Genomic DNA, 72,089 nt, shown 5'->3' with positions numbered 1-72,089 from the left:
ATTTTCCAGGTGATTCTGGACTTCTGAAAATTACTGTTGAAGATCCTCAGACAAATCAAAACAATTAATTACTATACAGTACACATTAGCATTAATGAACTGTATATTCTGGCATTGTACATGGAAGGCATTGTCAACCCAGAGGGGTAGACATATAATTTAGAAAAATTACTTGCCTTGAAGATTGCAATATCAAAAATTATATGAAATTAAAGGAGTTGGGGAAAAAAATGGAGATTTAAAAAGAGATTTTCTTTTATTATTACACTACACAGAAAGAAGAATACACACTGGAAGCAGGACTTGGACTAATCACCTGCTGATTGTAAGTCGTCAGTGTGATGTAACTGGGAAAGGAATGATAGATAAAATTATGAAATTAGTAAATATGAGAAGGTATTAACACCATCAAATAAAATATTGGTTAGACCTCACCTAAAATATTATATGCAAGTCAAGTCACACATTTTTTCACATATATTCACTCACAGATATTCAGTTTGTTTTTTTCAAACTGAAGAAGTTATTAGGAAAGGCAAAAGAAAGTTTAATCAAAGAAGAAAGGTGATATCTAAAAACTGATGTCTAAGAATTGGATGAGTTATTTGAGCCTGAAAAGAAGATTCAGAGGACATATGATTACTGACTAGAGATATATCAAATAGGTAAGTAAGAGAAAATTGAAAAAGCAGAGTTAACTTATATCTAGAGACACTATTACTATAGTGAAAAAAAAATTATATACCCAGACTACAAATCAGGAGTTGGAAAAGAGTACCTAGCCACCAGGAAATGCAGGTTTTCAGAAGAGAGAAAGACATTGCAGGAGTAATGGAGATAAAAATGGATCCTGTTAAGTAAGTGAAGGTGTTAAATAATTTTAATAGTCCAGCATTTAGTAGCTTTTATTAGCTTAGAATGAGCCCTGTTTTTCACATGATCTTTTCCAATTCAAGAGCTTGGTTTTCTGGGAAACTTCTCTTTGATGAATGATCTCTACCAACAAAAACCAGCTATGTCTGTTGCAATGAAAGAATGCTTAAATCAACATATCTTTATTATTAGCTCTGAGCTCTCTTGTAAGAGCAAAGTTACAAGACATGGGAAGAAAGCAAAACAAGGGCGTCTCACTGGGATCTCACAATGTGCAATGAACAAAGATTTCCCGTTTTCCATGTGGAGTAAGTTGTAATAACTGAGGTATGATTCATGACAATGAGATCTGTATTCAAATCAACAAGTCCACTACTGGTCACATTCTGAGTTCATAAAAACCTCCAGATCTCTTAGACTTTTAAGTCTTCCTATTTTATGCCTGCACTGCTGAGACATCACACATGTGGTCATTTAAAATCCATGGAATTGAATCAATCAAGTGCATCGGGATCCATGAAAAACGGTATATGATAGTGCAAAGTTAGAGAAAGACTGTGCTGCCAAAAATAACTGAGATGCGTTTTGCAAACACTCCATCTAATTCAGCTGTGACTGATGATTCATTTCATTAATAAAATCCCAAGGCCATCTAAACCTAACTTCTTGGGCATCCCCTATTCATACCTAGCTGCACCGTCATTGTCCCAGCTGTTATTAACTCTGCTGATAGAGATTTATTGTCCTGGTCACTCTGAAAAACAAGCCCACTGCCATTTCAGAATTCCAAGCTCTAAGTCAGCGGAGTTTTTCCAGGTTCAGAAAAGTTTGCTTTTAATTGCTCAGATTTACTGTGAGTTGGTGTAATAGCATTATATTGCATTGTCTCCTGACTAAATTAATGTCCCTCCTGTTTTTGTTCACTGGTTCTGCCAAGATCTTTAAAAATCCCTTCTGATATTGTAATGTTACTAAAAGAATGGCCTGGTTAGCAGGCTCTTTGGGGCTGCATTAAAATTAACACTGGCTAAAACTCTACATCAAAAGCACAGAAGTGTTTGCCAGTAATGCTGCTCTGAAGCTACAATGTTTTGCAGCATTACCATCAAGATCTATAACTTTTTTTTTCTGTCAACTGGCCTTAATCCAAGTAGACTATATGATTATCCAGCGTGCTTATGCTGGGTGAAAAATTAGATGATGATTTGAAGCTCACTCTCCTTTCTCTATGGACTATGCTAGAGGCAGTTTGAGGAAACAAAGAGGAACTTGAAAAAGAAAATTAAGAAAAGACAGCTACATAGAAGATGATGGCTGGAGGAATTCATAAGGGATCAACAATAGTCAAGATAGATAAGGATTATCTCAGAAAAAGGAGTAAAAGAAAGGATCTTCAGAAAGAGAAAGGGAAAATACAGGCATTTTCTAGGTTTATCTCTCTAGTAGCTAATCTTCTGCATACTATAAACTTTTTTTTATTACTTTTTCTGGTGTAAGTACAGATACAGAAATAAACACCTAAATTTACTCTTTAAACAGAAACAATTTCAGCAAATAATGATCTGAATGCAATACAATTAGAATCAGAGAAAATCATTAAGGTTTAAAATGACCTTTAAGATCCTCAAGTCCTATACAACTATAGTTGGCATAGATTAAAAATAAAAACTTCAGAAAGGAAAACTGCATAATCCATAAAGGAAAGTGAAATCTATTTATTCAGAGAAAGCAAAATAAGAAAATATTTCAGCAAAGTTAAAACAAAGTATTACTAAAACCTGTTGTTCAGCTAAATCTAAGTTTTCAGAGAAATGGAATGTTGACAGTGAATTTTCATGAATTGAAGTACAGTGAAGACATATTGAACCTAAATATATTTAACCATCTCTTGGGAACAAGCTATTCAAAACCATGGACTTCTTCAGTTTTGATGTAGAGGCTAGTATTCTAGACAACATTCAAAACAGCAGAATAAATAAGAGACTTCACTGATAAATTAATCAAAATTAAAGTAAATAAAGCAAATGCAAAAGAAAGGAGGTGTTTCTGCAAAAGATTTAGAAATATCTGCATGTAAATAAAGGTGATTCCCAGAGGCACAAGTATGTATTTACAGAAAGTGGATTCAAATAGACAGGATGTGGCTTAAAGTCAGCCCATAAATTCTAACTGAAAGTACCCTAGGAACATATTTTAGATGGGTCCCTAATTGCTGTAAGAGCTGTCTCATCATAAACCTATTAAATGTGTAAATAAAAGTGAATTGAGAGAAGCAAGGACAAGAAAATAAGTTAACCACTCACAGTATCTAGGGGCAGAGATATCACCTGGAATGAAAAAACAATTAGAAAGCTACAATTTTACTTCTGTTCGAAAATTTGCTTAGACAAGCCAAAGTGTATGGCCGCCCTTTGAAACAAACAAAAGGTGTCAATTACATATAGGATCAAAACACTTTTTTGAAAATTTTAATTTATGAAACCAAGCAAGTTGCCTGCAGAAAAGGAGAAGTTTAAGGGCAGAAAAAAAATGATTTTTAATCTAGTGAATACTAAGCATAATTATGTAAGAATGCATATACTTGAAATAAAAAAGAAATAAATTCTAATGAGAGATATTTCTCAAACTTCAGGGCTGTGCTTTGTCAGATATATCACAGATCATCTGCCTTCTTAACTTTATGTAATCTGCCATGAGTAATAGCATAATGTCTGCAATCATATTTTATGGCATTAAGTAATTGCTTACAAAGGTGACCAGCAGCATGATGTTATGTTCTAATTAATTTAATTACACCAGAATTTATGAAAATATGTTCAATTCACCATCAAGGTCTTTATGAGACATAGCTCAGAGAACTTCTGATTCCAAATATCAATAATTAATTAAGAAAGGGAACTGAATAGAATGAGGTAGAACTTGTCAAATGGTTACTCAGGGCCCTGATTTCCCAGATTCTCTTAATCAAACACTACATATACCTCCATGTGTTATTGTCATCATTCTTATGTCCACTGACTAATAACCGTGTTACATGCCCTGAAAACACATAAGCAAATGTTTTGCCTAGGCACTGGTTCAAATATATGCTATGTTTTCACAGTTGGAATTCATTATTCCTGACCCTTATTATAAGGAGATTCATTCAAGCAATACACATATAAATCCTGTACCTGTTAAATCCTTAATCTATGATATTCTAATTAACTGAACCTACTTTTGCTGTAGGCCAATTTGAAAATGAATCAATAATTCTCACTTAGAAAAAGTCACTGTGCAGAGGGGAACAAAGGAAATACCTAACAGCTATGTAACATATTGCTCAGACCTTAAGAACATTATGTAAATCCATTCAGTCTTGATTTTTTGTGTGAATTTCTTCCTAACACTGGAGAGAGGGCAATTATGGTTAGGATCAGAGCAACAGCAGTTTTAAAATCCTAAAGTAGCTGAGCATTTCTAACGAGGTCTTACACAGTTTGTACATGGCAGCTTCATTGAATACAAAACACTTTGAGTACTAAGTAGAAACACACTGATAAGAATGTGCTACTATCTCTTGCAAGCAAAATTATGAAAGTTACTTATTCGATTACTAATTTCCTCAGAGAAGTGCAATTCAGGAAACACACAAAAAGAAAATTAAACCTCTTGGCTCTATTTTTGAGGTATTGAACACCAAAGTTTTTTTTTTTTTTTTCATGTAATTTAATGAGTGGGATATCTCTTCAAACAATCTATCAGCATCTCCTCTCAGGAAAAAATAGTGTGGCACAGTGACTAACCACAGACATGCAGTGTTTCTTTCCAGAATCCAAGGGTACCCAAACCACAACAGGTCTAAGCCAGGAACTATGGGAGATCCACATTCTTTTGGTGAGGTAGATGAAATCTGAGAGGCTATTGAAAGAGTTAAAATGGAAGTAGATATTTAGTATAAGGATTTGATTTATTTTTTTCAGAGTCTGACATCCTAGAACTCAAGCAAAATAAATTAAATAATAGCTGCCTCTGAAATTATCTTCCTCCCTGATCGGGATCATATATGGCACCAATATTTCATTACAAAATTGATCCACTGTTACATAAATGGTAAATTTATCAGAAACAGGTGAAGACACTTCAGAGTTACCTTATATTAAATGCACACATGTTACAAAGATGTTTTTGCTATTAGGATTTCCAACACCCCTTACAAAACAGTCATAAACACTGACAAATAAACACAAACTGGAAAATCACCAAACAATCCTCAAAGTAATATTTAAATTTTCCTTGTATTTGAAAAGAGGAAACAAGAAGACCTTGAACACAGCTACTAAAATGGACCAGTTCGTGTAAGGTTTCACTCTTGTCAATTCAGTGCCTGACCCACTTCTAACCTTTATGATGCCTCTGATACAATTTAGCATATTCAAATTATGTGACTGAATGGAAAGAACCTTGTTGACAATTGAGAAACGAAAGATTAAATTAGTAGTATTGCATCTGAAATAACATGTTCAACTCACTACTGAGGGCCATATACACAGGTAGTTTATACACAGGTAATACCTTCTTCTCAGATTTGATTATTCTCTTGGCTCCAAAAAGTTACCTCCTTTCTTCTCTTTCTTTTGATCACTGAAAATTAGCAGCCTCTGACTCCTAATGCATTTTGACTTTTTTGTGTTGTTTTTTAAGATGTAGAAGCACAGCAGGGAGCCACATAAAACACTTTACATTTCTGAAAAATGCTTTAAGAATCACTTAGGAGTTCACACGAATTAGCAAAAGTGAGAGAGTTTAATTCAATCAAGAGAAGTGGGCTCCTAAATTAAGTGTGAGATTCAATTTCTTCTCTTTCCCTTCATCTTTGAAATTAATAGGAGTCTGTTCATATACATCAACAGGTTTGAAATAACTGCCTGGAATCCAAATCCGGGGAGGGCCGACCAAATATGAGACAGTCATCTTGAATTGCACTATTAACATGAAGATGTTTTAAAAAAACGTTCAGGGCACATCTGACCTCCTTATTTTCTAATGGACAGATTTTTACCAAAAAAGTACTGTTTCTCTGAAGAAACACCTCAGACGAAAATGAGACTTTAGGTCATATTTTCAGGGGAAAATTGAAAATGTTTTGTCTCAGACATGACAAAATGTTTCATCTTTGTGTTAGCTGCTAGTTGTTTTATCACATTAGTTCTTTTATTTTTTTATATTAAGATAATTAATTTAGTGTTTCAAACAAAATTAACAGTAAGATAAACTATTTTTACTCTAGCCTCAATATAATGCATTATTACCTAATTTTATAATTGTTTCTTTTAATTTCTCACAATCATCTGGTACATATTTTAAATTCTTTATATACCCACCTTTCTAAACAACATAAGAATGAAGAGACAGGGGAAATATATATATTATATATACATATATGCATATATATGCACCTAAACTGTTGCATCAGTTGACCAACATTGTCAAAATTTCCAGCAGGAATGGTTCCCTGACTGGAGACAACTGATCTAATGAAGCCTAAGTAAAAGGGTGAAAGTAGATTGAGGAAAATAAGTTTGGAAGATTACAGTGGCCCTGTCCAGATGTTGCCAACAGTGAAATCAGAGAAAATTCCAAACCTCCAGGGAAAATTTCACTCTCTCTCCTGTAGGAATCTTGACTAATAAATCTGATTATTTTTGTGAGAGTGCACATAAGCTTGCACTTAGAAAGTGAGAGAAGTATTTAAAGATACAACAATCAACAACTGTTTTGTACCCCCTATTAAAAGTTTTAAAATCCCTTTTGATTTTAAACTTTGAGTTTCAAACCTGTTCCTAAGTCAGAAAGATTCTTGTCAATAATGTCACATAAGGAAGACAGATGGTTTAAAATTCTCTTTTTGAATATGACCAAACACTCCATTATAATCACTGAAGGAAAGGTTAATACTGAAGATAAAACATTTAAGCCCTAAATAAAAGAAAACCTGGACATATACTCACAACCTCTATTTTTCTCACTTATTTTTCTTAAATAAAAGCTCTGAAAATTCCAAAGAATTCAACTTTGTTAAAAGTGCAATTTCACCATAGTTTAGCACATATGAAATTGGGAAATTGAGTTTCTAAAGAACACTGGCAACATGCCAGAGTTCTGTGCCAGGCTCCATGGCCTTTCTGATAACTATAACAATCTAATAAATTATGCTGGAGCAATGGTACATTTGGCTCCCAGGAGAGATGGGTAAAATTTTTAAGAAATAGAAAATTAATCAAGAAGTTCGGCTTTGGGAGGACTAAGCCTGTTTGTGAATTCAGCTTTAAAATACAGAGACAAAGGTTTTGAAGATAGAGAAACATTTCATTCTGACAGTGGACAAAAATATATATATATATATATATATATATAATTACTAGTTTATTTCAAACAGCACTACAGAAAGTGTGTTATTGAAGTGTTAACATTAAAGAGACAAGCTTACCTAAATATAATTTCAAATAGTAAAAGATCTTTGCTTAAGGGAAAACCACCTCACTTTTCCTATCTCAATTTTAAGTAATTTCCTTTAGGAGTCTCCTGAGCCCTGATATTTTACTGACTGGTATCTGACTACCAAACTGAAAAATGTATTACTCAAGGAGCTCTCAGTATTTTGTGAAGTATTTTGGAAGCAAGTCACTGGTCCACAATTAATAACATGTAAAAAAAACCCAAAAACAAAAAACAACCCAAACAAACAGACAGACAAACAAACAACCAAAAAAACCACCCTGAAGATAAAGTATTCAAGCCCTAAATAAAAGAACACCTGATCTATTAGTTAATAAAACTAGATTTTCAGGAGAAGTAGGGCAGTGCACCAACAGCACCCCTTTTTCCCTTCTTTTACTCTGCCAAATATCTTTATCAAGTATGCTATCTTACACAGCAAGTAAAAAATGGTAAAAAACCGGTAAAAAAATAGTAGCTGTTACGTTCCATTTTCAAACTCACTCAAGCTGAGTTGTTTTGCTCTGAAGTATACTTGCAACTTGCATTATCTGACTTGAACCAAACCCTGCTTTCCTTAGAGTGAACCTTCATTTTTCACCTCTAGAGTCCATTAATTTTAAGATCAGAAAGGGACATGTGTGCTCAGTGTGACCCTCTCACACAGAAAGGCCAGAGAGCTCCAAACAGCTGGTGGAAGATCCAGATATCAATTTGCAGCTGTCATTCTGAGGGATAGAGGAGTGCTTTTGACATACTTCCCTTTGGCAACATTTTTAAATAAATCTCTGCTGTCCAAAGCAGTGTCATGTAATAAGATCTCAGTCTGGTCTTGGGAGGTGGCCAGCTGCATAGGCTTCCAAGGATGGATATGTTCTGCCTCTCTGAACCTGAAAACACTGTGTTGACAGCAGTGTTGCCCACTACCCCCCGACAGCAGTGTTGGGATGCACAGCTGTTCCTATGGTGTTCAAAACACATATGTAAAAAGTAAACATTTTTCTCAAATGACATCTAAGAATTACTTACTTACTGAATCCTGCTCATTTCCTCCCAGAAAATGGGGCCTTAAATCTACCTTGCAATGTGTGCCTATAGAAATCTACCTTGCAATGTGTGCCTATGGCTGCTGTGCCCTATTAGGGGACAAAACAAGGCCTTTTATGCAGAGATGAATACAGGAATTTGACTCAGAATTAAAAAAAAAAAAAAAAAAGCTAGCATGAAAATAAGAATTAAAAAAACCACCTTTATCTGATTAACTAGATAATTATGTTACTTATTTTTAAGAATGGTCCTTGTGCAGTATAAGTACATAATCTTCCAGGTACTTGAAAAGAAATTTGAAGAAAAGTAAGCACAATGAAAGGACTAAAATTTTCCTTTCCTGTAGAGAAATTATAATGCTTTTTGAGAGTGAAGCTCTTACAGGGAATTCAGAGAAAACTAAATCTTATGTTTGCTGTAAATACTGATAGCTGCATTAAACCCAGTGGTACTAAACCCAAGCTTTGGGTTCTCAGTGGATTGTACCTGGTTCAAAATGGTGCCACAACAGTACTTCATGTTTGTTTGGCTAATAAAATATAAAAGGTACCATTGGTTCTCAGTGCTTCTGACATGATAAATTCATGTGACACTAAAAGTCAGCTCACCCAAATTTGCTGTGTTCACAAACTATAAAAATGTTTATCATAACTTGGATATTGATCTAAAGAATTCAGTACTGTCAAGTGTGTCACTTAATGTGAAGCTTTTTCCTTTGTTTTGGAAACACTGCAGAAATACTGTCCATTGGGATTTCTGAAGACACTAAAACTTCCTACGTGTCTTGTTTTGATAGACGCCATAACTATGTAATAAATAATAGAAATGCTCTGTTGCTATTGCAAGAAAAGTCTCTGTTTAGTTTGATCTCTGTAGGCACATAGTATAAGAATTATGTGCTTTCATGTATGCACACCTCCATACACATGAAATCAGCAACAGTTTAAAATAGAATCAGCCCTCCCCTCCAAGAAACTAAAAAAAATCAGATTGTTTTTTTTTTTTTTTTTTTTTTTGGAAGAGTATCAATCAATTGCTACCCTACTTTAAAACTTACAGGATCTGGCAGATTCTGGTGAGAGAATTCTTCAGAGACATTAAGGAGTTTTCCAAATTGAAAGTAAATAGGTCCAGAATATAGAAAACCAAACATGAAGTTCAAGACCTTCCAAAAGCCCACTGCATGGGGACCTACAATGCCACAGATCATGCCACTTGGGCAGAATAATTTATCTCTCTCAATATAATTTGTTATAGGAAGATTCCAAAGAGATTGCATTATAGATAACCAATACATTTGGTTATTGGATGATTCATCTGAAAAAAAAAAAAAAAAAAAAAGGAAAAGCAGTTTACCATATTGGTCTTTTATAGACAGAGAAGAACAGGTGACCAGAGAATTACTGACTATGTAGGAGCAGTTAACCTATCCAGACTTTAAAATTATATAGGAAAATATAGCAGCAACTAGACTTTTAGGTATCAAGTTCATGAAATGAAACATTCCACATTTTCTGACAAGCTCAGCAGTGCAAAACCAAACCTGCCATCTTGTGCACAAAGAAACAGAACTAGCTATACCAAAACAACTTCAATGTGTTACCCCCTTTTCAGGCACTTGCTTTGCAAGATGACGTGATCTGGTTTTTCCATAAGAGAAATGGCTTATGGAAGCAATCTGTCATTTTAAGAGCACAGCTTTCTCCTGTATTTGTGAGACTGTGGACTCATGAAATGTGCTGTATGAAATGCTGTAAATGGACTAAGCTAAAAATACGACTTCAGCTTTAGCTCAAACATAAAAATAAAATTTATAGACAACAAATTGTTAGTGTGACTGCAAATGCATATAACACTCCATTTTACTGTAAGATTTCCTCTTGCTCTTAACAATAATTAATAGTGAATATGTTTCCAAGCTTCTAGGTGAAGTAAAATGAGATTCTAATGTGCTTGAAAACATGACTACTCTAAATTGCTAGCATGCAGATTTGACTTATATATCTCATAACAATTTAGATATTACCATGACAAATGATCTTGTTAGACATTATCATATCATGAAATATGAAAAGGTCGGGAGCTCATCTCATATAGGTCAGAATAAGTATTGACATGAAATCTACAGCACTGATAGAAGGAGGAACATATAAGATAATTCTGATGTAACCAGATAACTTTTTAATTTTTCTATTTTAAACCAAAACAGTCTTACTGATCGAAATGTGTAAACATCTTTGGAGATCTCACTCCATTGCTCCAAAGTCAAAAATGCAATTTATTCTTGAGATGTCTGCTGTTTAACAAGTCATCCAAACTAAGAGTCTCGGCAGGGCATTTTTTAAAAATTCTGAAGGTTTGATGTTAAAGAGATAATTAAATAGGAGAGACAATTTTAGAGAGTGTATACCAAAACAAAAAGTTTTTCCAGAAATAGCAAACTAAAACAGGAAAACAACTGGGTGACTTTGATGTAAGACAGTGTGAAATAAAAACTACCTATCCGCCTTTATCACTGTGCCATTTGGTAGCTATTTATAAAAAAAAACACTAAAGCTTGTAAATTTCTTTTTATTCCTGGATTTGGTTCAGGTCATTTACTTGATCAACACTGATTCAAACTTATAGATCTGATACAGAACAGCTGTCGCAACATAAAGTCTACGTACAGACCCAAGAGAGAGCCTTAGCACTTAAAAATGTGCTAAAAATTTTGATGTGTGCACAACTTCCCCTAATCTCCTTTTTCTAGGAGACATGTCTTGAAGAGAAGAGAAAATGGCTTGAAAAATGACAGGGAACTGCCAAAACCACATAAAGCCCCAAAGTCAATAAAAATAGAACTTTGGTTAATTGTCTTGTGAGTTATAAACAAAAATGTTTTGTCAAAGTGAGCAACAAAGCCATCTTTAGTTAAGAAAAAAAAAATCAAAATATTATGTATTCTTGTAAATGATTCCACTTTTGCTGCAAGTATGTAACCAGAAAGCAAGGAGCAACATCACATGAAATGCCTCCACTTTTTTTTTTTTTCTTCCCTTTCACAATATCTAGTAATTTTTTGCATCTAGCAGGGGTCCAGCTACTCTATTTAGAGTTCCAGATTTCTGGAACTACTGCATTACCTCATGGCTGCTCCCACAGAAGAGATCATCTACAGCTTATCAGCCTGTTCCCAAAAATTCATCTGCAATATGCTTAGGTCTCACCAGTAAGAAGCAGGAGTATTAGCTGGAAACCATGGTACAGTGAATAAAGTAAAATAGAAAAGGTCTCTGGTGATCCATGTCCAACTTTCAGCTCAGTTACTAACACAATATAAATAAATAATGCTGCAGTAAGAGAGTGCAACTTAGGAGTTACATAAAAGATGAAATCAAGATCTAGTCATTCATTATGCCGCACCATGTTTTTTGAGACCTGCATGAGTTGCAATGCTCTACTACAGCTAAGCTACATTACCCTTCAGGTACTACTACTTATGATAACTAGAAACTCAAAAAGTAAAGAAACTCATTATTCACAACTAATGGTGGCTATTAAAAAATCAGAAACAAACAAACAAAAAAAGCATTTCATGCTGTGAATGTATTCATTACTTCCATTCCTGTATAAACAGCCTCTTTTGGGAGGATGTCAAATATCATTCACCCTCTAGAATATCTGAAAAGCGATGCACATATTAAAAACATACAGTCAGATAAAACACAGAAAAACTGTGTTTTTCTCACAATATTTATCTCTTCTCCTCACTGAAGTCCAGAATTAAACACATATAGAAAATGACCTCAGCCAGACAGTAAGTTTTGCTGCCACACTAAATGTATTAACAATATTTATCAAACAATTATCAACAACATTTTTTTTTATTAGTACCTTTTTCTACTCCTGTATCTTTCCCAACGATTTTGTTGGCTCTAATGACAAGGGTAAAATAAATATGACTCAAGTCTGCATACTGCGTTCCTATCTGCAATTGTTTAATCTTTTTCTTAAAAAGTAGATATCAAAAAGTATACCCTCAATATTGAAGTGTTTGAGGTAAATGCAGAAATGTATAGTGTCTCCATGACAGAAAAAATATTGTTTTCTTAAAAGTGTCATGTAAATGCGTGTTTCAAGAATGGTGTGCTGTTTTCCTATAAACAAACCCTATTTGCATTTATTCAAACTACTAAATTAGCATTAAAACAGAAAATGTTTTGGTGTTCATAATTTGAAAAATTTCAAATGGAAATTCTACATGGAAACTCCAACATGCAGCTTAACATAAGTCTTTCTAAATGTAATTTAGATCTGCTATTCATTTCCATTTTCTCTTTTTCTTTTTTTCAAAAGATGGTAGTACAACTAAAGATAAGACTCAGTGTTCTGTAGAATGAAAAATGCATGCAACTCCCTGCTCCTAACAGCAAATAGACTTCATTAATTGTTTATGGCAATACAATATCTGCCATTGCCTCTCCCTGTGCATAGTGGTGTGTCCCAGTTCATTATAGTCCTGGAAATTAGATGACAAGGACTGTGTCCTGTGAGACGTGAGAATTTTCTATTCTGATGAACATCAGTTTCAGCTCAAGGTGCTTAATAACAGATTGTGGCACCCAACAACTGACAAAATCGGACCTCAGATCAGACTTCATACATTTTTTAATGAACTCTGCTCCTGATAGCAACAGGAACGTCTTCTCAGAAACACTTCTTAGAAAGCTACAAGTTTTCAGAGATTCTCAGGAGACAATTGTATTTTAACCTGTGTAAATGTCATCCTGTACTGTAATTTTTCACCTCCATACGTTATGGATTCATGACTTTTCCGAGAGTCCTTAGTGCAAACTGTAGAGAGACATGCAGTTTTCACAAGGTACTTAGGTCAGATTTCTCGTGTCAGCAATGGCATGACTTTCCACAGTAACTAAAATCTGGGCTGTTTGGGTATGCACAGCATATGCTAAGTAACATCCTCTATTGTACTCAACTGAAGCGGCAATTCCCTGTTGACATGTCTCAAGATCTTATATATGCAAATAAGAAAAGCCTCATCCATATTTTCCATATTACATGCAGAGTGCAAAGAGCTGTTCACTAACATTTTGATTGTGAACATGATCAATTCAGTGATTTTGTGCCGTCATAAGAGCATACTTTATACAATTTTTTAAATATCGTAGTATTTCCCAATGTTCTTTTTTTTTTTTTTTTTTTTTTTTTTTTTTTTTTTTTTTTTTTTTTTTTTTTTTTTTTTTTTTTTTTTTTTTTTTTTTCCTGGACACAGGAACAACTTGCCTAAACTAAAACAAAGGCTCAAGGCAGATGGAAAAAGGGCAAGTAATTGGCAAAGAAAATAGGCTGTGAATAGTCTAGACAAGCACATCTCCAAAAAGTGCAGCAGCATCTTTAATGCATCCAGAGAATGTCCAAGATCACCTAATGCACCCCACTGCCAGCATTGTACAAAAGATAAGAAAGGGCTTAAAGTAATTTGAAAGCAACTGCAGAAGCAAGCTGCAAGAATGCTCTCATAAAACTGCATTAAACCTCTAAAGGTTTTATGTCAACAAAGCACTTTCTTAACCTGTGGACCTCATGTTTTCTGACATCATGAAGAAATTTTAGGATTTCCATCCATTCTGATGCGTTTTGTTTATTAATTTCCTCATATATGTAAAAATTTGTACACAAGCTCTCTGTTGCTGTTATTACCAAAGTAACTGTGTCTCATTCTTTTCACAGGGGTTTACAAGCTCGAGTGCTGACCCACTGCCAAAGAGCATTCTGAATTGGTTTTTTTTGGTGGCTTTTTGAGAATGAATGAATTCTGTGTCCTATAAAGATTCATATATCCACTTTGACTTTAAAATATAGCATCCAACTTCACTTGCAGCATGAGGTATCTCTACAAGAAGAAATTGATCTGATTTATTTATTCATGGAATTAAATTGCTTTGATTATAATGTACATGCTTTAAAACACCAGTTCTCTCTCATCCCATTATTACACAGTTTCCTAATTACCTCTTTAATCACACTACCTAATATTGTAAAGTGCCTTGGAGTGTGTAGAGAAGTTGTTGCACATTAAGAACCAAATTAGCAGATTTGGAGAGGGAAGAAGAGTCTTCTTTGTATTTTTCCCATAGCCATGTGAAAAGAAGAGTCTGCTTTTCATCCTTTTGCTGACACTACATGTCTGAAAGTCCAGGTGGCAGAATATGATCAGACCATATGCTTCTGAGAAAAGTATTTCTCAGAATATCACTTTGAACTTACAGTTCATTAAATTTTACCTTCCTACGTATGCCTTTTTAGAATCTGAATTTGGTTAACTACTGTGAAGCAAACCAAAAGAGGATGTAGGGAAACAGATGACAAAGCCCTAGGCTGCAGTCGATGTCTGGCCCTAAGGCAAGAGTCGCATCAAGTTCCTTATTTTTGAAATGCCTGGTTGTAACATTTGATTGTGTTCTTGATGTAATGCATGATGATATAAAGTAAAATAAATAAATAATAAACTATAATTCTATTCTGAAGGTCTACTGCTTCACCTCCCCTGATTAATTTTAAGGTGTGTCATGGTTGAGATTTTTCCTCAAACTATTGTTTTTCATAGAAAGGCTCAAAGACTGCATGAATATGCCCCAAACAGATCAATTGCCTTCCTCAAAATCTTGTGCTAAGAACTTGCCGCATACTTTAAAAGATATGTAATTTCTTCACTAACATTGAATCAGGCCATCCATTTGTAAAGGACCACAGAAGTCAGTATTCAATTAGAAACTCTCAGTTTAGTCTATTAGCTCTCTTTGATTTCAAGATGCTCCTGACTTGCTTAATGCTGTGAAAGCATTTCTAGTCTTGATATTATATCTTTCTTGAAATCTCCAGTAGCATAAAAGAAAATGAACAAACAAAAAAATCCAAAAATAAAACAGAACAAAACCAAATCAAACAAAACAAAACCAAGTTAGCCATTTCTGTCCATCTGAAAGATGTTTCCTCGAATATACTTAATTCTTGAGCAGGTGTTTTCAAGGATGCTAATTCTGAAAAAATTTTGAGTCCATTTTTCTTTATTGTTTTTCTCACATGCTTTTTGTAAATTGTCATTCTCAGCTCTTTTGGAAGATTTACTGTGTTACATAAAGTCATTGGAGAAAGACATTTGTCCTTGTGATTGTGTTGTCTATACTTCTTACCTTCCCCCAGTCAACAACAACCCCAGCCAGAAAAGGCATGCACAGCAGGTTCTACAACAAATTGTTCTTGGGTTTGGTTGTTAACATTGTATGCATCTCCAGACTTATTTTCAGAACATCTTATGAAAATTGCACAATGAAAGAGGATGCTGCTAGTCAGGGTCCCTTTGAAAAGTGTCAAACTGCCCTGATATGCATACTTGACCACCTTTTATTTTATATATGCATACTGCACTAAATAAGTTTTTCTTCAACAAGGCGTTGCATTGAACCTTACCCTTTACAGCACCTTTTTTTTTCAGAAATCTGTCTTTTTAAGGATTTTGACAAAGATTTACTTTTTTACTAACATTTTGATCTTTTTCCTTGGCAAGAAATATCACACTTAACAGAAAGTTCAAATCCACCACCAGATATCTTTAATGCATGCAAACAGTCATCCTTTGTAAAGCAAAACCAGTCAATTGCTTCTCCATTTTATTTAGATGTGTATCCCTACCTACTTTCTTTAACTGTTTTGGTATATTCTTTCTCCCTGCCAAAATCTACCTCAGCTTCTTTTGTTAAATTTTGGGGTTTTTAATTTATGTTTTTTGAACATATAAAAAAATCACAAATGGGAGCATTTTCTGAGCTACACAAATTTCTCTTCTGAACCACCACAGCCACTCTTGATCTGTAAGTGGGCAAGTCCAAAATCCATACATATGTACAAAAAAAATCAGTCACTAGAAAATAATCTCTGAGGTTTAGACTGTATGATGGGTTAAAACCCTTCTGAGAGTAAAAAATATTTTGATTTTAACAATCAGTTATTATTTCTATCTTACCAGTAAAATGATAGTGACTTAAATGTTTTTTTTCAATGATGTTCAGTTGAAAATGTTTGACAACAACCTATCAAACAGAAAAGCCAACAACCTATGTCACTTTGTGACAATGTCGCAAAAAATCTTCAACTGGCAGCAACATTAAAAAATATGTATATTTACATGCACTTTTTAAGAGACAGAAGAAAGCACACTAGGATGGAAAGGACGAGAAACAGCAAAGGAACTGCTGGTTTAACTACTCATGTTCCTTGTCCAAATTGTGCAGTGCTTACAAACAAATTAGATCATTTCAGGTAAAAAAGATGTTTCATCCCGTTTTGGCTAGCAATCCAGTGAGTAAGGTGTGATGAGGAGATGGTCTCTCTCAATTGCACACAGCACTATGGGCACCGCTGGGCTGGAACATCAGCCAAACTTTTGGGATACACAGACTTGAACACTAAACAGATTAGAGAACATTATGTGCACAAGTGAGCTGCAGCAAATCCCTTTTCAACATTTAGTATCATGAAGACATTGCAATAAAACAGTATTTTATATCATAAGTATCCAGAAGGACTACTTATCTCTCTATTAATTAGTAAAATAATACTAGGAAACAATCAGTGCATTATCTATAAATAGATGTAGGAGTCTGAGGAAAAATAAACTCAACATGCTCTTTAACATAAAGGGCACAAAGCAAATGGGCATAAACTACCCATGAAATAAATAAATTTGGATATTAAAGATTTCCAAACATAGTTGAAGTTTTATGAAGAGCTGCCCAGGAGCATCAGCGAATTAAAAATTCCAACTAACCCAATTGTTTCATAACCAAGTTTGGCTTGTTAATGAATGTAATTATACTCTACCATTATCTGCAATACAAGGACATTGGTATTAGCTATCTAATCTACCTTATACTACTTTTTTGCTTACTGAGAAAAGGTGTCAATGCCCAGTATGTTAACTTAAATTTCTGGAAAGCATTTTTTAGTACTGGGCAATGCTCCTGTCCAAAATGTTTGGAACCTCTTCTCACTCAAAACCAGACACCGGGAGAAAAAGGCAACAGGCATTTTCAAACTATCAGCAATCTAATGGCTGAGGAAGCTGGCCTAGATTGATTTTACTGACAGCTACTGAGTAGACACATTTTGAATTGGAAGTGCAGAATCAGGGCTGCACTATGAGAACCTCCTGGTTCTCAGTGATTTTATGTATTCTTCATGGCAAGTTTAACACTGACCTCTGTTTTAGGCATAAAGAGTCCTCACGAAAGTGGCTCAATGCAAGCTTGCTGCATCTGATTTCATTAACAGAACTACACCTACCTCAGGCAAGATTTAAGATTGCTGTATTCTGACCTACAGCTGAAATGAGCTGTTCTGTGAGGGAAAAATAGAGAAAAAAGTATTATCTGTCTTCCAGCTTTATAAAATTCTCCTTTGTCTATTTTCTTTGTATTTACAAATTCCATAAATATTAAACAGAGATAAGTTTAAAATAAGAGATATCTGTAGTTATTGATACACCATAAGTGTTTTGGTCCTTGTAGAAACCAATAAAATACTCAAACCACTAGGATAAATTGACTGCAACAAAGCTGGCATTTTAAGGGTCTTAAAAAAAAAGATAAAAGGACAAATCCCATGAGAACTGGGTACTTAGATGAAATGATCACGGCAGAGTGTCTTTCTCAGAAAAATTATAGAGAATCTGCACAAAGGAACTGAAGTACGCTGTTACATTCAGAGATGGAATGTCTATGCCTTCATCGCAACCAAGCAGTAAACATCTTCCCAATCTTACTCTATTAAAAAAAAAAAAAAAATTTCTCATACTCCATGGTGCCTGTACTCTTTTTACACCTTGCATTGTTGGTAGACTATATATTTGCATTCAGTCTTTTAACATTTTAGATTGTCTTGAGTTCTAATTCAGGCAATAAGAACCAATGGACCTTGTTCATTTAGTTCATCCTTTTCCCTAAAGAAACAGATTTGTATGGACATATAGCTCTCACTGTGGTATCTCACACAAACGTTGTCATATAGTCAAGGACAAGTTAGCAGACAAGGCAGACTACTGAGTTCTGCTTTAGCAGTTCCTGTGTTCCCCTGAGCCACAATTACTATCTATACTAGCCAATCTGTAATAGCTTTCATGTATCTGGAAATGTTTATGAATAATATTCTGTGATATGATATACTGTCTCTACCATTGTCCCATTTCATTTTTCTAAGTGCTACAGCAAAATAAACATTTATAGCTACAAATATTTTAGCAGTATTCACCTGCATGTGTCTACTCAGTCTTTCTAAACCAAATAATTGTGTTGTCACATTTTCCCTTTTCCATTATATTTTTTGAGAATTCAGCTTTTACCTCCCAAATGTTCTCTTCTATTTTTCTTTTGTCTAAAATTTTACTTTAAAAATAATACTGTTCTTCAAAGGAAATCCCCTGGGAGATAACATGTCATCTACTTGTGCCCCACCTATTAGCAGCAGCAAATGAAACTATGCTGTTTGAAACTAAACATGCAACCATTTTTAGAAGAGTAATATCTAACTAGGCAATTTTGTGTAATTACCAGCTACAGGAATGTACAGCTCTTCAGGTCATTTTCCCTTGGGAATAAGTTCTTCCTTAACTCTAATTCACTGTGTTGAAAATATGTATTAATTTGTCTGTTATTTTGCTCTCTTCAGAATCTGCTTTTTAAATAACAAAAAACAAAATGACAGGCAGCTCATTTACCTTGTTTTTTAGAGCTCACATTATTCACTATTTATGAGCATTCAGGTGACTGGTAGGCATTCATAGAGATATTTGTGAATCCCAAGAGTTCAATAGATTGTTGCATGAATGATGATTCATCAGGAGGTCTGCATTGCAACTGGATTATCCTCTACTGAAGATCCACTGTTTATTACTGGCAATTCTTCATCTTAAAGATACCCATTACAGAAAATGCCGAATCAATATCATCTAATGTATGTGACCAATAATCACTTTCAGCAAAGAAATACCATGTTTAAACACCGAGTTCCAAGATAACATTTCCTTGACTTTTATAGTCTTCAAAAAAAACCCAAAACTCTGTTGCACATGCCCTAAATAAAGGGGTTGTTTTTTGCTTGGTTCCTTTCTTTCTTTTGATGGTACTTTTTATTTTTTTTAATGTGAAGTGGTGTTAATTAACCCTACATGTGGTAGCTGGGAGAATAGCAAAGCTGTTGATCTGTCTTCATGACACTGTGGTTTTTAATTCTTTCAGGTTTTAAGTGTGTTTTTCTAGTATTTCTAAAGTTATTTTGGGGTGGGCTGTGTATGGAATCAACATCCCACAATCTTGTTTAGAAGAATCAACTCCAGCAAGGTTCTCTGCAATTGCCTGCACTGGGCATAATCATTAGCTCTCATCTTTCTACAATGGAAAAGTACCTTCACAGAAAATATTGCTTACATTTAAAATCAATATTTATCTGAGGCAAATAATTTTCCTTTATTCCATACTCCCTGATCATGGACATATCCTCAAAGATAAATATGTCTAGACATAAAAATAGATAAGCCTTAATGTCACATGGACAACACTGCTAAATTCCCAAAGACAGGAGCTTTATTTTGTAGCATTTTGAACCAGGACAGTTAACAGCTACAATCCCTGCTGGCAACTTTTCAGTTTGGCATTTTTATTTCAAAGCCACATATGGTTCCCAAGTACAAAATAAACATTAATTATGTCTTTCTGTGCCTTTTTATTATGTACTCTACTCTTCTCTGGGGTCTAGAGTGTGTTTGTTTATTTTGCTATAACCAGAGTATCAACTGTTTCCAACTCTGCAGAAGTCTCTTACTGGCTCCGAGGGTGTTGGGATTTTGTGGACGGTGTCTTCTTTGGGGTATTTTTGTTGTTTCAGGTGGTTTGTTTTCGTTTGGTTTGATTTTTTTTTAATTTTGACTTTTCTTGGGTTTTAATTTCTTTTTTTTTAGACAAGCAATAGAGTCTTACTTTATAATATATTTTTAGTTAAGTGAGATAACAATATGCATACAAATATGTAAATATAGGTGTGTCTTCACAGGTTCAGATTGCTTCTTTTGGGTAATGTGAACAAGAATGCCATCAAATGTATGTGCAGAACTTCAGAACTGCACACTCGTGTTAACTAGTTAATGTTAATTAATACAGCAAGAAAACAATGCAGACTCTTTGTATTAAAATTTAAACTGAAGTTACAGTTTTCTTGGTTTACCTCATCCCCAGTGGCAATAACACAAGCTAGACAGTAACTTTTATAGCCAAAGGTCTGTCGTCTGGAATTCTATTACATTTGCATTTAGACTCCTAATATGTTTTAGGCATATTTACTCCCCTTGGACTTTGAAAGGGTTTTTGACTACAAAGTGCATTTCAATCTTTTTTATTTTTCTGGATGCTCTTTGATATAGTGATTAAAAAGCTAAAAATACTCTTCTAAGAATGCACATTATTATTCAAATGTAGGTAAGTCAAAGATATAAACAAGAAAAGGATCATTAAATGTGTCAATAGTCTATTTTCCCACCTATTTTTTATCATTAGAATGTTTCTAATTTTTCTGACTTGACACTTCACATTTCCAACCTAATGAAATGAGTGTAGGAAATTAAAAAAAAACAAATAACTAAAGATATGTTATTTTGAGAGAAAGTATTTTCCTGTAGAGAGAGAATATGAAATGTTACTGTATATTGCAGTGTGGTGCCATTTTCATTTCACTCTTTTTACTGCTCAGCTTTTTAGAAAACACAGCTGATTTATTATTTCTGTCTCACAGGACCTGGTCAAGACAAACCTGGAATATAAATATAACCTCCATGGTCTAGACAGTGCTTCACAACCTTCTCAGCCCATAACTCAATTCTAGGAATTTGGATTTTTTTCTTGGCATTTTCCCACCTCTTTTATTGCTTGTACGGCCGGGTGGATAAAAGTGCCTTACAGGTTGGGCAGAGCTGCTCAAGCAGGGAGACCCAGAGCAGAGGGTCAGCAGACAGATTTCCCCAGATACACCATTTCTTACTATGCAATACTGCAGCCGACTTCAGTGTTTTTCTGTCTGCAAGTACTTCAGGCCATAGCATTTTTACAACATTCATCAAGCAGAATAGCACCCTGATCTCTACAAAGACTAGAGCTTGAAGTAAATAATATGATCAGAAACCATTGCCTTATTTACAACTCATTATTAATGTCAAGTCTGGCACTCATCATTTGCTCTTGGCTTGACTCATGATTAGCTCATTCCAATGCCAGTGCACACTGCAGATCTTTGGGGTCTACAGCTTCATTTGTTTAGACAACAAAAAGGCATAGGGCAAGGAAAAAGAAATAAGAACTCTCTTTCACAAAGGATCTGGGAGAACCATGCAACCCCATACAAGTGACAGCATCAAGCACACAGATCCTCCACAGGGGCCCTGTACAGAGACCTGTTCTCCAAAGTGGATTGAAAAGCATGGGTCTCTATATCAGCTTTCTAGACCTAGAGCCAACAGACATGGTTCTCACTCAAAGCCATCCATTACTCATGTATTCAGGCCAGGATTTACAGAGAACTGATTAACTGAACAGATTAAGCACTAAAGTCTTCTCTTTTAAATTTGTTTTGCAAATATTATAAAAACACTGTTAGTCTTGTCATTTGCCATCCAACTTCCACTTAGTGTTATAATAGAGGCAACAGCTCCCAGGCTTCTCCAAAGAAATTTAAATATTTCAGCAAAGTATCCCTGTGGGAACTCCCAAGATCACACTGAATGAACAAACTCAGGGATCCAAACCAGCTACTTTAGGTCCAGTACTTCACAGCACTGCCACAAAACCTGCACAAAAGCACTATTGGGAAAAGTAAATTATATATCCACAGTGCTGTTGCATAAAAGTTAAGGAGAAAAGGCAGGAGTTATAAATGATGTAGATGAGATTTCAGAATAATCATTTTTTGGTTTTCCCTTTTTTTTAATTCCCAACTTTGTACATTAAGCATTAACATGGATCCTGGCCAGTTTAAAAACACAGTAGTTACTACAGACTTAGATGAATCAGCAGATTTTTTAAAGCATGTATTTATCTTCCCTTCTTTATTTCTTAGTCTGAAATAAAATTAATTTGTATTCATTAAGAAATATAATTAATTGAATCCCTGTGTTGATTCATAATCTCGGACACTACAGACTTTGAAGGACTGATCACACATGAACAATTTCTTTACAAATTTAAGGCTGTCATTTAATGTTTTATCCTGTTGAAAACAATTCATTCCTGTGTGATTGGCCTAGTCTCTTACAAAGCATCTGCCATTTAGACATGTAAGACATAATCATATTTTGCATTAAAATTATGTTTTTGTTATAACATTTTCTATCTGTTTCTCTGTTACAACCTTATTTCTCATGCCTGCGTTTAGAATAATTTTATCTCCAAAAAGTTAAAAAAGGAATAAAACACAACAGCAAACAATATGGACAAAAAACGTTGTGAAGGTACTGGGTAAAGAGAATTCACCAATGCTCAGCATAATAAAGGAGCAGTTTGTGAATTTGCATATTCACACCTGGAAAGAGGATGCCATTTACAGATGTAAAGATCACAATATTCATGATCACCTCCTCCATTCAGCTCAGCTGCCAGACACAGACAACTACACACACAATTTTGAAACTCCTGTGTTCACTACTCCCAAAACACAACCATCCAGAAGGCAGAAGTTGAATTGTCCTGTTTCCTCTAAGACAGTCAATTTCACAGGAAAGTAATACCTTTCTCTGTTTTCACCCCCATCAGTCATTATGCGTGCGCTTGTTCTTAACCAAAAAACCTGAATATCCCCACAGATACCCTTGTATATCCTTGGAGAGATATGCTCAGCTGAGACTGAACCAGTCCAAGTTCTTATCCCAAACCAAACAGGGCCAGATAGATCAATGGGAGTTAAAAAAAACACTAAATGAGATATGAAGTACCCCAATTGGGTGTGAATTCTTAAGAAAATTATAGTAAGCTATTCCTTCAAAATATTAATAACAGCTGTGTTAACTCAGTCCAAAAGGTTTATTTCTGCTGTAAATCCAGACAGATTAATTCTTCTACCTGAAGAGTGAACTACTCCTCAAATACAGTGACAAAAATAGATTAAAGAACTTCAATTAACCACTGCATTTCAAATCTCATTGAAATGTATGACTTAGTTTTCCTTTATACGAAAGCTCATATTTTTCTTTCTGTTGATTCTTTCTTCTTTCATCATGTTGTCTGGGTTGTAGCTACAAAAATCAAATAATGAACTAACATAGCTGGCATATAAAAAAGATGCAAGTGGCTGGATTCCTCAAGAGATATGGAAAGGCTGTCTACAGTTTTAACAACAAAGGGGCTTCCTGAAGTTCTAGTAAACACTTCTAGAGCATTTGCATATACAGAATATTCTGATCGATCTCCAGTAAAAATGCAATTATTTTTCTGTGTGTTCTAAATAAATTTTATGTATTCCTTAGGAAAACTATAGGGGATGCTTTGATAGCAGCATTTGATTGTACTTCAATCAATGCAGACCAGTACAGTACATCTGCATGCAAGCTGAAGTAATGCAGTGTTTTCTGGATTCATCTTTTGATATACCCAATTTATTTTCAGTGTGCAAAATATGCACACACAAAAAAAATTGGACACAAAAAATTAGATCAATATATTTGTCAAATTACATGTCACCGGAGGCACTTTAAGGCATCATTACTCTGAAAGCTGAAATCTTTATTTAGCCTACCTCTCCCAGTTCTGCCAACTACTGTGAAAGTTTTAATGAAACAAAATGTAAAGGTTGTTATTAATTTCTTTCCTGGCTACGTACCTTCCTATATATATATATATAAAACTTTTCTGTATATATCATGTGTACTTTCCTCAAATCAGTCTAAAACAAGTCTCCTGAGGTGACTTGGATTCTTGTCACTTTAGGCCAACACCTGAATTTCTGTTCCTATTTAACGCAAATGTCCTCTCTTTTTTTTTCTTCCTTCTTTCTTCTATTCAGCTTACTGAATTTGAAATGATTCAGTACAGATTTGTCCTTAAAGTAACTTTTCCCATAATTATGCTGCCTTTTACCAATGAAGTAAAATGAAGTATGGGATTAATGAAAAGTTGCCGCAAGATATTTACTGTTTTCCACACTTAAGAATCAATACCAGTTTGTACCGAAGAAGCATAAATCAATGATATCCACCAAATAAGCAACATTATCTGTGAAACTGTAAGAAGATCAAACTTTAAAGGTATACCCCTCTAAAAAGAAAAAAAAGTCAATTATATACATACCAACCACAGGGAAGCCACCATTGTTGCCTCTGCTGAGGCAGGGCGACCTGGTTCGAGAATGGCACGGCAGCCACCTCAAGCTGCTTGGGCCAATTACTCACAGACACCAATACGGTGGATGGTAAATGGTGTTTATTCCCTGGTTACATGGCCTTATATAACCTTCGTCTGCTTACGCAATGAACTGGGAAAAAGGGGTGGTCCCTATCTTTCCGTCCAGCATGAGATCTTCCGATCGTCTGTCCCTATCTTCCCACGCTTCTCTATCCTCCCACACACCATCCAGGTAGAAAATTCTATAAATAGAATTTATTTTCAAACTAATGTATGCAATCCTCTTTCTTCCTAGGACACATGGATTAAATACAGTCTTATGCAACATTCATTTAATGTGGAAAAAACCCCCAAAATCTCAATTCTTGACTCAGTTTACAAATTAGCAAAGCAAACTTACATAAAACTCTACATCAACAATCCATGTGCAATCAACAATCCTAAGAGGATTGACTACCTGGAGATACAGTGGAGAAATAAAATCCTAGATTTGCCATTCAGAATGTGCTGAAGTCTGTTTCAGTCAATGAAATAAAACAAGTTCTCTCTTACTGTTACAAAAATATTTATATAGCTGTTTGAATACCTAGTGTTGACCCTATTATGCGTTTAAATAAGAAGAATATTCCAAAATCATTACATAATCTGCCATGTCTTTGGGTATCCAGAAGTTCTATATGGTTAGCTCTACAGAGAGAATTGTTTGGATTCCATGTAACTTAATATGTATTGAACTATGTTTTTGTCATAGTTCAATACATATTAAATTACATGGAATCCAAACATTACCCCATTCCAGTAACACATTCATGATTACCATCTGAAATGTATCAGTATACAAAATATGGGAGACAAAAAGAAGGACTACAGTGTTTCCTGAACCAACATTGGTAATTTTTTGCAAGTTTACAGAATATACAAGGCATAGATCAAAAATGGGAAAATCTCTTTGCTTGGCCTGGAGAGTTTGAAACATCCTCCTCTCCCCCCAAAAAGAAAAAAAAAAAGTTGAGAAGGAATCTACAGAACTGTTCAGTATTTCATCTCTACAGGTATTTTTACAAGATTTTTAGAATATATCAACACATCTGCATTTTTTAAGTTCATCCTTCAAAGTTTATTTCCTGCAAACATCACATGAAAACATAGCTGTGTGCAAATAAGCACAAGGTGAAACTAAGTTCCAAATTTAATTATTGATAATTGCCAATGACTAGCTCCCTCAGTTACAGGGATAGAGTAGATAGAGTCAGAATATACAGATATTAGTAAGTGCTGAGACAACCAAGTTTACCAACCACAAACTCCAAGTCCCACTTTAATCTTTGTAAATGTTATTGTTCATCTAAATGAAAGCAGAATTTGGTTAACTTCCTGAGATCCAGCCAGCTGTGAAACATAGCCCACTGTGTTAAATAGCCTATGAAGAAATATTGTACAATAAAAATAGTTTGTGCTATGCTCCAAGGATTTATTTAAAAGCTCTAAATGAAAAATGTTCTGAAAAAAATGAAAACAGCAATAAATAAAGAATACACAGATGTACACATCTTAGTTATAAAGAACTTGCTCAAAGATTTTGGGATCATGAAATTCAAAAGCCACAGAAAAACATTTTTATTACTACCTTCCAATGGTGTCTCATGAAATTTCATCTCAGCTGGGATATCCATATGTGTTTTTGCTCCCCTTAACTCACACATGTACATTCAAGCACAAGCTGATTCAGAAGAGAATTGAAATAAACATTGGGGAATATTTCAGACCAAAATCAGCTGCAGCCATTGTTCCTGGCCCCACTCTCTACAATCCAAGGGCTACAAGACTTTGCAACGTATTCCAAAGAGCTTACTGACAAGGATGGTTTCACAGCTGCAGATGATACTGATTTCAACCTCACAGTGGCACACAGGTAGGTTTCCTGTAGAGCTGCATCCCTACCAAATCCAGTGATGAGCTCAGTAATGGCCACAGCCACTGAGTCTGGGCAGCCCTCCTACAACTTGCATGATGTAGCACCTCCAGACTGCTTGTGAGATACGAGTGCATTGCGACCAACAGGCTGCCCATTCCTGCACAGGAATTTGAATAGGGTTTGTTGGAAAACAAGTATGGTTTTGAAGAAAAGAACCACAACATAACAATTCACCATCAGGAAATAAAAGACTTTGTAGGAAATACATAGCTCTCATGACTCTCATTTTGTGATTCAGGTTACACACAAATTTATTTCCCGTGATATATCATATGCTGCTATAATTAAAAAAAAAAAAATTGACTAGTTAAAAACTCCACTTCTAATCACAAAAAGGGCCTTGATAATGTCTTTTCATAACTGTCCCTTTAGACAGTGATGCAAAAACAAAACATTTTTTATGCTTTCTTTAATATTTACACTTGATTCTTATCACATTTACACTGGGGCAAGGTTCACATTTAAGTGCTTTTTTTTCCAAGGACTGAAACAGTAGTTACATCAAATGCCCAGTATCTAATTTCCTGCCTTCAAAATGGTGGCATTTCATCCAGATCATCAATGCACAAGGAGCCTGTGGATATATTAGGCTTCTACAGGGGTAGACTGATACAGGGAGAGCAGCTTCTTCCTTTCCTCCCCTCAAACAGATCACTCACTGTGCATGCACACACATCTTGCTAGGCAGCTTAGGAGAAGCTTCACCTTCCTAACCTCCACTCTGGTCAGGAATATGGCCACTGCTACCTGTCCTTTCATTTGGAGAGACAAGAAGTGATGTATTTCTGCTGCACCATGTAACTCAGCACATGGTGCTCATCATGTCACTAATAAATTGGCTCTGGTCTGCCCAAAATTTTTTTTACATTTCCTCCAGCATACTTAGAGATCTAGACATAAAGCTGAGAAATCTACTCATGCATCTGCAGTCCACTCCAGAGTACTCCAAATCTTTAAAACAATGAATTACCAACCAAGTTACTCATGCTAAGAAGCACAGAAAGACAACACTAGTAGTAGTTTTACAATGTTATGTAGAAATAGGACAAGGAGTAATGGCAATAAACTGAAAGAAGGTAGGCTTAGATTAGGTATTGGGAAGAAATTCTTTACTGTGAAGCTGGTGAAACATTGGAGCATTACCCAGAGAAGTTGTGGATGCTGCATTCCTGGAAGTACTCAAGGCCAGGTTGGATGGGGGTCTGAGCAACCTGGTCTAGTGGAAGGTGCCTTTGCCCATGGCAAGGGGATTTGAACTAAATGCTCTTTAAGATCCCTTCCAAGCCAAATTATTTGAGACCTCTAGAATTTAACAAAGAAAAAAATTATCACACACATTCTCCCCATTCCCTCAGCATATCTAATTTCAGGTAGATGAAGTGATATGGGGAAGCATTGTCTTAGACAATTATTTATAAATAATTGTTTTCTAGTTTCTCAGTATCAGCTACCCAATGTAAATTCACATGTGAAAAGACAGCTAAGAGATTATGCAGATATTAGAATAAAACTAAGTCCCCAGCTACACTTTTTAAATGCAAACCACTTTGGCAGGCTAAAGTAATGTTGCACAACACCTGACTTAGCAAATTTCATCAAATATTCATAATGTGTTTTTAATGAGCAATACTACCTAGTTTCTATACATTTAGATGAGAAACAGAGGTAATCTTTTCTTCATTCACATTAAATTTTCTAAGTAATAACAAAATATCTTCTCTTCTTGAAATAGATATGCAAGTAAAACAGGTCCATCATCTGCAGCATAGTTTAAAACAACAGTGTGGTTTGAACTCCTTGTGGTTTCAGATCACACAAAGGCAGCTTTGATAAACAGGAATTCCAATGAGCCGTGCAGGCACATTTCAATTTTTTTATTTTTTTCTTCAAAATGTCTTTCAGCAAATAGTTTTGGTTGTGTCTAAGATATAGTGTTTTCTGTTCTGAAATACATCAACACTATCATTTCTTTAAAGGAAGGTTAGAAAAGACAGACAGGAAAGCAATAAAATCCCTCAAGAAGGGATTAACACTTTGGGAGGGGCAAGGGTGCAAAACCAATTATTGTTATTTAATATAATTGACATTGCTGTTTAGTTGGACATTTTCTAACCTTGTCATGTTTTAGGAATAATTTGTCCATAACTTCTGCTACAACTTCAACAAGTCCAAAAATACTCTCAGAAAGCAGGTAGCTAATCTCAATAGCATTTTCCTTGTGGTTGCCCCCACTTATCTAATTAGCATGAGTAGGTCTGCTTGCATTCCTGACAGTGCCAAGGAGAATTTGAATTTCACAGCATCCAATTTCACCCTCTTTTTTCTCCTCTTACACAGGATGAAGATACTTCCTCTGATTTGTTCAGGGAAACGCTTTACTAGAAACATGATGCATGGCATGAAGCAAAACATCCACAAAACAAATGTGAGATACTGGAGCAGAAGGAGAGGTTTTGTTCCTTTTTTTCCAATGGCTCCAAGACAATCAGAACGGGACAAATATAAGTAATTTTTTTTTTTTCTAATTACAGAAGTGACACAGACAGGAACCTAATGAAGTTACCACGTCACCAGGTTTTTACATATATTCTGCACCACATATCGTTCCAGATTTTAATCATTAAGGATGAAGTACACTTCAGATTTTGTGGGTAGCAGGTTAATGAAGGAAGATCTATTTATAATTAAAATATCTAAATAATCTTATCATACTTACTAGTTACACATAATACAGCATACATGCAAAAAAGTATTCAGCTTTACTCAAGCAAGGAGCTGCAAAAAATGTCCTCAATGCTGCATTTTGAATGACAGAATAGAAAACTAGTTATGGATTACAATTGTTTAGTTAATCCTTGTGATCATTATGCAACATTTCCCAATAGTGCAAAATTATGAAAATCACCTGGGGGGCATAGGAGTAGTTTGCAGTGACTCTGTTCAACATTACACAAACTCTGTTTATTCTATGACTGGGAAGCACTAGTGTGAACATCTCTGAACATACAAGGCACAGTACTGCAATTCAGGGAATCTGTACTCTGCTGGCAGGGATCTGCTAAAAACCATCTTTCACATGTCAGCGTGACACTGATCCCCTTTCTACTTCTTTCATCTTAACAGTGACAGATGTTTGGGACTAGAATAGCATATTATACTGTATTTCTATCTCCCAAATGCTTGCCAGCCTGGCTTCACTTGAGGCCTTTAGGTGCTAATGAAATATAAATGATAATGCAGACATTGAGCTCTAAGTGCTTCCTAAATGTTTAGCTGAAGAATTCATTTGAAATAATACTGGATGTATTTGTCCTACAGGATTTTTTAATGTATTGCACAGAATTCACATTTTTAGATGAGCACACTTTGAGGTCAGGGCACAAATTCTTCTCGCATTATCAACTCAGCTGAAAGTAATTTACTTGAGAGGCTTAATCAATTCTCCTTTTGAATCCAACTTTACAGCAAAGCAGCATTTGATGGAATACATGTGATGGAGTACAAAAAAACATACTGGAAAGGTTCCTTTATTTATAGCATTTTAATTTGACAGAACAAAGTTTGTCTTTTGCAGACTGCGGTTTGCTAGCTAGAAATGCATTAATTTTTGAGAGAAGAAACTTCTGTCACATCAATCTAATGTGTCTGTCCACCACGTGATGCCTCTGCTGGGATAATATAAACTTTTCTGAATTGCCATATCTTCACTGAAATCGTTGGTTATCCTTTAGACACTGAAAATACCCAGAGGACCAATCTTTAACAAGAAGGATAGCAGAGTGGTTAACAAGTCAGGCCCCAAGTACTTTGGACTGCACAGCAGCAGCTGATACAGGTTTATTCTTTGGACTTCCATGTTATTTACTGCATTCGTTGGGCAATCTCTGGCTATCCTGCATAAGGTAAAATATTCTTTCCCAAACAAAGATTAGAATCTTGATCCTTTGACCACAATTTTTCCACATTCCACTGAAATCTTTGGCATTTTGGACACAATGAAGATGACAGAACTTGGTCTGCCTTATGTGTCAGGACCATTGAAATTTGCTACTTTGGAATTAAATGCAGATTGTTGCAGAAGCCAGGAGTTGCTATACATTCACAGTAGTCAATGGCTTTTTATCTGTAATGGCTATCTAAAAGCTTTTGTGTATGCAGATGTTATTAGAGGATGGCTTTAGGCAGATATCTATTAATTCATACCTAGCTAGATAATATAAACAGATAATAAAGCTGTCAGAGAGAAAAGATCTTAACCAACACAATGTCTAGAGAGAAGTACCATGGATCGCAAATCAACTACAGTATTAAAATATATTATATTAGACTACATTTTCAGCTAAAGAAATGAACAGATACAAATTTATTACAGACTAGATTCAGATGGGAAATATAAAGATCAATTACCTATCTCATTGTTTCAACAAAAATGAATAAATGTAATTTATTTCTACATAGACTTAATGGACTTTCACAATGTGTCTAACAGAATTTATGAAATAAATTTAGATAAATTCCTGCACTATTATGGAAGATGACAAAAAAAACCCCAAAACATTAACACAGCTGTGATTATATTAGGAATTTAAATTTATACATATTTAAACCAATTTCAAGTATCTGCAGGGATGCTTTATACCAAGTATGCTGGACTGAAAAAAACAATCAACAACAAAAACCCAAAAAAATCAACTCTCCCTATCCCCATCCAAAATCCACCCCTTAAACATTGATCATTGGTGTTTACTGATGAGCAAAAAATCTGAGCAATGAGGGAAAAAATCCAAAGACATTCAGTACTTCAGATGTCTTGGAAAGAAAAAAAAAATTAAATGGATGCAATTGACAATGAAATTAAAGTCAGAATAACAGTGAACAGATTACCTTGTAATCCTGATTCCAGCTAGACAAAACCAAAACCTCTGGATACTAAAGTATAAATACTCAATAAAATAGAAAGATCACTATGCAGAATTTCAAACTGATAACCTAATGAGATTCTCCAATGAGTACTTCACAAACTGCTGTTTTGAAGAAATTTTCAGTATCTGATTGCTTGCGAAAATGTTACAAGAAAAGGCAGAAATAAAACCATGTGGGAACAGAAATAAATGATCAAAAATTGCAATATGTGGAATTCCTAAGCAGTAATAAGACTCACCTGTGAGAAGAATATTAAATGAAGAACACTGAAGCAGAAATAATCCATTTTGAAGATTTAAAATAGAGGCTTCTTAAAAAACAATTAAGATGACAGAGATGATTATAAAAGACAAAGATAAAATAGCACAACAGTTTCAAATGCACTCCAAAGTTATTCTAGAAGACTAAATGGACAAATAAACATATTCTTCTGCTGCATATTTTTCAGAGTTTCTGTTCAGTGCTTTTAACACAATAACAATTCCTTCCTTATCCTGCAATGGGTCTTGATGACTGCAAAGTCACCTAAAGGTATATTTCTATTGTCTGGTTAACTACACAAAAATTACTATTCTAAAACCACAATGTGGTTTTAGGTGCCTCCCTGAACATGAGAAATAAGGAAATTTAAAATATGAGAAATTTAGAAGAAAAGGACAAGGTATCCTGAGGTCTACCAATAGTAAGATATAATAGGGCATATAAACATGCTACACTTCAAGGGACATAATACAAAAAAGTTTTTGTATTGTACAAAATACAAGTTTTGCCATTAGAGTACACTAGATTTTCAACAGATTTGCCTGTGAGATAACACAAGTATTTCAGAATGACTCTCAATTATGAATGACTTGGTGGACCAGAATGCATAAAGCTATATTTTGCTTAGGTGCAGTTGAGACAAGAGGCTTGTCTCAAAGTGCAAGCATTCATCTCTACTCCTGTAAGCAACATTAATCAATGCTTCTATGTACTTCCAGGGTCTTAATGCTCTTACACTGGCAAATCCATATATTTTTTTTTTTATTATTTTCATGTATTTCTCACCTTATAGAGATATACACCAAGTTCCAGAGAGTTCTTCATACAGACCAGTTGGCAGTATCCATCAGAAACTCTGGGATTATAAATAAACTTTCATATTTTGTTTGGGGCTTTTTGTTTGCTTCTTTGTTTTGTTTTTGGTTTGGTTTTTTTTTTTTTCCCATTAAATCACTCAAGAAGCACAAATCTGTATAGATCATAGAATCACAGAACACTTGGTCTTGGTAGAGGCCTTAAAGATCATCTAGTTCCAACCCCCCAACCACAAGTAGGAACAATTTCCACTACACAAGGTTGCTCAGAGCGCCGTCAAACCTGGCCTTGAACACTTAAAAGGAATGGTTTTATTCGCAACTTCTCTGTGAAACCTGTTCCAGTGTCTCACCACCCTCATAGTACAGTACCTCTTCCTAATATCTGGTCTCAATCTACTGTCTTCCAGTTTAAAACCATTACCACTTACCCTCTCACTCCATGGCCTTGTAAAAAGTCCCTCTGCAGCATTCTTGTAGGCCCACCTTTTTATACAGGAAGGCTCACCCCAGAGCCTTCTTATCCCAACTCTCTCCGCTTACCTTCATAGCAGAAATGGTCCAGCTCTGATCATCGTCATGGTCTTCCCTTGAGCTCACTTCAATAGGTTCATTTCCCTCTACTTCTCATTTTTGGGGCCCCAAAACTGGACCCAGAAGTGGAGAATCACTTCTCTCAAAGTGCTGGACACACTGCTCTTGATGGGCTGCCAGCACACTCATTGCTGGGTAGTGTTGAGCTTCTCGTCAACCAACACATCCAAGTCCTTCTCCCCAGGGCTGCTCTCAGTCCATTCTCTGCCCAGCCTGTATTTGTACTTGGAACTGTCCAGACCCAAGTGCAGAGCCTTGCCCTTGGCCTTTCTGAACTTCATGAAGTCCTCAATGGGTCACCTCTGAAGCCTGTCCAGGTCCTTCTGGATGGCACCCCTTCTCTCAAGTTTGTCAGCCACACCGCACAGCTTGGTGTCATCAGCAGATTTTCTGAGGGTGCGCTCAACCACCAGTTGAAGGAAAAAATTCACCTTCATTCCAACTTAGATGAAGTTATTTTCTACTCAGATAAAAATCTCAGCTTTAAAAATCAAAAAATATGAATTTTGACAGTAAAAGTTACAAAATTCTGTATTTAAGTACTACAAGGAGAAAATTCTTGTTCATCTTAAAGTCTATAAATTATTTTCAGTTTGCTTTTATTCTTACAAAATGCATAATCAGTACCCACTAAGAGCAACAGAGCAGGGTAATTAATGATATTTTCATTTTAGTGGATATATACCAGTGTGTGAAATTTGCCTTGTTTGTATAGAGGAAGAGCAAGAGGAGAAATTTTTGCTTAGAACACAAAACAAAACAAACAAACGAATTAACAAACTCCCCAAAACCAAGACACAAACAAAAATTTCCCCACCACAAAAGAACCCCAGTTTCATATTATTGGGCAATTTAACATATATAATATTTAACAAGTGGTAGTTGCTGCTAAGTTGATATTAAAACAAATCATTCCATAATTGCTGATCAGAAAGTAGTTTTATAATTTTTGATCAGTAATAAATCAACCTTTTAAGAGACAGTAGAAATGAACCCAATGCTCCTTCAGAATAGGAAAAGAATCAATTGCAGAAGTGTTAATTGGAAGGGCCAAAAATAATCATAGAATCATTAAGGTTGGGAAATACCTTTAAGATTATTAAGTCCAACCATTAAACCAGCATCACTATGCTCACCACTAAACTGTGTCCTCTAGTATCACATCTGCATGTTTTTATGAATGCTTCCAGGAATGATGATTCCACCATTTATCTGGGCAGCGACTTCCAGTGTTGACTGCCTTTGAGTGAAGAAATATTTTCTAATATTCAACATTACCCTCCCTCGTAATATACCACGTTGCAAAATTTTTGTCCCCTTGGACAAAATACAGGGCAGTATTTATGATCTCACATCCCATTTGCTGCCAGTGAGAGCCCAGCTGTGTCTGCGCAATAGGAGAGCTGCCTTGGTACTACAATCAAAGGCTCTTGGAAATGTCTTTGTAAAGCTTTATTTTAATAATTCAAGTAACTTACATTTTGGTATCAAAAAAGGTCATAAAAATGAGCTGATAGCAACTCCAGTTAGTAGCTCTCTACACTCTGGCAGCATGGATCTGAGAAATCAGTCTGATATTTTGTTTTCCAAGATCTTCCTTTGTGTAATCAGTGTCTGCACCCAGTATATTTATGATTGATTTTTTTCCTCTGTTCTACTTCTCTAGACACGTTGCAGACATATTTCAGTTATTCCGTCATCTTTTAACAGCTTCTCTCTGTCCCTAGTTCCATTTGTTTTCAAATTAAGTTCCTGCTCATTCTAGCAAAGGGTGAACTCCTGATATATAACTGTGCTTAGCCTGACCATCATCAGTATCAACTTCTTGAATAGCTATTTCAGAGCAGAAGGTAGACCAATGTGACTCTGGAATGCTGGTTTCCTGGAGATCAGGATGATAACAATACTACCTACACTATGCTTCTCTATAAGAATTTCTTACTACTGCCAGAGTTATTGATGCATGCAGAACAAAAATAAAAAGATAATTAATTAATAAGACTGATGGAGCTCATACAACAGCAAGCAGATTTCACCTGCTAGTCTTAACCAAATAATTCTGAGACAAAACATAAGAGAAAAAAACTCAGAAAATGAGCTTGCTGACGTCCTTAACACTGAATTTTCAGTTGTTGAAACAGAAAGGGGAGAGCTAGCTAGTTTTTAGCACTGCTCAAAGCAATACTATTCCTTCTTTCCCCTTCTCATTTTTCAGTGGCAGACTAATTTGGTCTGTACAGTACTATCTACTTTGTTGGCATTGTCAGGAAGTAATTCCCATATTGTCAAATGTGTATTTGGGAAGAAGCAGAAGTCTTTCCAATTGTTCACCAAGAAGAGACCACACATATCCATGTGTAGGAATCGCTTCTTCCTTTATTTCACCAGTTTCTGCTGCTTGGACACACCAGGCAGTACCACCCTGGATTTCTACTTTATTAACAAGTCATCCACATGGGAGAGTCAGAGGACACGTTTGTTTGACCACACTCTCTCCTGATGTGCACCAATGACATGTTTGTGGTGTGAAGGCTCAGCTGAGAGGGACAATGGCAAATGTAACATTTCATCTGAATCAAAGAAACTATTATAGAGACACATTTCTCAACATAGCTTATCAAAAGTATTTCTGCAGAAACACAGGAGGAAGTTTCAGGGAGATGACTTCTCTGAGAAACCTGAATGTGGGGTTGCATCTCTTCACAGCTGGGTGGGAAGTAAACAGGGGCAGCATCAGTCTCTCCAGGAGGCAAACAGGATACAATGTGCATAAATCCAGGAAGCTCCAGCAATGGGCATCTCAAAGGCCATGTAGGAAGTCTGTCGTATAATAAGCCACACTAATAACTGGCTGGCACATACTCTGTAATAGGTTCCTCTAGTAGTAAAGTTTAACTCTCTACTCAGTTCCAAGAGAATTTTTTAAAAACCCTTATACTTTTATTATTACTTACTGTTTATTATTTTGTTTTTCTTAACTTTTTTCATACCACATCATTATGCAACTTCTTACATGCATAGCAAAACCAAGGTCTCTTTCTGATTTCATGAATACCAAGATGTTTCCCCTAAGCAATTAGTAATCATCCTAAGACATAGCTCCACTCACAGTTATAGAAAGTCAGGATAAGAAAATATTTGAAATGCAAAGCATATCCACTACTAAATTATCAAAAAAAAACATAATAGCAGGATAGTAAATATGTGGTATGTATATTTAGTATTTATTATAGAAATTTACTGCATATAAATTATAAGAAAGTGCCAGATGCATCTAATAAACATGAATAAGGAAGATTTCATACCCCCAGAGCTATATATGATGCTGTCTTATAGCTCTCTGGTTGAAAACATTATGTGAAAATCACTTCACCTTGTTTAATTGGAATTGGATCCTCTAAGTCTTCTACCCTGCATTAATCATCTAATCCAAAGCAACTTTCTATGAACCTATTCTCCACATAAGAAGAAAAATGCAGTCTTTACTAAATAGTCTTCCAAGGAACAAAAAAATAAGTACTTTTTTTAGCAGAAGCATATTTTCTAATTACAGTGCTTCCTCTGAAGAAACACATCATAATGGATACATTTTGACCTTAAGTATTATTTTTTAATTCTCCTTTGAATTTTTAATATTAAAAAAAAAAAAAGAAAAATATAATCATTATCCTCAGTCCACCAGACCTTGGAAATGTGAAAGGGAAATGTTGCCTAGGAAAAAAAATGTAGCTCCCCTAGCCATCTTATATACATGAAGAATGAAGTAAAAATAATGCCTTCATTTCCCCCTTAAAACACAAATAGATTTTTTGAAAGGATAACTTATACTCTTTCACAAAGAAGGAAACAAATTTCAAGGAAAATTGTTACAGGATTAGCACAGAGTTTAGTCATTGTTACTAGTGATTAAGAAACAGGGCGTCAAATCACATAGTTTTCCTTGGACACTCAAAAAGGAATTTTTAGGTCAATCCTTGTATTTGAGCCAATAAACAGCATTGTGAGTTTTTTTCCTTATTTTTTCTGTGACTTTTTCCTAACATTTTAAGAATTCCTTACTTTCAGTAGGTTTTTCAGTGAAATAAATAGCCATCGGAAGAAATAGACATTTATGCACACAGTTCATATAGAGGATAACGCTAGCACATCCTCTAACTAGCTTTTATCTTCTAAAGACAATGACAGCTTAGCATTATATTCACAAATGAAATATAGCCAGCTCTACTCACCAATTTATGACTACTTTGAGCAATTTCAGCCACTACTTTGAATACTATTTGTCACATATCAAGAGCATTTCTGACATTCACACTTACTTAAAGGGAAAATAAGTTTCCCACGCCCATTCACTTTTCAGGCTGGGTAATAGCTTAGATTGCTTGTCAAAATGTAAAGTTCCTTCTTAGTCTCTCTTTGGTGTTGATGGCAAAAATACAGCATGAAAGAAGTGAGAAAAATGCTAAAACTGGAGTCACTGAGCTGTTTTTGTTTAGGATGCACACAGCACTTGTATTGCTTACTTCAAGTCAGCTTCATGATGCTGATTTTAAAGTGAACAATGACTCAACATAAATGAATACATAGTGTTATGAATAAAAGATCTCCTGCCCATTTATTTCACATAGATGAAGTTATTATTTGGGACAAATATTGTCCCAAATCTGTTTATATTTTTATGATACAATTGTAAGACCAAGCATCAATTTTCCTTTAACTTTGTTCAAAATTTTCTACTCATAACCACTTTTTTAATTTCACTGGGAAGCATTTCAGATGTAGTCAGGATAGAATTTCCAGCCATGCCTGCTTCAGAGGGTGATTTTCAGCTCAGTCCCCACTGCTCTAAGTGCTTAGTCCTCACCACAGCAATAAAGGGGACACCTGATGTTTTTAGAAACCTCCTTGGTCCTGCATCAACTGATGCTCAATGGAGTTAAAGGCACAACTAAATATTGCTAGCAAAAGAACTGTCTAGTGGTTGGATACACCATGAAAGGGCTTCTAGATGGGAACGTTTTGATAGGTAAGACACAGAAATACTGGTGTTTGACATTAATGATATTATGCATAGAGTGTCATCAGGTACCTTATCTGCCTGTTTTGAGAGAACAAAGGACAAATGCAAACAGCACGCGAAAAATAGCAAGCCCATGCAATTGACAACACAAGTTTTGGCACAAAGCATGAATACTGTGCTAGGCTATGCTCCTGAGAAACTTGCAGACTTCCACAGACCTTCCTCTTCCCTATCAATCTGCAAATGCCTCATATAAATCCTAACTAAAAAAAGAACATGCTGCACATCAAAAATGTATGCATGCTGCAGCAGAGCTGACTGGAAGTCCTTATCTCTAGCTAATTAGCTCTCCAAAAGCCTGTTAAGTCCCGAGATACTCAGGTGATACTGTTGATAACATGCCAATTATGATGTAAATTACAAAGACATGAGGTTAGGAACTGGAAAGAAATGGACTTACTTTGTCCTCATTAGAATGGGTTATTATTAAAGAGCTGACTTAAATATGACAGATTACATTTCACTTCCTACCAGTCTTCTGAGATGAGCATCTTATCTTGAGATACAATGTCAGGGATGTTAATTGCTGTGAAGTACAGAAGCACAGAAGTTCAACTAAGAACACTGCACATTCTGATTCATGAATATGAAAGCAGAGACTGAAGCAAGTGATAAACGACCCATCTACAGCTAAATGCTGGTAATCTTCATATTGATGCAAGAATCTTCCCAGAACCTGAAATTCACAAGATCTAGGAGCTAAAGTCTCGTATTATGGTTTCTGACTTTCCGTTTTACAGCTGGGTTTTAAACTGTGTAGAAACCAAGGTCCTGAAAGTATGATTCATGCCCCAGATGGAAAACACACAGCTTTCTAATGCATTTTCTGGTTTTCAGTACAGATTCTGGCATCATTGTGGGCGGGCAGTATCAAACATGCATTCTCTAAATGGCTGATATCAGAGCATAACAACTGACTGCGCAAGGAATACTGCACTGGCTATACAAGCATATCTGATTTGTAGTCACTTCACAGTCAAATTCTTCCTTGCAAATACTTGGAAGCAAATAGGATTGCTTTTCTGATGTTTGAGGTTTTTTCTCTCTTTAGTAGAACTGCATCAGGAATAACATTTTCTGCAGTTTAGGAATCTGGAATATACAGTTTTCCGTGCTGTTAGAATTTGAACTCCTTTCTCTCATGTCCAAAATCAGAATTTTTTTTTGTCTTGAATTTGTCATTACTGGAAAACACAACCATAAAGTACTTTAAATATGTTTTATTTTAATACCTACCACCACTCATATAATTGTAGCATCCAAGATCTAGCTGCAGATTGAACCCCTTCTGGATGGACTAGGGGTGTACATCTGTGAAGAGGCAATTCCTGTCCTGGAGCTTATATCTTTCAGGCAGGTAAGGTAATTAACAGATTACAATTAGAATTTGTATCCTTTTGTAACAGGCTCAAAGTCAAGCTAATAAGAGATTAAATCATCAGCAGGAATGATTTTGTGGAGCAGAAGTAGAATTCGTTTTCTTTCATTATTTCAACAAGAATCTTATAAAAAATTAATGTTTTATTTTTAGTCTCTCACCAAGTAAGTCTCTGGAAAACAAACCCATGTTACAAATATTTTTATGGAGAAGAATTAATGGAAAAATTCGCAATTCCCAGTGCTCTAAGGAGGACTATTTGATTTCAAAATATCTCAAAAATCTATTATCCTCTTCAGCTGAAGTCAGCCCCCTGAAACAGATGACACAGTAATAGTGAAATGGTCACATTTCTCTACTGAATTTGCAGCCCAGGTTACTTGAGTGAGGGATTTTGTCCAACTCAACTATAAACAAGTTTGCTCCCACTTAATAAAATTCACTAATTTTTAGGTAACTAGATTTGTGCATTTATCTCCCCATTCCATGTGTTGTGTAGCTTTGTTATATTTCACAATACCAGGTAAACCCAAAACCAACTGTATATTCATAAATTCAAACATGGGACCTGTGACAAACTCCCTGAATTTTGTTGTGGAAGCATTCTTGAGTAAATGCCCTAGATTTCAACTGAATGAAATACAAAAAATAGTATAACTTCTAATAATATTTATTTTAATAGTCATCTTGACACTCAATTTTCAATTTATTGTATTCTTCCATTTTAAAATTTTCAGTGCTCTACGGAACTTCATTCAGAAAATATACTTTAAAAAGAAGGTAGGGGACATTCAAAAATGTAATGCAGCTAGTACTTCACACACAGAAAAGTGCTGAGGGGACTGTAGAGCATGATGGTTGCTGGTGTCTGTCATATCCATATGCAGTTAAACAGCTCACCACAGAGATTTCAAAATCCTTGTTGTTACAGAGTTAATATTTTTTGGAATAGAATGGAGAAACTTGACATTCCTCAGAAGACCATTCAGACTAAGACAATAATAAATAGCTTTTTGCTCTGTGCTCATATTCACAAACTTACATTTTCAAGGAATAAGGGTTGCTTCAGGTTTTGGGGTTTTTTGGGTGGGTTGTTTGGTTTTTTGGGGGGGAAGGGGGGTTTGGTTTGTTTGTTTGTTTGTTTGTTTTTCTTTTTTTTTTGTTTTGTTTTGGTTTGTTTGTTTGTTTGTTTTTTTTTTTGCTTGTTTGTTTTCTCTTTTTAAAGAGTCAGTCTGAACTGTAGTGTTCATTCCAGGACAAGTTCTTGAGATTAAGGGTAATTGGAAGGCAGTTAAAATGTAATAGAATTGCAATATATTTAGGTAGACATTGTGATGGAATGCCATTAACAGTAAAGAGATGGAAGTCTACTGGACGTCTACCCATCCCTGCCCTTCCTCACCCCCATCTACCACAGATAGTTGGAGCACAAGGAGATAAAACCCAGGGGCTGAAACCCTCAGCAAGTGGTCATCTCTGGCACCAAAAGGGCTCAGACCTCAACTAAGAATCAACATTTTAGTCTGGAGAGCAGATGTGGAAATAGGTAAAAATTCTTGACTGAGAGACACTGTTTTACAAACTATACAAGGCAGATGAGTTATCACAGAGGCCAAAGCCTTCTACACACATCCCCTGAAAGTGTGAAAGATCTCGCCATGGAGTTTGGATGCAAATTCTGTGGTTACTTCCCCGGGGATTGAGGAAAAGGATCTTGATGTGCACCCCACCAAAAACTGGATGATAAGATACATTGAATCATAAGTTATATTATTTCTTCACTAGCTGTAACATTAATAGCTACCTTTGACTTCGCACTGTATATATCTACTAGTAATCTCTTGTTGTGCTTATTCCTGTGCAGTATTAGTTTGTTTTAAGTCTTATGTCTGTTAGTTTGATATCCATTAGATAAATAATTCATTCTATAATAGACCAAATCAGCCATTATTAAAGAACCTGCAAATGAGAGTGGGTTTTGGCGTGCTGGCCACCTCAATTAAGATATTGCCTGCTGCCAGAGGCTGGGCAAAAGGCAAGGACTTATCTAAACCCCCACATCCATTTGTAACACCAGGCTACCAGTAAATATTGTAAAATCTCTCACTGGAAGTGTTTACAAACACCTCTCAGGTATGATTTAGATAATTTGATAGTATGTTGAGGTAATGAGATGTCCAAGACAACCTTCTGGTCTCTTCCAGACCTATTACTATTTGAATATACCTGAGCAGAGCTGTAAATTGATAACTGCACTTGCAGAATGGCATATATGTAACATTGATATACTGTACTCAACTAGACCTACAATTAGAGATATCCAAGAGACAGCTCTGATTTTGTTTACCTATAGGTTTCTGGACTTTTTTTCATCTGCTATATAAATGAAACACTGATAAATTTTTACTAATTACTTCTCCTTTTAACACCCTCCCTTCTTTTCCTTCTGCTTTCATTTTTGCACTACTAAAATGGGAAAACAACTGTTACAGAAAGAAGTAAACTTTCTTCACTATCCTCCAACTATGACTCTTAAAAGAAGATTAAGAACCCCAGATATTCTAAAACCTAAAAATTTTGGAGGTATTATCATCAGAAAAGGACTGTTGTTGATATGAGATGAAGCAGCCCCTGTTCACCAACAATCATGTTTTCCATGTTTTCCATGCTTTCCAGCTTATAATAAACCACACAAGAATGCAGAGTGGGATAAACTGTGCATGAGGATATTTCTTAAACACATTACCTAGTATTTCTCTGTGTCCAAAAGCAAAAACGTTTCTATTCTCTCAACTATTTTCACCATTATTTTGAATACCAGTTTTTCTTATCTCTGTGAAAATCTTTTGTCAATTCTAGCTCTACTAACCTTCTTTTCTTACCAATACACATTATAACATCAACTTCCTGGGGCTGATTATACATTGTATGAAATTATTTATTTTTAAATAATTTTATATGTTTTAAAATTTAAAGTTTTGTCCCCTACACAAAGGGAGTGGATTTAAATATCCACCTGAACTCCTTTTCTGCAACAGCTACTATTATTTCCCTCCCCCTTCTACTTTCTCTGGCATTCTTTCCTCTGACCTAAACAAAATTTCAGAGTATTTCACCTCATCCAGGTTTTAGTTTACATGATTCCACCTTCACAAGAATTATATTCTCCACTGTATTTTTCTTCCCTAGATGTGATGGCACATTTATACACATTGCTAAACACTGTACAGATGTTTCCACTGAGCCATCCCTAATACCAGCTAGAGCTATATGTTTATTTTGGTTTATGTTATATAAAATTAGCTTTGAAGTAACAAGATGATCAGCTTGTATTTGTTCTTCCAATATGGATGGTAATGCCATAAATATTTCCATCCTCTACTCTTGTATGATCTATTATTTTTGCATTTCTTAAGCCCTTTTTCAGACCATTACAAGACTTAAACTACCTACAGAATTTTTTTTTTTTTGCTAAAAAGCTTTTACAAATAATAATAATAATTTAGTAATTCTTACAATGATTATTTGCTCTTACTGCTGTAGTACCTAGGGATCCCAGACATTGACTGAACAAGCCATGCAGTCAGAACAGAAAGAGTAGCTCTCACTCCACACGGTTTCCAGGTTAAAAGAAAATCAATCACTTTTTATACAGATTGGTATTCTCAACTGCAAATAAATAAGGACAAACCTACTACAGGTGCAGATATTAATGCAGCTGAGGTGAGTTAAACCATGCATCCCTAAAACTTTTTATTACAACCTGCTTTCTCAACTCCCCTTTCCCTACTGTTCAGTGCTTCCCAAAGAACTAATGACATTTTACTCAAAATACTTTACTGTGAATTTTATGTGACAGATGGTATTTATTTGCAAATAAAGGTTTCCATTAATTCTTCTTTGTCAAGTTTTCATATTTAAAAATTAGAGTTACACTTGGTCAGGCTCAGGATGTGATTTGAGAGTTTTGATTTTGATTTGAGTGCATTTTGGGTTTAAGAATCTGAGCTGTCACTAAAAAAAGTAAAAAAAAACCAAATTCTACTCACAGACATAAGTAAAGCTACCAACATATGAAATGGAAAATTGATGCAAATCTGATATTCATGTGTTTTTGTTTCCAAAGGGAAACCACATAGCTATTCAAACTAGAAGATTCCTGAATATGAAATTTCAGCATTTCAATTTTACTTTAAAATTTTATTTTTTAGCACAAGATCCCTTCTACACAGGATTTCAAGAGTGGCCTTGGTTTCTTTGCCACAAACAGGAAAAACTGAATATGGTCCTAGAAATCACTGTCTCACCAACCGCTCCAGTTCTACCAGAATAGACTATACTTGAAGAGAGAACCAACCTGTCTGTCCTGTGAGAGTAAAGCCATTGCCTAGCAAGAATTTAATGGCCAAAGAAAAGAATAAGAAAGATGGAATGTATGCCTATGTATTCAGGGTACCTTTGGCAGATAAAGTGATCCTGAACTCTCATCCTTGTTCAAGGCATTGCTTATGAATTTGCATCGAAGAGAAATACTGAAACTAAAAATAAGTAAAATAAAACTCAGAGAATAAACTCTTCCCCATATATTCTGTTCAAAATGCTGCTAGACATATATCACTAAAATATTCACTTCTAATTCTACTTTTTATGAAAAAGGTAATTGTTTGCCTTGATTTAGTACGTATTATTTTAGAAAAATATTCACATTAAGACAAAAATTTTTATGCTTCTAATGAAAGAAGTATGACCTGGACTCCCCAGTCGAGGTAAATATGGGACTAAAAAAGCAGTATGTAATGAGCCTAGACAATTTTTGAATAATAAGCAAAACTCTGCACAGCTAATTAGAATATTTTTTACTTCTTCATATAAACTTTAACAGAAGTATAAGGAACGTATCTGTCGTTACTGTGAAAAAAGTGAAGTGTGAATAATTCTACTGGTTTGTTTCTTGACAGGGAAAATTTCTAAAATTTAAAGAAAAACTAGATAGTCTTTGGAGCAGAGAATATGAATATTTTAAACTGATGCAATGATACTCCTAGCTGTCTATAATACATTGTCTTCATTCCTTTTGGATCCATGCAGGAACGTTGAGTTGAGTTGGTCTGCCTTCTTGTGAAATTTTATTTACTCTAGATTTATGGCTACAGCATAAATACTTTTTAAACTTTCCTTGCACTGGCTAGTGCTCAGCATTGTCTGTGTTCACCAAGCTCTGACAAAATGTCAATTGTATTAACCTGTGGTATCTGTGGGAAAGAGGTGAACCCACCCGAACCCACCCTTCTCAGCAGCACTCCAGGAGTCTGATTTTTAACAACTGAAAGAGTGTCTTTAAATCACTATGTTCATTGTATAGACAGCTCTCTTTGGTTTAAAATTGGGCTTAGTATAAAAATTGGGGTTCACACATGAGTAAATCAGTACAGGGGGAAACATGAGAGTACTTCTACACCTGGGCAAGATGTAGGTTGTAAGCTTGTGCCTGCCATGAGCAGCTCACAAGGGAAGGGTTACTTTCACATGGGAACTTTTCAGTGGCTGAAGTCTTCTCACTACTCTTCTTTGCTATTTCCTAAAATATGATTAGTTTTTTAAAATTATCATTTTTAAATAATTTTTTTCTAATGATGACAAATCTCCAATTAACCACACTATTATACAATTTTGTTATTCTGTTCTTTATAATGTCTTATTTTTAAGTGCATAGTGCCATTTTATTTTTTCAGATAAAAAGCAATTTTTTGTCAAGTAGAGTGTTCTTACGTACAACACAGTTTTTACTATCAGGGAAATACTAAAGTCACCAAGACTCTAGACCTAATTATATAATATTTATAAAGGAAATTTGAGGCTCATATTGTGAAGGATATTATGGGAAGTCTCTGAGAGTGGTAAAATAGTTAGATCGCTCTGGAGCACTATAATGTCTGTTATTTTAAAGCATGGTAAAGATGGGAGATGGGGGGAACACAGCAGCAATAGGCTCATATTTATAATTAACCTAGCCTGTAAAATTCTTGCAATAGTGTCAACTAAGATATTACTGTCTACTTTACTCAAATTAATTTGTCCAAACCAAATGGGCTTTATGAAAACAAGGCTATCAAAAAATATCATCAGTTTTAAATAGACTTAATAAACATTGAACAACATTAGAATAACCATTCAGTGCTATTTTACTCTGTGTAGAGATGTGGCCTGAGTGAATACTCTGAACTACCATTTCAATGTAAAAAAGAAATTTAGAACTAGGGATAACTTCTATACTCAAAATATTTGTTTCTTTCAATATTTCTAGGTTATAAAAGAGTTGGTAACTGTGTTTTTGCCTTTTGCTGTTTCATTTTCCCTACACAGGGAAATGCATTACTTTATAAGCATTTCAAACCACTGATTTAATTTACTTTGAAGTGATAAAATGCAGCCATTGAGCAAATGATTTACCATAACATTCAGTGTTTGACTGTAAGTTTTGTCATCGGAGTCTTTACATCTCTTTCATTTCCCATGGAGGGGAAAGGCCATAACCTCTCATTTTCGTTGATGCCAAACAAGCCAATCCTGTAGAAGAAAATAGTAATTTCTGTCATCTTTCCCTGTGGTCCTTCCACAAACTGGATTTTGAGGAGGGTTGGGAAGGACAGAAGTTTTGAGCTACAAAGCTGCATTACAAGATTCAAACAGATTCAATACATCCAGCTTAGAAGTTGCCACTGATACAAGCAGGGCACTGGACCAGTCAACCACCAGAGTCCCTTCCAGACTGCCTGAATCCTTGTTTCGATGCAATGGGACTTACAGAGCAAAAAGAAAATCCACAGGAGGAAAACAAAAAACCAAAACAAATAAAACAAATCAAACCAAAAAACACCAAAAAAACAACAACCAAAAAACCACAAACAAACAAACACCCACACAGGGCAGCTGGGAACCTCTAAAGTCACAACTGTAGGGAATTTGGGGAAAAAAAAAAAAGCAAACACCACAAGCATGTGGGTTACAATTTATGAAGTAAGATGACTGATTTACAGTCCTATTGACATACTGGCAAGATATCTAGGTCACCTCTCCAGACAGCCCTCAGCTGCTGTGTTGCCATGCATTTCCCAAAGCTGGATGAAGCCATCACATCCCCCACTGGAGGTTATGGCTTAAGTGGGGGAGAAGGGGGGACATAGGGCCAGAGAGGCTGAGCAACCACACCTTTCTGTAAGTCCAAGACTTAGAGGGATCAAAAATATCCAGACATGGGAATAAGATATTTTGGGGCACACATTAAGAGACTCAAGATAACAGATGGTAATAATGAATGCACATGTGACAGGGATAGACCAAGACATATAAACCAGTAATTTGTCTGGGCTCAAAACTCTCAGCCAGGCAGATAAGGTGAGTGTCCACTTCCCAGAGCAGACCTTCCTCCAAGGCTTCCTGCTTCCCATTGTCCAAGATAACCCTTCCAGATGACAAACACCTGGGGTGTGCAAGTCAGCTGCTGCCCATGAGAGGCCAGAAGACAAAGGGACAAAGGAGAGCAAGGGGACCATCCCCCAGCAGCAGGAGGATGCAGTGGGAGCCCCATTGATGCCCAGTCCTTCCAGCTTCACTACATCTCTGTCCAGGCTCTCTGGTGAGGAGATGCATCCATAGTTGCAGTGTAGGGTAGAAAACTTGCTGATCTCACTTCATTACTGCCCTCATGTGCACACACTTGCTAAGAATATGAATTTCCATGGGGCAGAGATGGCTGCCTTTGTGCACAGCTGGGGCAAGTAGTTTCATGGCAAATATCAAAAGACAATATTCTACGTATACTAAAGAACCCAACATTTCAGTCAGCAGTATAGGAAACCTCATATTATATGAGACATTAAAAATCTGCATTAGCTTAGGTCTGCTGACTGCACAGGCCAGATTTTCAAGCACATTGGGAGTCATTTATCTGCTTTCTCTCTTGATTATTAAGCACCACGCATGAAAGGTAAACCAAAACAATTATCTGAAGATGCACCGTTGAATTAAGTACTACAGATATCAGCCCTCTCTCAGATTCTGATTTTCACTGGAATTGTTGAGTGGTGCTTTGTCAGCAATGACTTTGCTGCAGTGCAGGAAACTGCCAGAAAAGAAAGAGCTGATGAAAAGTAACTTCAAATGGAAAAGTACCCTGCACAACTCCCATACATGTTCATATTACCAAGAAGCAATGAGTATGTATTCAGCCCTAACAACCAAATAGTGTAATTTACAAATAAAACATTGCAAAGTAGATTTCTATAGAAATGGAAGTTCCTATGTGAAGAGAAGCCCTCATAAATGAATATCAAGCACTACATAAACTGCTGAGATAATACATTTTCCATGCACTAAGAGTATGCATTTAACAGCTTTTATCTGTCCTCATGCATGCAGCTGATAGTCATTACAGTAGCATTAGAACTGCACCAGATTTATCGCATTTGCAATGTAAATTTATCACCATTCAAATAGTCCTAGCACCTGTGTGTTACCACTAATAGACATGCCATTACATTTGCAGCTTCCCTCCATCATTCACAGTTGAATGAACCTATAAGTGAAGCTGAAATGTAAATTTAAAACCACTCTTTCAGAAGTTTTGCCCTTAAAATCTATTCAGAGGAGTCTCTCCCACTGCAATGGAAAATAGCTCTTTTTGTAATGTTTCTTGTACAGACCAAAAGTTGATTCAGGGTGGTAAAACCATCACATGAGCAGCGTTCATTCATATTTATTCCACAGGTGACATCAGGCATTCATTTTCACCTAAAATGCCAGGGAAGTAAGGATTTAAACTACCTCCCTTCTTTGAGGGGAGCAGGGTACACTGTGCAACAGAGGACTGGACACAGCCTGGCCATACTACAAGACTGCAGGTCCCCGAGAACCCTCATGGATCACTGCCATTTTTATGGAGGCTTCAATATAGACACCTATTTCTAAAGTAAACCCTTGAAGAACTAGCTAGAACAACCAGAGGATCCCTTCTCACTCCTGCCTGTAGACTGCAAAAAGCTGACTTGTGTTTTACTCTCTTGTAAGACTGGTCTGCTTCCCAATGCAAAGAGCTGATGGCAAATATTCATGGCACTGTTATCTCATAAAGTTACTCTGTACTGTATTCCAGGTGAGATTAATAGCTGCGGTACCAAGAACCGTTTAATTTAAAATCCCCTCCCCAAATAAATTCAATAGAAGGATTTATGACAAAAAGTAATTACATCAGCTTAATATGAACAAGATGGATTAATTTTAATCAAACATTTTTATGATGACACAAGCATACTTTATGCTGCAGATTCATGTGTGGTTCCTGAAAAAGAAACATACAGCAAATGCTAAAAACAAAATTACTTTTAGAATGAGTACAGTGAATATTAAAGCAAATTCTTCTGGAAGTCAGGCTACCTAAATAATTTTTTTTAAAAAATCACCTGGTTTGTTTTGGATTGTTTTTTTTTTTTTTTTGACTGAAAATATAAATCATTAAAGTTCAAGAAAAAAAGAGCACGTAAACTGAAATAAGCTAAAACCACACTACCATTCATATTTTTTTGAAAGAAAAAATGCTAATTTATATTTCAACACTTCAAACTTCTAGAAGATACTTTATTAATTCTTCTAAATCTTTTACTATGCAAAGATAATAACTTCATTACTCATAACAATGCAGGAAGGGAAGAAAGGAAAAAATATGCACGACAGTGAAAAGCTTTTTATCAAAAACACAGAGAAAGGGGAATGTTTTTAATCTTTTCTGTGTATTTTCAAAAATCTGTTTATGTTATCATGAAAACAGAAATTTTTGATTGTATAGTTCTTCTTCATTAAGTTCTTATTGCAGCCAAATATATTCATCCTGAATTTCATGTAAATTAATTCTTCTTAAAAAGCTTGATATGCATAAACCTTTAATTGTGTAATATTATAGCTAGTACAGTATGGTATAATATTAAAGCTAGACTCTACATTTATGAAGGCAGGAAGCAAATTTTTTGCAAGTTGTACAAGGAGAAATCAAGTCTAGCAGTAATACAAATTCAGAATATATAGTACTCAGAAACAATGTAGTTTGCATAATAATCTAAGAACAACACATGATCCTTCTCCATTATATTATGGAGCTTTTAAAATTATTTTAATGTAATATATTAGTATAAACATTAAAAGTTTCTTCTTGAAAGTTGAAACATTTTCAGATTTACCTTTGCTTGACTTTGCTTGATGTATATGCTTGTTCTTACTGTCTAAATGTCTTTGTGTCTCATAATTGATAGGTCTGATCTTAAAAGAATCCATAAAAACATAAGGGCAATTACACCTCCAGGTATCATTCTCACACCATTGAAAATAGTATGACACAGTGCTTACTAGAGCAGGCTCTAATTACCCATCCCACCACTGCAACACAAAAATTACCTTACAAAAGTGTTTGAAGTCAATGTTATAGATGCTGTGAATAGGTACAAGAAATGATTTCCAGAAAATGTGGCTCAGTTATAATTAGATTAAAAATGTAGCTCAGTTATAATTAGATTAGCTTGGCATTAATAGAATAAAACCTTTAACAAGGTACAGCTGAAAATACCATGGAGTAGAGTGTTTTTATGATTGCTCTAAAGACTCAGTAACATATCTACAAAAGATTATTTCTTCAAACACAAACTACTTGATTTTTTAGCTAGAAAAATAATGATTCTGTAATTTTTCCATTTCTCTTTGTGGCTGTTAAATTCTGAAATTAATTTGGCCAGAAATGGGATGCAATATTTACTCTCTGTATTGAGATGCAATATTTACTCTTCTGTGCATCTGATATACAGCAATAGCATTGTGTGTAAAGCTACTTGAGGAATATATTTATTATTGGTTCATATTAATAAATTTTTGAACAATTTTCTAATGAAATTGGGTAAAAGATGCTGATAAGGGAAATAAATAAAATTATTTCCTAATTCTCTCCCATGCACACTTTCTGAATGCCACTTTATTATAAAGTGCAAGAGAAAGTACAAGGTCTCTAAATACACTCATACTTTCTTAGTAGGTTTGAGAACACTGATGAATCATAACTTGAACTTCATTAACATAACAATAAAAATAGGAAAATTTAGGAGAGAGTTTACAGTAGCAAGTGTTTCAATATTGATCTCTTTTTCCTTCTAGAAACTGTATGTAAAACCCTGCAAATGCAGCTTTGTTTCACTTTGAACCATTCATTGCTGCAATGCATGCCTTCCAGGAGCTTTAACAGAGGACACAGAGATATTCAGACTTTACTAAACAAGAAACAAGCTAAAATGTCCCTGAAACCATCTGCTTCTTATTCCTCTGTTGATCAAGAGAAAATGAACCAGTGAAATATTTTAAAATTTCTGAAAGCTTCTGTATGAAGCAGAAGGATGGGTAGAAAACCCTCCCTAGTGGCACAAAAAGCTTCATACGATGAATGTTGGCTTAAGGAATAACTCTTCAAATTTATGAGGACAGCTTAAAGGATCACCTTCCTAGGCTGGTCCCCTCAGCTGAGCACAGCCTGTGGATGGAGGGCAAGAGTTTTCCTGATTGGAGCTTTTCCTGTCCTTTGGTTTGAAGGAAAGAAAGGAGAGCATTATTTTTCACTTATGTGCCCAGTTGCCACACATTTTCCCTGCCAGACAGCAGGAAGCACAACGAGTCTGCCATCTGACAATGACTTGCCTTGATGACTCCACTGCTTTCTTCTCTCTTTCATTTACCAGCTTTAGATCACTACTTCAAAATAATTTAACAGATCATGATTTTTTAGTATGAAAGTTAAGAAACACTCACCATGGTACAAGAAAGCATATTTATAGTGATTTTAGGGTGGTAAATTTTAGCATACCAAGTATGAGTGTTAAGACTTTGGAAAATAAAGTGTATCTTTCATCAGGAGCTGAAGTGCAGAAATAGTCATCACTTCTTGCTAAAGTAAATAACCTGCTCAAGCAATTTGCCAGCCACTGAATACCCTAGAGTACATATGTAGCAATATATACTGCAGGATGCCACACTGCACAGAGTCATTCAGGGAGGGAGAATGATTAGACACAGATTTCTCTACAGGAGATCGTTAATGCCATCAAAAAATTACCCTCTGGGAAACACTGAAATCCCAGATAGCTTTCCAGTATAATTCTTTAAATCTTTTCTGCATATTGTATGCCAGCTTTTAATGGATACTTTTAGTGGGAAGTTTGCTGAGGGCCACTCTCTGGAGATATAATGATTTCATTAATCATTCCAATCCTCAGCAAAGGAAGGGAATCTTATGCTGTATATAACTGCCGCAGACTTGGACTTCTGCTACTACCATTAGCTTGTGGAAAAAAAACTAAGTTCAATTCTTTGAGAACTCTGACCAAAAAAAGAGCTATTTCATTACTATTTCTCTAGCATTGTGAGGAAAAAAACGAAAACAAACAAAAAAACAAAACCAAAACCCAAAAAAAAAAAAAGAAAAAAAAAAAACCCCAAAAAAAAACCCCAAAAAAAAACCCCAAAAAAAAACCCAAAAAAAAAACCAGAAAAAAAAAATTAAGTGGGTAATTCAGTATGGATACAGTAATGTGTATTCACTGAGAAGCACCAATATTTAGTGTTATTTTCAACCATTCAAATTTTTTTTATCAATCTATTTGGACATTAAATCAAAAGCATACTTATAGATATTTAGATCTTGCTAAATCCAGAAGATGCAGTGAAGTGACTGACTGGGGCTGGATTATTTTATATGTATAAAATGTAAGATCCATATTATTTGTGCATATATGAAAATTATACATATAATTTATGTATACACACACTCTCCCAGCTTTTTTGACATGTAAGAATTTGATTACCTTTGCCTTTGAAGATCAGCCTTTTTTTTCATAATAAATTGTAAAAAACCCACTGAAGCCACCTTAGTCTCTCCATTTACCCCAACAGAATACATGGGTTCTGCTTTAATGATACTAATAATAGTTGGGAAGGACTTGAAAATAATTACCTAGAAAACTTAAGAATAACTTACACAAAGTTTTAAAACAGCATCTCATGAAATCTGAAGATCATAAATTACAGATTACACAAACAGCTTATAAAAGTTGTTGACTACATCATTCACTGAAATCTAAAATCCCAATTCCAGGAAATCGGCACATGCCTTGACACTGATGCTAAGAGACTCACAACTTCACTCTTTCTCAGCCTGCTCCTAGCATTATTAGTAGTTACTAATTTCCTAGAACATTATTTCTGGTACTTAGGGAAGAGCATAACGATAGATAAGAAGGTTCATTACGGCTGGTCTGAAATGGTTCTGTTTTATTACATTCAGTTATGCATATTTCTATGTAATTGAAGCTAAATGAGTAGACAGACTATCATGACATTTTATGGTAAGTTTAAATTATATGCAAGTATTCAGGGCCTGGAATGAGAAGTTTTTTATGCTTTAAAAATAAAAATATACTAATTAATGCAATTAATAAAAATTTTATGTAGAGAGAGAGAACTACATTCACTGTGCACTAAGGTGTCATTATAATAACCTCCTGCTGAATAAAACATCAAGTACATATTTTTTCTGTTGCCCTAGATGACACAGTTATTGCTGATGATTTACAATTGTTATATTATAGATGCATTTCACTAATTTATAGATGCCAAATGGTCTGCATGTAGGACATTCAAAGGAACATTTTACCATTTTTAACAGAATGGAAACAGCTAATAAGCAAAGATCTGGCTGTGCTAATTACACCTCTGAGAAGGTCTATTACTTTTTTTTTTCCCCTGACACTTAGAGTCACTTTTGAAAGCCTGAAAAATCCAGAAAGAAGCAGTAGAGGTTCTTCCATTGAAAGACAAGATGCAACTTTCAACAACTGTCTTTCAAACAATTTTCATTGTCATTTATTTCCCTGACAGGAAAAAGAAACTATACACATAGAAAAAAATAGCACTGCTAAATGGCTCTGTTTAACCCTTTTGTAAAGTGAAACATTTGGAAATATTCACCTGAATACCTTATATAAGTACCTCCCTTGGAAGGGAGGGCCAGGGAGGGGTCATCTGCAGGAGCCCATCTCCCCTGAAAGTGGGAGAATGCCAGACTCCCACAGCCCAGTCACTGTCACCCAGTGCTCTACGATGCAGCTGAGAAACACTGTTAAGACCCCACAAATTTAAAAGGAAGTTTTCTCAAGGTTATTGTCTGTAAATCAGAACTGTGAAGTTACCAAATTTCATTCTTATGCAGATAAAAACATATATTGCAAGAGACAGCTTTTAAGATGATGGAAATTAGAAGTTTATCTTACGGCCTTGTGCATGAATAATAAAATTACTCTTTCTTTTTCTGAACCAACGCCCCTGAACATGGACACCTCTAAATAAGATTAGAAGTAGTTTTGGGTATCATACTAATTCTTTTTTTTTTTTTTAATTTATAGATATTTTCATCATTATCCAAATATTTTCCTTTATCCTTCTGCTTCAATTCAAATCCATTGCAATCAGTGGGAGCCTTTATATAAAACACTAGGGTTTTAGACAACCACTCTGAGTGGATGTTAACCAGTCTCCTCAGTCTTTGATCTAGTCCGATATTTGTCTTTGGCAGATGTTGCTTGTATAAATGAAACTTTACAACTTTAGGAACATCTGCCAAGATTTCTAATGGAAACTTTGCATTAATTGAATAATTTCATAGATTACATAATACTTTAGCATCTATATGAACTATTCAGAGAATACTGTTGACCTCTAAATTAGTTCATGCATAGTACAAAGCAAGTCTATAACACAACTCAAAGCTAGAAAACTAACTACATATCTTTCTGTTGCCTACTCAATACAAATTTCTTGGAACAGGTGTTGTTTTAGCCAATAATGTTCTGAAACATAGCCTCCTTTTTTCACTTAGTGAAGTTATTTTCACAAATCATGAACAGGAGGCCTTCATATCTTTTATGTTTGCTTTTACTCATCTTTCCAGTTTTCACTCAAATCTAATAATTTGTTTTATACTTATTAAATATTCTGGTTACTTTGAATGGCGAGCCCTTAAAAAGCATTGGCATTAAACAAATAAATTAGGTATTTCTCAGTCTGCATGAAAGCAGAATAGGGTAAGGCTTGGCAAGATTTCTTTTAGAGACAATGTATTTTGAAGGCAATTAAAGAAATGCTGGAATCCACTCCTCAGTTCCATCAGCTCATTTTTATTCCAATTCAACCACAAATTTAAAATCTGGAAGGTTGTAAGGTGCATACCCAGGATATATCTTCCTACTGAATTCCTGAACTTGTGAATAGTCATAAATTTTCCAGAGGTCATTGTGCTTGGTTTACCTGTGTTGCTCAGTAGTGCTAACAGCATGCAATTATTCCTACTGGAAGATTCTACCATTATATCAGGTGTTTTGATTGATTTTTTTTTTCTATGGTAGGTTTATGCCCACTGTGTCCAGATGCCTCACAATATGTACTTTGCCTTGGAAAACAACTAGCAAAGAAAACAGCAAATAGCCAGCCAAATGTCAGCCACTGTGCCCAGTCCATTTTGAGATTTTTGCTGCTCAGATGTGAGAATGATTTCCATCTGTTCCTGTGTGAGATAAAGATTTAGAGCTGCTGGCAATGGGGAGTCTTTAAAAAAGCCAGCCCATGCCAGGGCAGCTTCTCAGTGTGCATGAATGCAAGTGATCCCAAACCTGAATAATGAGCACAGTGGAAGCTGTCTGTTATAAACCAACAGGCTTTTCATTTCTATCACAACTCATTTTCTGCATTGAAATTTAAGCCCTTTGAATCCTCATGACACAGTGTGATGCCCTGGGTCAGGATGACAGTGTCTGCCAGCTGGGGACCAAGCAGCTGTGCCAGCATAAGCAATTACAGGAGTCCCTCTACGTCCAGTGTTGTTTGCACACACTGAACATGAGCTTACCTAAGACTCAAGCTTGGATCCCTGGAGTGAAACAGAAACAAATCTGTCTGATAGACCAGAGAGGATTTTGCTAGTGCCTAAGTGAGGAGATGTTACAGCAAGTTCCCTGCAGACCAAACTCGTCCTTTGTTTTCACAGAATCACAGAATCATTTAGGTTAGAAAAGATCTCTGAGATCACTGTGTCCAACCTTGGCCCATCACCAACACACCAACTACACCATGGCATCAAATGTCACATACAGTCATTTCTTAAACTCTTCCAGGGATGCTGACTCCCTGGAAGTCCATTCCAATGTTTAAACATCCTTTCCATTAAGACATTCCTCCTGATGTCTGACTTGAACCTCCCCATGCATAGTTGAGGCTGTGTCCTCTCATCCTGTCCCTGGTTGCCAGGGAGAAAAGGCCAACACCCACCAGGCTACAGCCTCCTATCATGCGGTTGTAGAGAATGATAAGGTTTCCCCTGAGCCTCCTTTTCTCATGCTAAAAAAACCCAGCTTCCTCAGCCGCTCCTCATGTGCGACTTATTCACTAGACTTTCAACAGCTCCATTGTCTTTCTCTGGATTTACTCCAGCACCTCAATATCCTTCCTGCATTGAGGAGACCAGAATACAAGGTGTGCCCCCTTACAGGAGGACAATCACTGTCCTGGTCCTTCTGGTCACATCATTTCTGATACAAGCCAGGATGCAGTTGGGCCCACAGTAGAAAGAGTAGTTTCTTCTCTTTCCACCAATCTCACTCCTTTCTGCATCATCACTTGAAAATTAACTTTAATTTTCTAACATCATGGGTCAGAAACCATGGATTTGCCACATGAATTCCTGAGACATGCAGTTACGCCATTAAATAAAAATATTAAAGAAATTAAAATCTTAAGATATAGAAAGTTCTGGGCAAAATCTCCGTCATCTCCACCAAGCTGAGGCATGTGGCAGGTGACTTTGATGAGACCAAGTACTTCCCAACTCCACAGTGCCATTTGAAATCTGTTTTGACTGTTAAAGGGTTTTACTGGCTTAAAGAACATTAGCAGTTTAAGACTGCCTCTGATATTACTATCTGTAAATCTGCATGAATTTCTAGTCATCTCCCGTTTTCTAGAGACAGTACTACAAACAGGTATTGAAATATAGAAGAGCTTGCCTGCACTTAGAGAACAGGCAGGCCTCCATGTTGCCAGAACCAGCACAGGTGTTCTGGAAGAAACATCAAACAGCAGTGCCCCCCAGATCACACCACGGAATCTAATTATGCATTACTTCATGGTAAGTAAATATCTGTGAGCACACAACTAGTGTGCTGTCTATGCTATGTTTAAATAAAGTGTCAATTATCTTCTTTGAAAACTTAGAGATAATAAAGAAACAATCACATATACATAAAAGTGAAAAATACTGATTTCTTTCACAAGCTGCTAGCACAGCCCTCATATAAACCATTTGCTGGCAGTCTAGAAATTGGCATTTAATACTTCTAGTGACATGCAGGCATGAGAAAAGGAGCAGAAATAACTGGGCAAATAAATTCACAGGATGGGGTATTTTGTCCACTTCAACATTTTCAATCTTGCCGTTAGCATGGGTTGAGTCCAAAGGCAGCTCTTCTTTCATTGATCCACAAGCCTTTCCTTGAAAATGAAGGCCATGTTCCACACTGGCTGGTTGTTTTCTGACTACAGGCTTCAGAGCTGCTGGCAGAGCTGCTCCTCCCCTGCCTGGGGACACAGTGGTGCTTGAGGAGGGTATTGTTCCATTTTTTCATTATTCCTCAGGCATCTTTAAATGGATAGGGTTGAACTGATGCCTCATCTGTCCTTTTGAGGTGCTGAACAACTTCAAATGCTGTTGGTTGTCTTGTCTACAAGCCTACAGTTACAGAAGGAACTCTGAAAATTAAAAATTTACTTCCCAAAACAACATCCAAACTTGTGCCACTCTGTGCTAGCACACTGCATGGCAATTTAATGCAGTGCAGACAATTTAGTGTTGGAGATTTTCAGAAGCTTGCCTGACTTCCTATTCCCAGAAATCAGGGAGAAAAATGAAGGGATGAACCCAACAGAGCAGTGCCACTGAGGGAAGGTTCAAGATTTTCTCACCTTTTAGTGCTCCATCAATGTCCAGAACAGCCTGTACAGCCAGCATTACACATCTGCTATGGGACGATGACAAAACTGAGATTTCTGTTCTGTCTATGCATCACCTTATGGAGTATTATACATTTACTCTGTCATGTAGAAAAAAGCCCCACTATCATAAAATAACATGTTCCTGAACTTCAGACAGCTTCAGACACCAGTGTGTGTTTTTCACAGTCTGCCTAAACTGTATCCAAGTTGTTGTTGTTCCCCTGCTGCACTCAAAGCCATTGTTACAGCTGCAGTATTAAATAGCCTCAGGACCTGTAAAATCCCAGTAATGTTTTAGGCTTGAGCCAAAAGTTTGAGGTCAGGGAGGTTTACTGTCAGGATGCCAGGATTCCCTTGGGAAAAAACAAAAAAACAATAACAACAAACAAACAACAACAACAACAACAACCATCCAAAAAACCCCAAAAAACCAAAAATGAAAACAAAACAAGAAGAAGAAGAAGGAGGATTAAAGGAGAGGTTCCAAAGATTTGGAGACAAATATGAAGGCAGGAAGAACTCATTCTGAGGAGATGGAAAATAAGAAATTTGGGAAGGAAGAAAAAGAAACACTATTAATATTGCTGAGTTTGGAGAACTGGACCTCAGGTAAACTCTAGCACAGCATCTTTGTGGGCTAGGTCCTATAGTTTTAGAATCTGCTGGTTTGGAGGGTAGCTCATGTAACTTGTTCAGGGTTGTGGTGTCTCCACTCCTCTCCACCCTTAGTTCTCCTTAGGTTATATCGAGTGGGGGAAGTCATGCAGGCTGACTCATCCCTTCGACGGAGTAGCAACTTCATTTCATCCTATAACTTCCATACTGCTTGTCTTCTGTTGGAATAGGAATATAACTTCCCACTTCTCTCTAATTTTTCCTCCTGCCATTTTCCCACCTTGCAATAGGAAAAAGAACTGGATCACAGCCTCCAAGGGATAAGAGGATAAGGAAAGCAAAGTATTGAAACAAGACCATGATGCCTTTACAAGTGCAGCAGTAGTTGTGGGAGGAAAGAGATTTTAAAATGTCAGAAAGGATAATTTTTTCCTATGTGCTTCCCATTTCTTCTAACACTAAAGATAGTTATCTTCTTCCCTGCCTGCACTCTGCCAAACTTCAAGATAGGTATCACACCTGGCAGCACTTATTTGTAGAAGCTCCCAATTTAAAAGGGTCAAGAGTTACTAAATAAGAAGGATAAGTCAAAATGTGTCCCTTCTAACTGTGCACTTTGCAGATGGGCAATATCATATTATGACAATATTAAGCTTGACAACAAGTTGGGAGTACTCACATTCATGTGTGGGGTATTTTTCTGTAAAATATGTCGTACTTTCTACCATTATATTTATGATTCACTTTAAAAGAGACAAAACCCAAAATATCAGTCTCTCCATTTTTCATTTAAGCCGCAATCTCCAGGCTAGTAAAATAAATTCTGAGAAACATTAAGAGTGTTTTGCAAGACTTCCCCCCTCACCAGCCCCCCACATATTTGATAGCATAAATTGAGTCATAATTGAAGACATTAATCAGGTTTTCTACCCTATCAGTGATCTCAAGTCTTCCACATCTGATGTGCTCTGAAGAAAGCACAAAGCTGGAGCAGTAAGTAGGAAGGTTCATATTTAGTGAACCTTCATTCAGCTCTAACACTTCAGGGATTCATACCCTACTCACAGCCTCCCCCACCTGTAGCACTCCTGTGTTTAAAACTATTTTCACCTCTGCTGTTTCTGACCTGCCAGAGTTTATCAGTTCTCTTATGCACAGTGTGGGTTAGCATGGAAAATATTTTTCCACAGCTACTAGATAATTGCTGCTGCAGTTACTCACTTGGAGAACATCATCAAGTGTTGTGATAAATGAATCCTTTATACTGCAGTCTTTCAAAGATTTGGAGTGTTTTGCTTTTGTCCACAGTTGAGACAAGCTTCTATTTTAAATATACCATAGTTATTTCAGAAAATATTTACTATGAAAACTACAGCATTTTAAGTTTCTTGCATTGGTAGGAGACATTTTGCTTGGTATGGACATCAAGCAAAGGACTAGATGTTGCGCCTATAACAAGCTCAGGAATTTGCTCATTTCTGCCAAATAAGTGATTTAGTAGCAGGAATTAGAAGCAAGCTCAGTTCCTTAAAGGCATACAAACTCTGAACCCTGGGCTGGCCAAACAACTGGTGAGGGACAGAAGAGACTGTTCAAGTGATTTCAATAAATATTATCAGAGGAACACAAATGGCTGGAATTTTTCATTTACCGGTTCACAAGTGCCTTACAATGAATATAGTGGATTTTTTTCAAGGTATGAAATTATGACTCATACCTTTAAATTGCTGTTATAATTTTATTTCTTTACTTGTGTTCAAAATACCTTGATGGCAAATAAATATCCATTTCTTGAGCAGCATAAAGAAAAATACATTAATCACAGAAAGAGACTATCATTGATATTATAATTATCCTTACTAAGATACTGATCAGTGACAGTTGTCACAGTAAAATTATTTCCAAACACTTAGTTACAGAAAGTGTTACTGTAACTTGCTACCACACAGATTCAACACTTGAAATTTCTGATTAAAAGACCCTTAATCACATTTCTTTTTCTACCCATGCAAGAGACTAAGATAATTTTATGGCATTAAAATAGCATAAATCAAGGATTTTCTAAATGTCACTACTCTTTATCCTTCTTATCAGAAGCATCTGAATTACAGTTACTTAACATGAACTTTGTTTTTTTCCTAATTAGATTAGTCCAAAGTTCTATGGTGGTCAAAAATAACCAGCATTTTAGATAAATATTTTCCTCATCATTCTGTCTGCCAGCCAATATATCAGTTTTAATGGAATGCCACAACTCTCCAATTTTTTAATTTTTTTTTTTTTTTTTTTTTTTTTACTTCTCACCACAGGAATCAAGAGAGACTTTCCTAGCACATCCTACAGAGCCTGCTTGGTTCTTTGCATATACCTGGAAAACAGATGGTTGGTGCTTTTTCTAATCTTGTTTCAAAGTGGTCATACAGTCAAAATAATAGAAACCCTGATTCACTGCCAAATGAAGGTCATGGAAGAGCTCCTGTTAGGTTCAATAAGCATCAATACTATGTAATCCTAACATTTCTCAAGAAGTCTGAAATTCATAATGCACTCCTAAAGTGTTTTATTTATCTCCCTTTCTCCCCACTTGTATTTTTGTGTCACTGAAAATAACAGTACATAATGAGATTAGTAAACTGAAATTAGGACTAGCTGGTTCAAGGCCATATGCCTTTAATTGGTAAGCATATAAAGGCTGGTTTGTGCTTGCTTTCATTAGTGCTACTAATCAGGGATAGTGCTGCTCATTGCTGCAAAGAGAATTTGGGATGTAAACAGTTTTTGAGTTGAGATTGAACAGATCCACAGCTCTATCATTGTGTGGATACATCCTGTCTTTTGAGGAATAAATAAACTATGCTGATTAGCTAAAATGGAGCTACTTAATGCTCTGTTTCCTAGGAACAGAAACCAGCTTAAGACATGATGATCTAATGAAGATTTTATAAATAAGCACATACAACTCCATCAAGATTTCTGTGGACTGAATAGCAGCATGTCAGGTTTGAAAAATATGTATGTGCATTGTGCTCTCAACTGGGCATTTTGCAAATGCATTAGTGTTGCCACATCCCACCACAAAGGAGGTCTTCACACTGAAGCACTTTTATGTCTAATATTAGACCTCAGTACCTGGAGGATTTAATTTTATTCAGATAAATACATAAATAACAAAGATTCTTACCTCTTAGAAACAACAACAAAACCCCAAACAGCTGACCAAAACCATACGTACAGGAAGGAAAACAGCCCTAGTCAGAAAAGAGCACATTAAAGGGCTGTCCAGAGCTCTGAGATATTTTCCTCCTTTGTTTGAAAGTACTCTAAATGAAAGCTGTGTTTACTGCCAATGCCCCCAAAGTTCCAAAAATGTATGGATCAAAGCTCTCAGCTCCAGAGTGCTCTGTACTCTGTTATCCAGTCAAGATGGGCTGTAATCCTTGTTCTTCACCAATGCCAAATACTTGGTCCAGGCTCTGAATACTAAATACTAAAAAGGCTGTTCATTCTTCTGAAACAAAACAAACAAACAAAAAAAATTCAAATAAGATAAAACTGCTAAACACTATTATGAATGATAAGGTTTGAAAAAAAATTAGAACAATCACACAAATAAACTTTATATAAGTAAGAAAAATATTTCATCTGTCCCAAAAATTAAAATCATTGCTCTGCTATAGTTCATTATTCTTTTCTCTCACCATCATAATAATCAACTTCTAGTTAAAAAAAAATCTGTGAAAAAGATGCCCTTAAGTTCACTGTCTGCTGCGATGCTCATTTAGTCTTGTTTTAATATCAACATAAAATTGCTGGCTCCAGCAAGCTGTTTTATATTCTTACTAAGAGGTTTCTTTGTGTGTGGGCAGAGGCTATTTCTGAATTCCCTGTTTCCTCTTTCAGGGTCAGAAAAAAACATTTTGAACAGACTGCCATCTTAAGAATAGAGAAATCTAAATTAAGGCTGTAAGGCCATCCTTTGACTATATGCTTGAATATTGCAGGCTTATACTGTTAGCAGATCAATCCCTAGCTAGTTTGAAGAGTGTATCATAATTATAACATCAATTAGGAACTACCAAGTTAAGGAATACTGGGTTTTCCTGAAAAGATGCTCAGAGGTAATTTTATCTAACATTTATTCCACCCTAGAACCATGACTTTGAAACAATGTAATAGCTTTTAAAGAAATTTAACAGGAGAAAACAGATACAGAGGTACATCCTTAAAAATTCAATTTAAATTTGTGTCTGGACAATAAAAAACTACAAGCGTGAAAGCAAGTCTCCTACCCATGTAAAAGACACATGAGAAAGAAGAGCAACCTGAAATTCTGCATTAAGGCAAAAATGAAGGGACAGAAGTAATTTTCATGCCAATGCACAGCTTCAGGATGTCTTAGATCAATTTCATATCCTTAAATTTTGTTCAGCTTATAGTTAGTCAAATTATTTTTGTGAAGTTATTGCAGAATACTTTCTCACCTCTAGCTAATGAATAAAAGAAATCTCTAAAATTTTGGCACAGATACAAAATAGGAGGAACAATCCTTAACACACCATTCATATTACTTTGATTTCAACATATAAACTCCATTTCATTAGGAAGTTCCTCTCACTATTTTTATTGATGATAACAATTCAATATATGAAGAGCACTCAGGCATTCTTGAACCATACTTTGGGTGTTTTGGATGAAAGTCCAACAGCAGTGTGCAGGAGCCTCAGAGCCTTCCTTCCTAAAGCCTCCTTTATGTGTAGAACTTCTATAACAAATATAAAATAAGACATTATTATATGGGGAAAATTATTCTGAACACTAAACAAATTATTTTCCTCAGGTTTTTCTTCATTACAAGACTCCTGGAAGATCTATCTCTTAAAGCTTTGGCTAGATATGGAAATCTTATTTCTCTCCTCTTCACTCTAAGCCTCTATCTAGACAATAGATGAAGGTTTTAAGTGATATCCACAGTTATTTAAAGAAGGAAGACAAGAACAAGGCTCCCAGAGGGAGCTTTCCTGCTACATAGCAAAATTAAGGAAAGCAAACTGTCATCAAGAGCTTGGGAGATGCAGATCAAACGTGTATGTATATTTAATTACGATTTCAGATCCCAAGAAACTTAATACTGAAAGTCAGCCCTACATGCAAGGTGGTTTTGTTTCATTTGTTCAGTTTTGGTTGGGGTTTTTGTTTGTTTTTTCACCCCCCGCCCCCGGTTTTTCTACCTGGAGTTAATAACATTTGGGATATAACCTTCTGCAGTTGAAAGTGGAGTGCAGTTCAGTAGTGCAGAGAGTTCTTTGCTTTCACAGATTGTTAATTAGCTGAAAGCTTGGGGGTAGTATATATGATGTAAAAACTACAATCATGAGCCCAGTAAATCCACCTCAGTGGCTAAATATCCAAAAGAGTGAATCAAATTAAGGCCAAAATTGGTTTAAATTTAATGAGTGACACACATGTAAAGCTTTTGTAGTTCACCAGCCACACCTCAAGATACTAAACCATCTATTAAGTGCTATTTTATTATCAGAAGTTATCTCTAATAAAAGTAAACAACCACATGCCAGAAGAATGTTGAGATTGCAAATGAATTTGTAACTCAAACTCTACAGTAAAGCTTCCTTTTTACAGATTCAGTATGCTCCTTCTCCTGAGATTTACAAGGTTAACCTAAAAGTGACATCTTGACAGCAGCATTTGAATCCAACATTCTCACATTGACATGTGGCAATGAGAATAACCCTGCTGCAGTCAGCCTATATGTTAAGAATGGAATTTCCCATGAGAAGGTAAAGTTGTCTGGTGGTTTTTTTTTTTTCCCAGAGGCTCTCTGTGAACATTTCATGCATGCAGCCAGAAAGGAAAAGACTTATTTTCAATCAGAAAAAAAATTACAGTCCTCCATAAGGGTTTGCTTATTTGTTTTGGAAAAAAACTCCAAGTGGAAATAGCAAATGTATGATGTTGGTCACCAGCTGTTAAACACAATCTGTGGAACTTGGTGAATACTAGCACCTGTATGTGTCTGCATGCATAAGTGGTCACATTACTCAGAATGGAAGAGTGTTTTGTAACTGAGAGAGCAGATTCAGTTTGGTAGGAGGAAATATGAGAGCTTCTTCAAAGTGAATAGAGTTCTAAACTCTGCTGGAGCCGTCCAACACTAACAAACATTCAGATCAGTGTAAGACTGACTCCACCTTTCCCTTAAGAGCCTAGTCAGTTCAGCAGAAGGCATATCCTCTGCATTCTTCCCAACACATCTCCCTTAACTTCGTTTTGCATCAGCTGCAGCCTTGAAACAAACTCTATCTGGACTGTCCAGCAGTGTATAAGGGATAAGCATGGACCCAAACTGTATGTCCTTTATCTTTATATGTATACATCCATGTCCACTGATGCACATTTCTTTTGAGGGCCTCCATGTTTAGGCCTTCAGTGAGAATGTGTTGCTTCTAGAACATATTTCTTCAATAAACTGAATCATATCACTGGAAATAGAATTTAATTTACTCTTAATGTGGAACTTTCTCAGAATAACACAATCCAAAAAGCTGTACATTTACCTGTGTCAAAATGGAGGGGTGTTTTATTCAGCAAGCTGTATGCACCTGCCAAGGAAAGTCAACAGTGCATATTTTAATATCTGTAAATGTTTAGTCTAAGTTGAATTAATTAGGAATAATTTTTCTTCATTGAGTTCTTTTTAAAAAGCAATTTGAGATTTAAATTCTGTTTATTTTTGAAATGTCATGAACTATATAAAACAGTTAAGAGAAACCATTTCCACACATTTGTATTTAGGGTCAAATTTGAAGTGACAGTGTTACAAAATAAACTTGAAGACACAGAGATAAATCAGTCATCATCACAGCTTCTGTCATAGCAAAAGTGCTAAAAGAGAAGATATAAGCAGGAATAGCTTTCCATGAAGAGGAATTAAAAGTTAATTACTTATTTTATTTTATTTTCCCTCCTTCCTTGCTTCCTTCATTCTCTTTTTGGACCCTTCCACACTGAAATTCTACCATGTAAGAGAAGTTGAGCTGGATAATGGGACTTACATCATTACAAACAAACCTGAGTATAAATACTTTGTTTAAAGCAATCTGCATAGATTTTACTAAGTCCAGCTGATCTATTGGGATAGCAGAGTAACCTGTAAGTTGCACTGATTTAGAATCCCTCTGGTATCCCAGTCTGCATTGCTCATCTCCAAATATGGCTCAAATTCTCCGCAGAGTAGCAACATGACTCAGATAACTTCCAGAAGTTCCTAAAAAAGGGGAAAATTAAGACTGCAAATCAGAGAGAGGTAGGAGGGTAGGAAGAAAAAAAAAAAAAAAGACCAAAGCAAGACACACCACTGCACTCATTTCTCCCGTGGGGAAGGAATAGGAAAGCTGCATGATAGATTAGTCATGTTGCTTAACACAACACTAAGAGACAAAAAAGAAAAAAGTGGCAAGGGTGTTATGAAAACTTGAACAAGAGAACAACATATCAGAAGTGTACTGTAAGCTAATACTGCCATCTAACTCCCAGGAATTCACTTTTTGATTTCATCAGCATAGCCTTTGACTTTAACTTGCTGTGCTTATCCACGCAGCAAAAGAAATTATGCTCTATATGCACTATTATTGTCTTCAAAATAATAATTTGTCTAGAATGTAGGTTGAAACCTTTGCCTCTTCTGAACTACTAGAGTAGTGAGGTATAATTAATGACAGTAAGAAACAGTTCTGAACTGGTAGGTACCTCCAAGTTAATGAAAAACCACAAGGCACTCCTATACAGGTCCTTCCATCAGATACTTGCATTTGTACAAATACACAAAATGTATATACAAAAAATCAGTGTCATCTCGGTTTTCTGCTCATGCATATAGTTTGAAAAAGCAAAATCTTGGGATTCAAAGTGCATTCAGAAATCTCCTTATTTGAGGTTTCCTAGATTTATGGCATTCCAAATCATCCTATCCCCAAGTACTAGGAAGAAGAGCTCAGAGCCTCTTCTACCTCAGGAAGCTATAGGGAGCAATGAGGTCACCCTTAGCATAGAAGGATATCAGTGTAGTTACACAGAACTTTTCCTTGGTGAACCCATGTTAATGGTGCCTGATGATTGCATTATTCTCTAAATGCCATTAAAGTTTCCTGCATAAGCCGCATCAGTTTACTATCGTTTAAATAGATACATCTCCTTGATGAGATAAGCAAAGATTTTTATTGGTCCATTTTAATCAGAAACTTCTTTTTTCTGCAAGTTTTAAAGCTGCACCTGTCAATACTCACTTGCCAGCTCCTTAAAGAGTAAAGCCCTCTCCTTTTAAAGGAAAACAATATCAGTAAGTTAAACCAACTGATTGCACATTTTTTCCCATCCTTAGACAAGTGAAAGTAATGTTTTTCCTCTGATTAGAAGGAATTGGAAATGCCAATAGATTTAGAGAGAGCTTTCTGTTTAACATAACCTGCACTGGGCTACTGTGAAAATAGAATACAGCTTCTGGTTTCTGTCTGACTGCTTGCACATTTCATGAAAACATGCAACATTTTCAGAGTAGTGAGACATTCAGGTTTTCAGTGTGTTCAGTTAGAAGAATGTGTAAGTAAACAAAAGATACATTCCTGTCCTTCCTAACTTCAGAATTAATCTCAGCAAATTAAAGATACACAGAAATCTCTGCTTAACTTGATTTTTTTATTTACACCAATAAATTATTTATATAATTAATCATATTTTGACACCATTAATTTGTAAATTGTAAAAATTTGTTAATATGTTTCCTGCAGTCTATCAGGACAAACAACAAAGGTGTTCTATGCTGTGTATTTTCCTTGGGAGACAATTACATCTGTCATCCTACTAGCAATGCTGGATGCCCTTTTCCTCAGTGCTGCATAGGAACCAAATATAATATTTACCTTGGAAAGGCCAATTAATAGTTATTCAGTAGCTTTGGTATACACAAGACAAATGGTGAATCTGCTAACATGCAGTGAGCTGGTATTTGAATAGCATTTAGAGTAATATAATTTCTATACCTGTGTGAGATCAGTCCCAGCCCCACCCCCAGCTACAGGACATCACTACCAGCTCAATGTCCACATTTTAGAAGGACATTTAGAGCTTGGTTCATGCCATAATGTACATACAAGGACAGCAGGAAAGAGGCAAAAAGCAATAAAAGTACTATAAAAACTTTAGTATGAGGATTAGTACACAGAAAATAGTTTGACAATAAGACTTGCAGTTTGGTGCAGAAGAAGAGAGGAGTAATTATGAGTACACATTCAACATGTCCCTGGCACTAAAACAGTCTTAGTCTAAGATGGTTCATTCCAGGAACTGACCATGACAAGAGACAACGCTAGAGAAAAAGGAATCTTAGAATTATATAATGGCTAGGACTGGAAGGGGCTTTAAAAATCACTTCGTTCCAACACACCATGGGCAGAGACACCTTCCACTAGAGCAGCTTGCTCAAAGTCTCACCCAGCCTAGAACAATATTGCTTCTGAGCAATAGTTAAGACTTAATGCTAACATTACAAAGCATTGTTGCAGTTTAAAACCTAATTGTTAGAGTCCACTTAGCCATAGATAAACTGCAACTGTAACTTTAAAGCCATACAGAAAACTTCTTAATTTTTTATAGCCATCTGCAAAAGGTCATATCTGTGAATGTTCACAACATCTGCCCTTCATTTCACCTTTTCTAGTAATAAATGAACATGCATTTAATAACACAAAATTGCACTCTAATTGGAAATACCCAACAAGATTTAAACTTGTCATTGCTTCTTTTGAAAAGAGACAAAAGAGGTAAATGCAATTAGATCATTCCTGGGATGGTCATAGCAAACATTCTCTTTATTGTTACTTGTAGCAGTAATTGCTACACTCTGCAGTATTCACTGTTAATTACTGTAGGTAAGGCACAACATATTAAGTAGAAGACATTCTCCTGGATGCCATGGTAACTTTTGTTGCTTAACTGCCATCTAAAAAACGTTTAGATAACAATTGTATTAAACATTTCTTGTTTCTTTCCTAGTTTATTCCACCAAACCATGCTATGGTTGTATGCAGGGAAGAGTTATACCTTTATCTGTTTTATCTAAACCTGACAATATTATGTATATAAAACATGGTCCATTTTGCCAACATAGGTTACAGTATCCAAGCAGGAAAGGAACTGCCGGGATATTCCCAGAAGCCCATGTCACTGTGTTATATTGAAATACACAAATGAGCTGAGATGCTAGAAAATTAATCAGAAACTGCAAAGGCAGCAGGTGCCATGCTGGAAGAAAAGCAATCGATGGAAAAGGTGTCAGGTTTCATAAAAAAAGAGAGAAGACTATTGATTCTTCAAATTATTACCTAAAGAAGCAATTGTGACAGCACATTTGACAAACAGCTTGGATGGTGAAGCAGTCGATGGTAGAAATTACCATTCCCTACTTGTTTAGGATATATAATATTTTATTTTACTATCAGCAGCCAAAATAAGAATGACTATAGCACATTATCTTGGTATTTTGAGGCTGGGACAAAATGGTTCTGAAACTCCACAATTCTTGTAAGAAATAAAACAAGCCTTCCATATTTTTTCCTGAAACAACCAAGGTTCTATTTTTTCCATTAGGGTGTAATCTAAAATATTCTGCCCTGAAACATTCATTCCTCATTATTTTGGCTTCCACCTTGGGAGTACTTTTGATTTTTTTTATTGGCTGATTTAATTTATATTTTCTTATTTGGAGAAATGAAAAATAATTTCTGAGCTAATAGTTTGACAATCCATTTATCAATTAAACAATCAACTTCTGAAAAGATGAAGACAGGCAGTACCTTGATCTGCAACATGGGGTACGACAATGCTCAGAGCTCAAGGTAAACCATGAGCGTCAAGAAGACAAAGCTTGATGAGAGTCAATGGCAATATTATTCAGAATGTGAGATTCAGTAAATAATGAATAATTTCAATTACCCAAACGTCTGCTAAAAGATTACACCAAAAAAGTAGAGAGCATTATTCAGCTCACTGAACTACAGCAAATGGAATTGTTATTAATAGAAAATTAATCCAGTCACCTGAACACTGTATCCATACAGCATATAACAAAATACCTTTTTTCAGAGAATATTTCATTCCTTATCTCCAAATTATCATCATAGTCTGCAGAGGCCCATTAATCTTCATTAATTGTAGAAGAAGCCCAGCTGACTAGCAGGTAAGATGTCCACCATATTTCTGGAGCTTTGGCAGGTAAGATGTCCACATTTCTGGAGCATTGTATGAATGCTTTTTGATGTAGAAGTCAGAGGCGGCTTTTAGCTATAATTCTGAACAACAAGGATGAAGTGATTGAGCAAAATGTCACAGGAAGAAGTAACTTCAATTAAATCTGTAAGTAAGCAGAAGAGTTAATAACCCTCAGAAATCAAAGGAGAAGCAACAGCATAAACATTTCCTGTCTTCAAGTAGGTATTTCAAGTAAATCATTCTCTCAAGGAAGGTCAGAACCACATCAAAAGATCAATATAGCTAACAAAAAGTTCTGCATTTACCTCAAACGTAAGAAGAAAACATAGAAGAAATGGCAAAAGTCAGATTCTTAAGGTGCATACATGAACAGAGCATAAGTGTGTAGGTACAGTTTAGGAGAGGACAAGGCAAGGCGTTGCTCCATAAGAAATCAAGTAAGGAGTTATTGAAAAAACCATTCTCATGTTGGCTCCTGAATCACCAGCATCAAAGGCTGACCTTGAAAAAAACAGTAACATCTAACTAGGCTTGTTGCATCAATGGAATGACTAGTTCTGATCAATTAACAAAATGGGAATGGCATAAGAAAGATGGGACAGCTAAGTTTCTCTCTTAGCTCTACTTGGTGAGATCCCTCAAGTATACTTAAGAATTGTACTTGCTGATGAAAATTATGAAGAAAGAGTCATAAGACCAAGAAAAGTTTCATACTCAACTACAACCTCTGATCCAGATTTGGGCGCTGAACTTCGATGAGATGTGTACTAATCAGAGAAGTCAAGAGAAAAAAATGAATAATCAGAGGTCTACAAAAGCATACCTAACTGAAATTATTGTATTAATCTAATTCACCTGAAAGGGAGAAGGGAAAATACAAACATGGTTTAAATAAATGAATGGCTTCTGCAAAGGAGGGATTAATTTGTTTTCCTTACCTATGATGAATTTGAAAGAATGACTTCACATTACAGCATAAAAGACACAAGGTAAAAATTAAGAAAACTTTTGAGGTAAAGAGAGTGAAGCACTAGAATAGATTGCCTGGAGAGGCCATGTAATCTGTCTACTTAAAGGTCTTTCATAAAAGGCTTGATAAATATTTATCAGGAAAAGATATTCATGCTTGGAGGCAGAGTAACAGGTTACAAAAGTTTAAGTTACTCTGGGATGAAATTCTTCATGTCTTTGTCACCATCTGAAGAGTATAATAAGCATCAGGCACTGGAAATTTTCATTAATGAGAAGAAATGCATTTATATAGTCAGCTCTCAAGTATCCTGAAAAGAGGGTTAACTGAGGACACCTTGCCAAAGTATGTTTTGGATAAATCTAATAACGTTGGAATATTTCAGAAGCAGAACAGTGGATGTAACTTAACAAGCCAAACTCAGTTCCATCAAAGAATTGGATTTAGTTCATTGGAAGCATAAATAATATTAGTCAACTTCAAAATTGACCAAATAGGATACTATTCTATGTTGTAAGTCTTCATTAAGTGAGACTATATTGACATGTCATAGCCCAAGCTCATGCCTAGGTAAACAAATGCAGCTTTCTCATTGAAACATGTACATAGACACAGAATTTGACTTAGTGCCATAAAGCAATTTGATTTTTTAAAATTACTATACAATATCAAAACACCCTAACTGCTGGAAAATTGTCTGAACTCAAAATAAAAAAGTAAAACTATCAAGGAACTTGCTTTTATTAATTACTTTCACCATTCATGAAGCTTACTATACAGTAATAAAACAATTATGTATAGGTCTTGTATATAAAATTCACAGAATGCAGAGAATCATGAAATCATTAAGAAACAGAAATCAGAGGGAAAACATACATAGCAATAAAAAGCCCTCTAAGAGGGACCTATTGTATATAGTGTTTTTATAAAGTGGAAAAATTCAATTTTAGACATACAGAAAAAAATACAGCAAAGCTATGAAGAAGAAGAGAGGGTCTATCCTTTGAAAAGCAGTCACTGAATAAGAAACCTCTGAGTCACAGTGAACACAGTCTCATTAGTGCTACATGTGAGAAAACAAAATCAGACAAACAAAACAGGGGAGGGGGAAAGTTTTTCACAAAATAGAAATTAAGTCAAAGAGATTGAGGCAGGTGCTTCTAGATGAACAATACCCTTTCTTGACATCAGTCAGCCTTCTGCCAGTATCGTACTGAGATTCCATCCTTCAGTTTTTAAGCCAAAATTTTA

The sequence above is a fragment of the Pyrgilauda ruficollis genome, unplaced genomic scaffold (genome assembly GCF_017590135.1).
Source record: "Pyrgilauda ruficollis isolate IOZ18807 unplaced genomic scaffold, ASM1759013v1 scaffold37, whole genome shotgun sequence".
Taxonomy (NCBI): domain Eukaryota; kingdom Metazoa; phylum Chordata; class Aves; order Passeriformes; family Passeridae; genus Pyrgilauda; species Pyrgilauda ruficollis.
This window is presented reverse-complemented; position numbering follows the sequence as displayed.